The 71202-nt window shown below is 48.1% G+C and overlaps 1 protein-coding gene and 1 non-coding gene across 3 annotated transcripts; one reads left to right on the top strand and one right to left on the bottom strand.

The window, feature by feature from the left end:
• Nucleotides 1–13617: 13617 nt before the first annotated feature.
• Nucleotides 13618–59608, top strand: EMP2 (epithelial membrane protein 2). 2 transcript variants are annotated; one of them, XM_055561607.1, is made up of 5 exons: nt 13618–13775; nt 47944–48075; nt 51107–51197; nt 54839–54985; nt 56070–59607. In XM_055561607.1, the coding sequence occupies exons 2-5, from the start codon at nt 47998–48000 to the stop codon at nt 56255–56257; spliced, it is 504 nt and encodes a 167-aa protein (XP_055417582.1). In that variant the 5' UTR covers nt 13618–13775; nt 47944–47997; the 3' UTR covers nt 56258–59607. The 2 variants fall into 2 exon arrangements, with proteins under 2 accessions (XP_055417582.1, XP_055417583.1); XM_055561608.1 differs by lacking the exon at nt 13618–13775 and adding an exon at nt 23271–23483 and having other exon boundaries at nt 56070–59608.
• TRNAE-UUC (transfer RNA glutamic acid (anticodon UUC)) lies at nt 24733–24805 on the bottom strand. Its single transcript has one exon. It is a non-coding gene; the product is annotated as a tRNA-Glu (tRNA).
• Nucleotides 59609–71202: the final 11594 nt, after the last annotated feature.

The following is a 71202-nucleotide window of genomic DNA, read 5'->3' as shown; positions in this document are numbered from 1 at the left end:
CGTTTGCAAGGGTGTCTCTCTCTGCACCTGGAACAGGAGGCTGACCAAACTCCTAGAAACTCTTAGCTGGGGAGAAAGCAAGGACTTGAATTTGCTTAACAACCCTACCTTTGTTTACTGTGCATTTCCTGGTCACCTCCCAGAAATGACTTTCCCACCCTCAACATCTGCTTTTGTCTTTAGCTGAACATAGAATTTAGGTGAGGCTTTTGGTCATCTTGGGCTTCCCAGGTGGCTCAGTGTTAAAGAAATCTCCTGTCAATGTGGGAGACGGAGGAGATCCCAGGAAATCGACGTGGGTTCAGTCCCACGGAAGACCCCTTGGAGGAGGCAATGGCAACCCACTTCAGTATGCTTGCCTGGAGAATCCCATGGACAGAGGGGCCTGGCAGGCTACAGCCCATAGGGTTGCAAAGAGTCAGACACGACTGAGCAACTAAGCATACACACCCATGAAAATGGTATTAAAGGTGAGGGTTTGGCCATTTGGGGGAATAATTCAGTTTTCCTGGGTCTCTTCTAAATATACATTTTTTTTTTTTTACTTTTCTTTTTTTTACTTTTGTTTGATTTTCTCATGTTAATTTGTCTCATGTCAGTTTACTTCTTAGACCAGCAAAAAGAACTGAGAAGGATAGAGGAAAATTTCCTCCTCCCTGACACATACATACAACAGATGCTTGTTGAATATCTCCTATGTGTTCCATAACATCATCTTATGGAAAAACCCAAACGAACTTTTTTGGCCAACCCAGTATCATGCCTGATAGTGGCTGTTGCCCTTGGGGAACCTACTTGGTGCCAACTATTGTTTTAAGCATCTCATATGAACTAATTTGTTAGGGTCCCTTTACAGCCTATGAGGTGGATACCGTCGTCTCCTTTTATGTGCATACTGAGGTACAGAGAGGCTGAGAAATCTGTGAAAGTTCACAACGAGAGGTTGAAAAAATTGTAAACGTTCCACCGCTAGCTAAGTTTTATTCTCCCCAAATTCATCTAGGTTTCGTTGAAGTCTTAACCCCTCGGGATGTGACTGGACTTTGGGTCTTAAGAGGAGTAATTCAAGTAAAAATGAGTTCATTAGGTTTTCTTAGAAGAAGAGGAGGTTAGGACACGCAACATACAGTTGCGTGAGGACACAGGAGATGTCCCTCAAGAATTCAAGGAAAAAGCCTCAGAAGAGACTCACCCCACTGACACCTTGATCTTGGGACTTCCAGCCTCCAGAATTGTGAGACAACTTCTGTTGTGTGAGCCGCCCATCTGTGTTCCTTTATTCAGTCCAAACAGACTGACACAGAGATGCAGAGCCTGGATGTGGATCCAGGCAGCTTAGAGTGCCCGTCATACCCACCAAGCTCTCTCCACCAAGCTCTGCTCTAGGCATCCTAGCAACCAACTAAGCCTCTCTCCTTGTGGTCATCAGAGAGACTGAATGGGACTTAGAAAGAGAACACCATTCTTCTTCTTTAAAATTTTTATTTATTTTATTTTGGCTGCTCTGGGTCTTCATCACAGTGTGCAGACTTTCTCTAGTTGTGGGAAGGGGGCTCTCTAACCGTGGCACATGGGCATGCCCCATGGCATGTGGGATCTTAGTTTCCCTACCAGGAGCTGAGCCCATGTACCCTGCCTTGGAAGGCAGATTCTTAACCACTGGACCACCAGGAAAGTCCCCGAGAACAACATTCTTAATCCATGATTTAGTGTTACTAATTGCATCCCTACGTATCCCATGAAAGAAACCATCGCCAGGACTGCAAGGGTGTATGGATCTCATTTTGGGAAGTATAAACTGGACCTGTTAGGACCAGCCTGGGTCCCTGACAACCCACAGGCCCCAGTTCCCTAGCGGTCGGCTCTCTCAGGCTTTTGCAGGATAGCTAAGCATCTTCAGAGTCTCCAGACTGGCACTTAGCTCTACTGATCTGCGTGAACTTGACCACCAAAAGCTGTCTCTCTCTGGGATCCTGCCACATGGACCGGCCCCTATATGACCTCATGGAGTAGGGCAAGCCTTCTCAGTCTAATGTGCATCTTCTGGAGATCCTGCTTCAGTTCGGTCTGGGTGGGGCCTGAGATGCTGCGTCTCTGACAAGCTCCCAGGTGATGTTGATGCTGCTGGTGGGGAGGGAGGGTGACTCAGGATCTGGGCTCATGTGAAGACTTCAACAGATGCTATGGGTCCCTGCCACGCACCAGAAGCCAGTGGTTGGAGAGGAGGTTACTCCACCTGGGAGTGGGAAAGTTTAGAAATCATTTTCAGAAAAAAACAAAACATCTCCTTACTTAATCTACCAAAGGGCTCATTTGCAAGTTTTCTGGCCCCCAAATCTGGGATCTGCCATGAAAGAGATCCTGGAGTTGGCTGGTTCTAAGCTATAGGACCAATGTCTAGTAGACGTTCATACTCCTGAAGCCAAGAGTAAGACTGGGAGCCTTGGCTTAAGCTCTGCAGAGTGATGCAGAATTGAGGTGAGCTGGGGAGGCCCCTATAGCTGTGTGGGAGGGGATGAACCAAAATTGATAAGTGGTCAATGCCTTCTCCTTCTAGGAGAATCTTACACTCTGAGTTCTGACACTCCACACTCCAATTCATCACATGATGCTGGACAAGATTTGAGCACTCATTCCAGAATCTTCCAACTCCTTCCTCAAGGATCACCCACTTTCCAGGATCAAAAGACACTTCTTCAGAGAGTCCTTCCTTTCTTAGATCCCCATGGCTATTCTGTCTGATATAACTCCTTCCCCCCGTCTGTTGTTAGACTGTCTTACAATTTTTTTTTTATACTGTGATCATTGATTTTTTTTTCACTTCCTTAATAGCAATTACCACACCTTGAAATTACATGTTTGTTTCTTTATTTATTTATCTCATGGCTCCTCCACCAAATTGTACCTTCTACTGGGTTGAGGACCATGTCATTTTCATCCATCCGTATCGTTTGTCTCCCAGCACTGTATGGAGCCTGGCCCTTGAGAGGTCTTAGATAAATAGTTGTTGGATGAAGAAATAAGGACACCATCGCTTCTGAACTTTAACATACATATGATTCATCTGGGGATTTTGTTAAAGTGCAGATTCTGATTCAACTGGTCTGGATGGGCCTGAGAGTCTGCATTTTTTTTTTTTGGCTGCTCTGGGTCTTCGTTGCTGTAAGAGGGCTTTCGCTAGTTGTGGTGAGCGGGGGCTACTGTAGTTGCAGAGGGTGGGCTTCTCATCACAGTGGCTTCTCTTGCTGCAGAACGCTGGCTCTAGAGCGCAGGCTCAGTAGTTGTGCACAGGGCCTTAGTTGCCCCAAGGCACGTGGGATCTTCCCGGACCAGGGATTGAACCCTGTCCCCTGCATTGGCAGGCAGATTCTTAACCACTGGTCCACCAGGGAAGTCCCAAGAGCCTGCATTTCTCAGAGGTTCCCAGAGGCTGCTCAGGCTGCTGGACCAAGCCCTAGTAGCAATGAGCCAGGGAAAGTCTGTCCTCTTCAGCCATCCAGCCCACCATCCCCTTCCCCTTCCTCATTGCTCAGCACCCAAGGAGAGGTCTCAGAAGCAAGGAAGGGGCTACTGAAACCCAAGGAGGATTAATAATGAAGTAGGAGAAATTCCAAGGTGCTCAGGATTAATGATGGTACAGAAGCTTAGCTGAGTGTAGCACACCAGGCTGGCAACTTATATGACCTGGATTGTCTAGACCTGGGAGAGCTGGACGAGGATGGTCCTGGGATCACTCCCAGCAAGGAGCTAGGCTGTTTCAGGGCTGGAAAACCTAATCCTTGCTGTACCAGCTTGTCTCCATTCTCAATGCCAAGTTCACCATGTATGTCCCAGCAGTATGACACGCCTGACCTGGATGTTTCAGTGGTGGGTGCTCCACATTGCCTTGGTGACAATACCTGTCCCCCACCCACCAAATCACTCACACACAGTGCTCTCCAGCAGTGGAGAGATAGGCAGCTCTCCTGGGACCCACCTCTGTGGGAAGGTAAGGCGGCCTTCCATCAGCCAAGAAAACCTTTCTCAAAAGGATGTCAACTCACACGTGACTAGGGTGTTGGGAAACCCGACATTCAATGTGACTATGACATTTGGTTAAAGGACTAATGCAGAGTTTCTCAAACTGTGGTCCACACATCGCCAGCATCAGAAACGTTTTGCAGTTGGGAATTGGCGAAGACCTTGTTAAATATGCAGATTTGGGGTTTTCACCATCAGACCTACTGTTCCAGCACTTCTAGAAAGGGGAGTGGGGGGTGTGGAATTTTCATGGTTCATAGGTTCTCCCAGGTGATTCGTTTGTTCTGTCTCCTTTCAAACTCAATGGGCTCATATATCTGCTTCCTTCTCAGTCTGTGTAGTTTTTATTTCCTTTTGTGTCAGTTCTATTGTGTGTATGTCTTTGCTCGTCAGCTACCTTAAATCCCTTTGCAAGCCAGATAAGTAGAGTAAATACACGAGGCTTCAAATGTGACCGGGTGTCCCAGGGAACCAGCCCTGCCCCTCTGATGCTCTTCTTGCCAGTGAATCTACCATCAAAGCAAAGCTCACACAGAAGCTGCCCGATGAGCCCTCCTTTATACCTGAATTGAGCCAACTGGTCCCTGTGTCTTTAGGAAACAACAGCTCTTCAGGAAACATCCACACCCTTGGACATGCCAATGGACCAAGCCGAGCCCTTCACACTGGCTCAAGAGAAGTGCCCGTTATAAGTGAGCCCCAGACCCCTCAGATTTCTATGTAAGATTACTTTTTACAGCTCCCTGTAGGGACTTCTGAGCCTCGTTTGGGTTATTCTTCTCCCAGACCCAGCATCATTCTAAAGTAGGAGTAGAATCTTGCGTTACAAGTTACTATCATTTCTCACCTCTTAATCTCTCTGCCTGAGCCCACTCTCACCACCCACCCACCTTCTCCACACAACAGTCAACCAGGGCTTTCCTGGCTCAGTGGTAAAGAATCCGCCTGCCAATGCAAAGGACACCAGTTTGATCCCTGGTCCAGGAAGATCCCACATGCCTCAGAGCAGCTAAGCCTATGTGCCATGACTACTGAGCCGGCGCTTTAGAACCCATGGGCTGCAACCACTGAGTCCATGTGATGCAACTATTGAAGCCCGTGCACCCAAGAACCCCCGCAAGAGAAGCCACCAAAACGAGAAGCCCCCACAACGAGAAGCCCCCACACCACAACAAAGATTAGCCCCTGTTCACAGCAACTAGAGAAAGCCTGAGTGCAGCGATGAAGACCCACCACAACCAAATAATTAATAAGCAAAACTTGAAAAATAAAAACAATCAAACCACCTCACTACTGCCCCAAAACCTTCAACTGTTCTTATCACCCCTAGAATGAAGTCCTTAAACTACCTTAGCCCAACTGCCTTCTCCAACCTCATCCTCACATCCCCCCTTCCCAGCCACACTGGCTTCTTTCGGACCCGCCTACCTACCACATTCCCACCCACAGGGCCTTTGATTGTGCTGCTTCCTCCCCCAGCTTTTGCCCGGCCAACTCCTAGCTACCCTTCAGCACCACCTCCTCAGGGAAGCCCTCCCTGATATTTCTGTCTGGGTCAAATCCTGTTACTGCAGGCTCAAAGAGCACCATCTTCCTTGTCCTTCATAGCACACATCACATTTGTTTGTGGTTGCTTAATTCATTAATTTGCTGTAGTAAGGGTGCTTGTGCACCCCACTTTCGGTAGGACAGTTCTTATTTATGACTATTGTCCCACTGGAATTATCAATAGCATCCCTCTCTAGTTAGGGAGTTTGGGATGAACATGTACCCACTACCATATTTAAGATGGATAACCAACAAGGATCTACTGTATAGCACAGGGAACTCTGCTTAATGTTATGTGGCACCCTGGATGGGAGGGGCATTTGGGGGAGAATGGATACATGTATATGTACAGCTGAGCCCCTTTGCTGTTCATCTGAAACTATCACAAGTCATTGTTAATTGGCTATACTCCAACATAAAATTAAAAATAAAAAAATAGCATCCCTTTCACTCTTAAGGGTCTTCCCTGCTGGCTCACATGGTAAAGAATCTGCCTGCAATGCAGGAGACCTGGGTTCAATCCCTGGGTTGGTAAGATCCTCTGGAGAATGAAACGGCAACCCACTTCAGTATTCTTGCCTGGAGAATTCCCATGGACAGAGGAGCCTGTCTGGCTACAGTCCATGGGGTCACAAAGAGTTGGGCACGACTGAGCGACTAACTCTTTTTTCCACTCTTAAAAGTGTCTTACTTCAGATGATCAATTATATGGCTGCCCCATGACAGTCCACCCCACCAGACTGTAAGCTCTCTGAGGACACTGCTCATCCTTGCACTCGAGAGAACCAGACAGAGCCGGCATGGCTATTGATGACCTACCCTTGATAGTGACATAGCATCACTCCCACCATGTTCTGTTGGTTGAATAGATGAGCCCGAACTCTCAATGGACTGAGTATTTTAAAGAATTTGCAGACAAGACTTAAAACCCCCACATATCCCCAAAGACTTGAATTTCATTCACTAATTCATTTATCAAATATTTATGGATTCCGGTGCTCCTGCCTCTTGTCAGTAGTTTGGGCACAAGAGTTTCTAGCTTAGAGGTAAGGGGTGAAATATAGACTGTTCACTAAGCCAATATGCCTGGCTTGGAGTTGTGTCTGCTTGGAGGAAGGAGCATTTTTTTCTCCCCTTTGTATGAAGGTGACCTCTTTATGGGCTTCTGTGGTGGCTCAGATGGTAAAGAATCCTCCTGCAAAGTGGGAGATTGGGCTTTGATCCCTAGAGCAGGAAGATCCCCTGGAGAAGGGAATGGCTACCCGCTTCAGTGTTCTTGCCTAAATCCATGGACAGAGGAGCCTGGTGGGCTACAATCCATGGGGTTGCAAAGTCAGTACCGACTGAGCAACTAACATATACACTATGGCCCTCTTTATACCAAGCTGTATGTGCCGAAAGGATGCCTTTTTCTTAAACCATCAGGTTGGAAGGGGCACTTTTTCTGATTTTCATAAAAGTGCTGTAAAGACTAGCAGAGACCCTGACTGATCATCTGCGACGTGTCAGACATGAATGAAAAAGCCACGGGCAAGACAAGAGGTGGCCTCTGCTCTTGGAGACCTCATGTTCTATGGGGGAGTGAAGACAATGAGTGAGAGAGCACATAAATAAAAAATTAACAAATACAATTACAGATTATAAACAGTGTGAGGGGAGAAAAGTCCTGTGTTTGAGCACCTCCTTTGTGCTGGTTGCAGGAGCCAGAGGCTGAACACCAGGCTGCCTTATCCAGGGCATCACCCTCTCAGGGGCGGTCATGCAGGGGAGCAAACAGAAATGGGCTGTGTCCAAAAGGAGTCTTATCCCAGGTAAGGACGGAATTCCTTCTATTCCATTCTATTCAGATATAAGAACTTGCCGATCAAGAAGTTCCCAGAATGGCTTAAATACCTTCTTGCCGGAAGCTTTGAATGGACAGGAATTTCTGGGTCTCCTTCTGTCCTGTTACTCTTTGAATTTTGAACTGCTGGACCATGAGTGTGGTGTGCAAGTGTATGCCTATGTATGTGTGTGCGTGTACCTTCTGTTGGAAATAGAAGGCACCCTGATTTCTCTATACCCAAAGATTCCTAGGCATTTGTAAGCCCGGCTTCAGTCCTGAGGCTGGAGTCGCCTGGCTGGGTTGACAGTCACTCAGCTGAGGGGAATGCATCCATGGTTTTACAGCCTAAGAGACAAGCCACATACACAAACATACCCAGGAATCTTGGAAAGCAAAGCAAAACAAAACTCGTATCAGCGTCAAGCACAATAGTGAGTGCAGCTGACCAGGCTGGTTAGTAAGTTCCAGGGAGCAAAGGTTTTTTGACCAGCTTGTTCCCTGCTGTCTTCCCAGTGCCTGTCACCCCAAAGAGTCACAGTAAGTAAACTTTAAGCAAATGATTGGAAAAATATTGTTTTCCTGAGCAATTGCTTGGCAGAAAGGAAGGAAAGGATATTTTTTTTTAAAAAATTAAAAATATTTAGAAAAGTACAAAGGATGCTCTCATAGACTGCAGGAATAATATTTATGATTGTACTTAAGATCCCAGGCAAACAATAGCACAGCCTGGGACACGATTAACAACAGGAACTGTTTTCTTCTCATTTTCCTTCTCAGTGCTCAACTGTACTCCGTCTTTTCAGAGGATGGGCCAAGAGAACTGGCCTCTATGCCTTGTGTGTTGGGAGACACATGGCGACTTGCTTTTGAACTTGCCCAGAACATCCCCTGGGCCATCCTGGACTCCAGATGCTTGGGTGGTAATGGCATGGGTGGTGGGATCAAACTCCCATGCTTCCTGTTAGTCTTTCTGACTGTATTTCAGGCAAATTCAAACCTGGGAGCACTCTGAAGCTCTGTCCCTGTGGTGCCAAGACTCCTGCTGCAAACTGGAAGTGCAGTCAAGCAGCCAGACGTTTCTGAATCTCAGTGCCAAACATTTCCATAATGGGAAAAACTCAGACTCAGCCCTCAGGTTCTGCTCACAGTACATCTGTATTCATTACATGGTGGAAAAAAGAAAGACGTGAAAGTCCCAAACAGCATGGGCGTGCTCAGTCGCTAAGTTGTATCTGACCATTTGAGACCAAATGGACTGTAGCCCGCCAGGCTCCTCCATCCATGGAATTTTCCAGGCAAGAATACTAGAGTGTGAGGCCATTTCCTGCTCCAGGAAACCTTCCCCACCCAGGGATCGAACCTGTGTCTCCGGCATTGGCAGGTAGATTCTTTACCACTGAGCCACCTGGGAAGCCCAACAGCATGGCATAGGTAACATTTCCAGAGGTTTGGAGATTCTATGGCTCTTGTCTTTGGTGATCAGCCATCAGTCAAACTGACAATATTTGTCTTGGGGATTCTTCTTGCGCTGGCAGGAAATTTGATGACAAAGAGAAGGAGTGGGACCCAGAGCTCCAAAGTTTAAGTGGGAGGACATGAGAGCTTGTTTTTCTGCTGGAAACCATTGTCTCCATCCTTCCCCCAACCCTGTCTGCGGAGGTGGGTGACAGGGAGGAAATGGTCTCCAGAAAGTGTATTTCTCAGCTACATACTCTGGGAATTCAGATTTCCTGAATCTCTAGACAGCAAGCATGAAAGGGCTTTTCCCAGATATCTGTCTGTGGCAGGAAGGGCAGGCAACCGAGCCCCGTCTAGAAGTGCTGATGACAGGATTTGGTTTGCAGGACCCTACTCCATATCTGAAAGAGGAGCCAAGAGAAAATGTTGCTTGCTAGGCCTTTGGATGTGCTTGTTATATTCCTACACTGAGAAGCATTTAGCACTGTAAGCCGAATGCAAAGATAGAGTTGGACCCTGAGGGGTGAGTGACTTGCCAAGACAACATGGCTAGTGAGAGATGTTTTTGCTGCTTGGCTTCATGACTTGCTTTGCCAATGAAATGTGAGCATGTAGAAGCTTTTAATAGCCAGTGAGTGGTTCATCATCTTTTCTTCCCAATTCCCTGAGACCAGCAATGGTCCTTGCAGAGGCTGTTCCATCTGCCTGCCTCTGGAAGTAAAGTTGATACGGACTCATGGCCAGAGTCAATCCAGAACGGACATATATTATGATCAAGATATATCAATACTTTGGACATCACTGGTGGTTCAGTGGGTAAGAGTCTGTGCTCCCAATGCAGGGGTTGCAGGTTTGATCCCTGGTCAGGGAACTAGATCCCACATGCTACAACTAAAGAGTTCACATGCTGCAACTAAAGATCCTGCATGTTGCAACTAAGACCCAGCACTGCCGAATAAATAAAAATAAATAAATCAATATTTTACAAATAGGTAGCAGAACCTGAAAACACTCAAGCCAGAAAAGACCCGCAAGAGGTCACTAAGTTTTCAACTACTTTCTATCTCCACCCCTGAACCAATGCCCTAGCCTTCTCCATGTTCTTTCATGCCTTCAAATACCTTCTAGACATTTCTCTCTCCCAACATGAGATGATCTTTTTATCAACCAGCTACAGCTGGGAAACTGACAACCATGATGCCCCAGTGATGTGCAAGAACAGACATCATTTCTCATTCACACGTCCGCAGCATAGCTGGAGCACTTCTGCATCCCACATGGAAGTTCTGAGGTCACGTAGGGAGCCTCTGCTCCCATGTACATTTTTCTGGGGCCAATGGACTACTGGAAGTTTATTCTGCTCAAACAAATGGCAAAAGCACAGAAGGGCAAGCCCTACCACTCAAACACATTCCCAGCCTTTGCCTGTGTCGAGTCTGCTAATATCTCATTGGCCAAGGCCAGTCACGTGGCTTAACTCAAGGCCAAGGGGGTTAGTACGCTCTACTAGCCAGGAGATTACAGCTACAGTGTGGATATACTGCTCCAGAGTTGGGTGAAGAATTGGGACCCAGAACTCAATCGAACACACTCTTACTTCTCCCCTACACCATGCTGAAGTTTCAAACTTTCTACTGAAACACCAGGAATGGGGATATAGTGGGTATGATGTAGGTTTCGGCCTCTGCTTTTCCTGGAGAGACAGGTGTGTATTTATTTATGTAATATTTACTTTTTCATATTATTTTGGCGGTGCTTGGTCTTCGTTGCAGCTTGTGCGCCCTTTGTTGCAGAGCTGCGCTTCTCTATTCTCTAGTTGTGGCATGCAGGCTGAGTTGCCTCACAGCATGTGGGATCTTGGTTCCCCAACCAGGGATCCGACCGGCACGCCCCTCATTGGAAGGTGGATTCTTAACCACTGGACTGCCAGGGAAGTCCCCAGGTGTATATTTAAAGAGAGAAAAAACTAAGAGGTGCAAGTAGCAGGTAAATTGCTCAGGCAGGCGGGGCTCTGGAGAAGGTTTGGAAACAAGTGAAAGATGCAACCTGTCATTCCTTTCTCTGGTCCTAGAGAAGCGTCTTGGTGTCTGGCCAGGTTCTTCCCTGTGTGGGGCATGCCCCGCGGGCAGGCAAATGGGAGGTGTTTTTTGGAGACAGGAGGAGGCAGCATTGTCCAGCTTTGAGTCACAGAGTGAGAACGTATCCTCTTTGCCAATGATCTTGCAGAAGTTCTGATGACAAGACAAAGTCTCCTGAGCTAGCTTGACTCAACCACCTGTCTTACACTTGCTGATCTCCCTTTTTAACAGATCCTAAACCTCAGGCTCATAGACTCTTTCAGGCAACAGTATCTGGTTAGAAGGTACTAACACTGTTTTCTCTGCGTAGTGTTTATATTTTCAAGTTTGTCTTCTATTTTTGGTAGTTGGGCATTGGTTTCCTGTTTACCATGCGATATAGGGCTTCCTTTTTTAAAATAAATATAGTTAGATAAACAGTTGATTGAAAGAAAAATATTAAGTGAATACTGGTTCAGTTGGCCTGTGGATACGGCGGAAATCATGGTGAGTGTTTTGTAAATAGCGATATAGTGGGAGGAGGAGAGCGAGGTTTGCTACAGTCAGAGTAGGTTCAAATTCACACTCCATCTCTCGGATAGGGCCTTTGGGTGAGTTACTTAGGTAGCTCCTCTGAACCTCAGTGTCTTTATGGGCTGTTGTATTATGTTCATGATAGAGTTTGTGGCACAGTGTGAGGGCTCAGCAAACAGCAGAAACACACCTCTCCAGCCTGTACCTGGACTGTCCATTCTGGGAGAAGCTTTGGGTTTTTCTGTCCCCCCAGGTGCCCACGGGACAGGCAGGCATCACTGTTCCTTCTGGTGGTGGGCCCTGCACAGACCCCCTCTGCAGCAGCCAGACCCCCTCTCCTCCCCTTTTATGTGGGATGTCAGTTCACATGGACACCTTCCTGGCCCCTTGCCAGCCCCACAAAGAATCTCTTGCTTGGGAGATGAAAGTCTTGATTAGTCACAGAATTTCAAAACGAAAAGAAATGTGGGATGTCAGACACTTGTCCAGCTGGGGAACCTCGAGATGGGGCTTGGAAGAAGGCTGCTTCAAATTGCCTAAGGATCTCTAAGCTAGACCCAGGGAGGGTTTCCCCTTGCACAGTTTCCCAAAAGGATTGAAGAAAGACTCATCGGGGACTTCCCCAGTGGTCCAGTGGTTGAGAATCTGCCTTCTGATGCAGGGTACACCAGGTGGATCCCTGGTGGGGCAACTGAGATCTCACATGCCTCGGGGCACCTAGCCTCTGTTCTGCAACTACTGAGCCGGCACATTGCATAGAAAAATCTGGATGAGGCAACGAAGACTGAATACAGCCAAAAAAAAAAAAAAACCAAAAAAACTTCAGAAAATTTAATGAAGCATGGTTTCCCAGCCAGACCAATTATCACACAATAAGTTAGCATTTCTTAAAAGAGTTTCTAATTCTTTTGTTATTAGCACAAGTCCATTGCCTTATGTTTGGGGGTGAGTGCAAGTAACATTAACCTGTTCAATTAAAAGCTTAAAAACATACTGTAATATTGTTGTGGTCCTGTTTTGGAACTTCTCCAACTTTTTCAACAGTAAATCCTCCCTCCTCACCACCGCTCACTCGCCAGAGATGGGAGTCAGGCCCCTCTGACCTTTTTCTTTATCCCACAAGAGCCTCCAGGGCAGATTAACCCTCTTAGTCCCAAATGGGGAAACTGAAGCTGGAGAGAAGTTTGTCTTTTGATGTCGTTTCCAGGGACAATAAATTCCAGGACTGTGGGTTCAAAACACATGTGGTGGTTTATGTGAGGCAGACTCTGCGGGAGTCCTAAGATGGGGTCCCTGGTTGTCCAGCCACTTCCTACCAAGGTCAGGGACTCTTTGTCAGAAAATAAAAACTATAACTAAGATTGGTGGTGGTTTAGTTGCTAAGTCGTGTCCCACTCTTGCGACCCCATGAACTGTAGCCTGCTGGGCTCTTCTGTCCATGGGATTTCCCAGGCAAGATTACTGCAGTGGGTTGCCATTTCCTTCTGCAGGGGATCTTCCTCACCCAGGGATCGAACCCAGGTCTCCTACATTGCAGGCAGGTTCTTTACCAACTGAGCCATCAGGGAAGAACTTGCACTTAACCAACCATAAGTGCCCTCCAGAACTGAGTGTACTAGAGGTATGACACGTCACTGTGTATAAAACGTCCGTTCTCTTCCCTGTCATCTCCAGCAGCTTAGATTAACTGAGTTTAGATTAACTATGTACCAGGCACGCTCAGGTATGACCATTTCCGGTCTTACAGTAACCTAAGGAAAGCGGTTCTACTGTGACTTCCATTTCCAGAAGGGGAAACTGAGGCAGGAAAGATTAAAGAAAAAATCACTACGTTGAGAAAAGGGCCAGGGAAGGGGTGCTAATGTAGGGAGTCGATTCCACAACGCTGGTCCTTAAGCCTTACGGGAGGGGAAGAGAACGGGGAGAAGACGGGCAGGGGTGGAGGGAGAAGGGCGAACGCAGCGCAGAGAGCCTTCGAGCGCCCATTCCCTCCTTCCTTCCCCCTCCCCCCCCCCCACCCGGCTACCAGCTCTGCCCCAAAGTGGCCCAAAGGAGCGCAGGGAGGCGGGCTGGGGCTGGGGTCGCTCCCCGGGCTCCGGCCTTCCCCTCCCGGGTCCCCCACCAGCCTCCCGCGGTCCCTCCCCCTCGGCTCTCCGGGCTCCTGACATCACGCCCCGGGAGGCGGGGTCGGGGAAGGAGGGGGACGTGGGGAGAGGCTCGGCGCCAGCGAGAGGGAGGAGGGAGAGCGCACAGTCCCAGCCCAGAGCTTCAAAACAGCCCGGCGGCCTCGCCTCGCGCCCCAGCCCGTCGGTCGGTCCAGCCGCCAGCGTCCGGTGAGTCGGGGGCGCGCCCGGGAGCCGCGCGCTGGTCGGGGCGGGGGGCGCTCCGGGCAGCGAAAGCCGGGGCAGCGCGGAGCGCGAGCCCCTGCAAGTACCCGACGCAGGGAGATCCCTGCGATTGGGGTGGGGGGCAGGGAGGGGCCCCTTCCCTGAGGAAAATCCACTGTTCCTCCGCCAGATCGCACGGGGGCCGGCTTCCCGCCTGCCTCCGGCCCGCCCTGGATCCCGGATTCCACCTTCCCACCCCCGGAGTACTTCCTTCGCCTTTCGCGCCGAGGCGGGCGGGAAAAGTTTGGGGAGGAGTCAGGGCGACTCCCTCGCCCCCGCCAACTCTACTCCCAGGGCTCTGGGATCCCGGGCCGCCCCCCTCTCGTCGTGTGAGAGTCCCCGGCGCCTTGGCGCGGGTCCCCCGCCTCGTGGGAGCGCGCGGGACCTGCTGCGCCCAGGCTGGGTCGGTGGGTCCCTCTTGGCCCCCGGCGGCGGCGGCGGCTCCGTGGCGCCCCCCAGCGGCGAGGAGCTGCTGACCGGTCTGGGGCGGTTGGAGGGGCTTGGGTGACGCCTCTGTCCCCTCTCCCCTGCGGTTGGACTGGGGAGGAGCATTGAGGGCCCCACCCATAGGTCCAGAGCGACGGGAGGCTAGCGTTCGTGTATAGAAAGGCTATACACTCTTCCCAAACCCAGGGTCCTAAACCCACAGGTAAAGAATCTGCCTGCAATGCAGGAGACCTGGGTTTGATTCCTGGGTTGGGAAGATCCCCTGGAAAAGGCAATGGCAACCCACTCCAGTATTCTTGCCTGGAGAATCCCATGGACAGAGGAGCCTGGCCGGCTACAGTCCATGGGGTCACAAGAGTCGTACACAACTTAGCGACTAAACCACCACCACCAAATCCATCCCAGGGAGGCCCTGTTTGGGGGCTGACATGGGAACCTCAAGAATGAGGGTTAGGTGGGGGCACCTGTACCTGCGGGAGACCCCACATTGCAAAGCCCCTCCCTCCAGGCCACCGAACCCACCTCTGACTTTGGAACAAGAATGACAGCCCCGTTTCAGGTTTGGGAAAATGGTCAGTGCCCCCTCCCAGGCTCCTAAGCGGTGCATGTGAAGTGCCGTGGGGGTGATCTTTGAACTTAGCTGTATCTAAAATGCAGAGAACAGGTAAAAAGTGACCAGCAGGGTGAGGAGTAAGGTAAGGGGCTTGGAGAGGGTCTTGAGAAGCCAGCAGCCCCAGTATTGTATGCCTTCACTGATAGGAGACACTTAGAATAGGCGAGTTCATAGAGACGGAAAGTAGAGTAGAGGTTAGCTGGGCCGGGGAGAGGGATGGGGAGACCTGGTTTAATGGGTACAGAGGTGGGGAGGATGCAGAGATTTGGGGTGTAGATAGTGGTGATGGTCCTATGACATGGTAAATGTATTTAATGGCACTGAATTCTACACTTAAAAGTGGTGAAAATGATTAATGCTATGTTCTGTATATCCTGCCACAATTAAACCGAGTCTGCAGCCACCTCTGTGCTTCAGTCTGAATCAGCTAGAAATCTGGGAGGCCAGTCACGGTTGCAGCTACCTCTCCCCAGAATTTGGCCTCAGTATAAGGAAGTGGAAGGAGGGCGAGGAAGGGACTGGAGCCAGGTTTCCCCAGGAGTCTGAAAGGGACGAGGAAGGGAACCAAAGCTGATGGAGCCTCTGCAGGGCACGGCGCGCTCCTAGAAGCCACCCCCCACCCACCCCGCCACCCTGCACCAGCTCCTCCATGCTCCCAGGCTGCAGGTGGGAAGAGCCAGGCCAGAGACCTTAAGTCAGTTTCTCAAGGTCCTTGGGCTAGTAGGTGCCAAGAGCTAGACTTTGGATCTCCATCTGTTTTCCCCAGTCCCTACTTATAGTGCCACCTGGAGATGCCCTGGTGGGACTTGGAGAGGCAAGGGGAAGACCATTCTAGGGAAATCAGGGCCCCGATGCCCACGGGGCCCTTGGCAGATGCCAAGCCTGAGGCATAGGTAGGGCATGGGGGTGGCAGGAAGGTGCAGAACCTGTTTTCCCACCTAGGGTTTTTGGATCAGTGTCCTCCACCCTCGCTGGGAATTGGGGAGTGGGAGGCAGGGAGTGGGCCACAATTGGGGAGTAGGAGGCAGGGAGTGGGCCACATAGCCTGTAGCTGCCTCTGTCCTTCCAGTGGGGAAATCGAGATTCATCCGAAATCTGGGAACCAGTGACTGCGTTGGAAGCCACAGAGCGGGGCCAGAGGGCGGGTGAGGGCACGGCCAGGCTGGTGGGCACTGATACTGCGCTGCCCCACCCAGAGGGGAGAGGCCGAGCCCTCTTCTGCCTTCCAGGCCCCAGATTAGGGCACAGTTTATGAGGGGCTTCCCAGGTGGTACAGTGCTTAAGAATCCACCTACTAATGCAGGAGACATAGGAAATGTGGGTTTGCTCCCTGGGTCGGGAAGATCCCCTGGAGAAGGAAATGGCAACCCACTCCAGTGTTCTTGCTCGAACAATCCATGGACAGAGGAGCCCGGTGGACTCCTGGAGTCCATGCGGTCACAGAGTTGGACGCGACTGAACACACACGGCACACAGAGGGGCTGACAAAGGTCCGTGGCAGCCAGTCGTAGATCCGGGGCACAACCATCCTGTCCTCCCTGCCACTCGCCTGCACACACAAGTCTTGTCTGAGGCCCTTTGTTTATAGAGTGGAAGTGAATGTTTCACCTAGATTTTCTGTCTCTGCCTTGTGCATATTATCTTCAGGGCGGGAGCTTAAAGCACATGTCTGTGTGTGCACGGACTCTCGATTTTCCAGCCATGGGTGATTCCCAGGAAGGCTCAACTGGCCCATGTCTCATCCCAGGCCTGCACTTACTCCCCTGCCCTCCGGGGCCTTCCTGGTTGACAGGGGCATAGTGGAGGCTGGCTCTTTGTCACAGTGAACTCCATCAGACGTGACCAGGAAGGGAAGTCTGTCGAGACAAAAATACAGGAATGCCTTTCCAGGCCAGATGGGGTGGTGGTGGATTGCTGGCTGCTTGGCGGGATTTGTTTGGAAGGCAGAAGTCCAGCGGACTGTCCTGGGGAAGGCAGATTGGTGTGTGTGTGTGTGTGTGTGTGTGTATGTGTGTTGCAACATGGGGCTGCTGCCCAGCTTTGTGGGCAAATGAGGCCTCTGACCCTGGCTTCGGGGGCTAACGTGGCACAGAGGTGGGTTCTCTAGTCATGGGGTGGTGACAGCCATCCCCCCAAAGAGGGAAGCAGAGTCCTTCCAGGAGAGGCCATTAGAAGCTGACGGCAGGACTCCAAGACAGGGGGGTGGGCGCCAGGGACCTCTTACTGGGCGATTGGCAGCAGCAGCTGGGGAACCAGGGCAGCTGGCACCTTAGACAGAACTGGGACCTGACCCTTGGATGTTGGCGTCATCTCATCCAGGGAAGAACAGGGGTGGGTGGGGGTGCTGGAAAAAGGAGGCGCCCCTTCTCACCCCAGGAGGAGGCTTCCTGCAGGAGTGACCCCAAAGCGCAGTTTTGGCAGGACTTGCCTGTGGCTGGGGATTGTCAGATGCGTCTGGCACTTGTTAGGGACAGGCCGATGGGGGACTCTAAAAATACCCAAGGCAGAGCTGCCACCCAGCAAGAGCACCGGCCTGTAGCTGGGCAACCACGGCAGCACTCGCTGTCCCAGCTCCAGTCACTGGGGCTCTTCCAGGCGGCTAAGCCCTGAGCAGAGGCTGGGAGGCGTGAGAGTGCCCTGGGCCTCTGTGGGCTGGGATCAGAGTGTTTCAGGGGCATAAGGGCCTTAGTACGGATATGAGAGTTGGACCGTAAAGAAGGCTGAGTGCCAAAGAACTGATGTTTTCAAGCTGTGGTGCTGGAGAACATGCTGGAGAGTCCCTTAGACTGCAAGGACATCAAACCAGTCAATCCTAAAGGAAATCAACCCTGAATATTCATTGGAAGGGCTGATGCTAAAGTTGAAGCTCCATTACTTTGGCCACCTGATGTGAAGAGCTGATTTACTGGAAAAGACCCTGATGCTGGGAAAGATTGAAGGCAAAAGGAGAAGGGGGTGACAGAGGATGAGATGGTTGGATGGCATCACTGACTCAATGGACATGAGTTTGAGCAAACTTCGGGAGATAGTAAAAGACAGGGAAGCCTGGTGTGCTGCAGTCCGTGGGGTCACAAAGAGTTGAACATGACTTGGTGACTGAACGACAACAACAAAGGGCCTTAAAAGTCCCAGTGTAACTGCTAGGGATGCTCAGAGAGGAGGAGTGACTCACCCGAGGTCACTCAGCGGTTGGCAGCAGTACCTGGACTAGAACTGGGTCTGGGGACTCACTGCCAGGGAGCTGGATGACTGGGAGTTGCCAGTGGGTTCCTAGGCCAGGTCCCCTTATGGTCCCCCAGGTCCCAGGGACCCTTATGGCACGTGCCATCCATCCAAGATGTTGAGTTTCCACGCTCGCGTGCTGATCAGTGACAGGTGGGCCAAGAGCCATGGGTCAGTTCCCACTGGCCTCAGGTCACTCCCAGGCAGAGCTGTTGGGCTCTGGGAATATCATCCATCCTCAGGCAGAAAGTAGGAAGACTTGGAGGCTGGAGAAAAGCCGTCTTCCCATCTGAGGACACTTGGTTTGTTCACATGGTATCTCCAGGGCTTAACAAGGAGTTGTTGACCTGAATAGTTAAAATTCCCAGGACTCTCACCTTTTTGGGAAGCTGGGCTTCAGTTGATCTAGAAAGGGACTGAAGGTGAAGAGATTCTCCAACTTCCTGCCCTCCTTGGACAGGTTAGACAACATCAACTTCTAGAAGCTTCCTAGCACTCCTAGGTCTAGAGCTGAGGGATATAAGCTCTAGATATTTGGATATTTGGTGCCAAAACTGAGCTGAGAAATTTGGGTGTGAAACATCTCTCACCCTGCAGGATGCAGAGAGGGACTGGTTAAGTCCCTCAATGCAAACTGCTTGTAAGCCTAATATCAAGTAAGTTTGTCCAATAGAGAAGTCCCTTTGAAGGTTTCCCTTTCTGATACTTTTGATCACAAACTTCTCTGGAGAGCTTTCTTTCCTTAAAATGAGCAGGCAGATGCTTTGCCCTCTGAGCCACCAGGGAAGTCCAAAATGAAGTTAGTTAACAATTTTTGCAATGAATACATGTGACCCAAAGTCTCATTCATCTTATTCTAATGAATGTTTCCCAAAGCGTATTATCACTGGTGGTAATCAAGATCATTTTTAGAAGTTCATAGCTGAATGTGAAACAAACAAAAAGAGTAATTATGTCTTTTTCTCCATTGATATTTGGGGAAAAAAAAAACACAAACAGAACACAAACCCATAGTTTCACTACTGCGTAAGGTGAAACACTTAAGTTGATGTTGTAAACTCTAAAGCATTTTTTGAAATAATGGAAAGGTGTTATTAATAAGCAATGATGATCCTTGGGTTTGGTAAAAATCTTAGTGTAAAAGGGACTGCCTTTGGGGAGATGGCATAAGTGTGAGTGTTAGTCGCTCAGTCCTGTCCGACTCTTTGAGACCCCATGGGTTATAGCCTGTCAGGCTCCTCCATCCATGAGATTTTCCAGGCAAGAATATTGGAGTGGGTTGCCATTTCCTTCTCCAGAGATGTTCATCGTTTTGACAACAATCTTGAAATATCTGTGAGCTCCCCGCCCAAGCTCCTCTTCTACAAAGAGGCCCCAACGTTCAGCTTCAGACCTGATGTGCCAGTCAGCTTCCAAAGGAGTCTCTGCATCTTTGATGAGGGTCATCATGCCCTCCAATGCCTTGGACGGTTGTTCCGGGGATCGGAAGAGTTGGAATATTGATGTTCGTGGAAGTGGCTAAAGGTGTTTGTGGTTTGCTTGAACCAAAGGAAAGCTGAGGGAGCATCTGGCTTGCCCACTTTCATCCTGGTGGCAGTTATCACATGACTCTGGGCAGTGAGCCATGTAGGCAAAGGGGGATTTCCCTTTCTTCAAAAGAGGTTTCAGTCCCATGAAGAAGATGGTGGGTACAAGCATGTACGTTCCAGGAGCGGAGTCGCGAGATGGGGTTTCAGGGGAGCCCATGTCATGGTCTGCAAGAGTTTCCTTAAGCCTGTCGGACTGGAGATGGGCTTGGAAGAGTCCCTAGAATTCCCCTGGGCAGTGATGGCTCTGGGTTTGCAGAAAGGAGGGAGAGAAAAGGCAGAGGGTGCAGGCAGAAGTCTTGCTGGTGCGGATGCATGTGTCTCGTTAGCCTGCAGTGCATGGCGCAGGAGAGGAGGGCAGGCCTGGGGGCCCAGCTGGATGGCGGAGATGAGGGGGGCTTCCCTCCACATCCTGATGAACCTGGCTGGGGAAACAGGAGTGATGATGTTCACACTGCAACACTGGGAGGAAAAAAGAGAGTGAGGGAAAAAGTGGAAGTATCCTAGAAGCAACTAAATACCCATTGGTCACATTAGGGAGTATTTTACAGAAGTTAGGGCTTCCCTGGTGGCTCACACGGTAAAGAATCTGCCTCCAATGCAGGAGACCTGCGTTCAATCTCTGGATCAGAAAGATCCCCTGGAGGCGGGCATGACAGCCCACTCCAATATTTTTGCCTGGAGAATTCCATGGATAGCTTGGTGGGCTACAGTCCATGGGGGTCACAGGGTTGGACAAGACTGAGCAGCTAACGCTTTACAGAAGTTAAAAAGAGCAAAATTCAGGATCTTCCTTTGGCAGTGCAGTGGTTAAGACTTGCACTCCCAATACAAGATTCTGTCCCTGGTTGGGGAACTAAGATCCCATGCAGAGTGGCCAAAAAGCATAAAAATAAAAATTAAAAAAAGACAAGATGCAAGGGGGGTGGGAGGGGTAAAATAGGTGGAGGGGATTAAGAGGTACAAACCTCCAGTTATTAAGTAAATAAGCCACGGGTATATAATGTATTTAAGTATTAGACTTATCATGATGGCTATTTCATAATGTGTGCAAATGTCAAATCACAATGTAGCACGCCTGAAACTAACATATTGTACATCAATTATATTCTCAATCAAAATTGTTTAAAAATTTAGATCTCAGAGAAAAAAAACTTGGAGATTCATCTCTGTGTACCAGTGTAGAAAGGTCAATAAGTAACAAAGGTATATATGGGAAAATAGGCTATTTACATAAAAGCAAACTGAAACAGTGTTCCTGTGGCCTCATTTGCGTTACATGTATGCAAGGAAAGTGACTGGAAGGACATATCAGAATCAATCAGTGTGGCTACCCATGGGAACAAGGAGAGGAAGGAATGGACTGTGGGACTCCAGTCTTGTTTGTTTCTGAGAAAATATATTCAAGAGTTACATAAGCGTGGTGGTGGTGGTGCAGTTGCTAAGTCATGACTGACTCTTTTTCGACCCCATGGACTGGAGCCTGCCAGGCTCCTCTGTCCATGGGATTTCCCAGGCAAGAGTCCTGGAGTAGGTGGCCATTCCCTTTTCCAGGGAATCTTCCTGACCCAGGGATGGAACCTGGGTCTCCTGCATTGCAGGTGGATTCTTTACTGTCTGAGCCACAGGCTACTGCTAAGTCACTTCAGTTGTGTCCGACTCTGTGCAACCCCATAGACGGCAGCCCACTAGGCTCCTCTGTCCCTGGGATTCTCCAGGCAAGAACACAGGAGTGGGTTGCCATTTCCTTCTCCAATGCACGAAAGTGAAAAGTGAAAGTGAAGTCGCTCAGTTGTGCCTGACTCTTAGCGACCCCATGGACTGCAGCCCACCAGGCTCCTCTGTCCATGGGATTTTCCAGGCAAGAGTACTGGAGTGGGGTGCCATTGCCTTCTCCGGTCTGAGCCACCTAGGAAGCCCTAATATGTGTCCGTGAAGTTCAGGAATAATGAAATAGTCTTCCCTGAATTTGGTAAGCAGTATGAGTTTTGCAGGTTTGGAGTGGGGAGCTTTTAGAGGTGGGGGGCAATGGTAGACAGACGAGGTGGGGGCTGTGTGGCAATTCAGTGGCAAGGTACCCAGGACGTGTGCCATTCAGCCTCCGTGGAACGTTCCCCTGGAAACGTCCCTTTGTGTACCTCTCCTGGCCGTGATGGCTTTCCGTCTGGATGCTGTTAACAGACAAGTGGTAGTTTAGGGAGGGGGTAATGTGGTACATTTAGGGTGTGTTAAGAATCCACCTGCAGTGCAGGAGATGAAACAGACTCGGGTTTGATCCCTGGGTTGGGAAGATCCTCGGGAGTGGGAAATGGCAACCCACTCCAGTAATCTTGCCTGGAGAATTCCATGGACAGGGGAGCCTGGTGGGCTACAATCCATAGGGGTCACGAAGAGTGGACTTGACTTAACAACTAAACAACAACAAACTCTCGGACTCTGCAGACCCTGTTCCATTGGCTGGTTGGTTGGGTCCCATCACATCCCTCTTTTTAACAGACATCTGAGTCCTCTTGAAAAAATCCTGGTCCTTTGGGCCAAGAAAGTATCTTTGCTGCCGATGTGTTGATGGGTGTCTTAGAGGCTTGTGTTCTTCCTCTCAAGTCAACTTTGTCAGTCCTGAGGGTCCTGGACCACACGAGGGTCCTCTGCCTTTAACAGCCTGGTCACAGAGAACAGAACTCACCCCAACCTCTGCCCTGGGCAAAGCCACCTTGATTCCTGTGTTTCAGATGTGTGTGTGGAATGGAGAAGGAATCCTCTTTCTAAGCGGTGATCACTTCCATTACTTCCGACGGTCTTCGTTTGAGGGACCAGCTCTTTTGAGTTCCCTGGGGTTTCTCCAGGACCCTCTAGCACAGAGCTAAGTATGCAGTGCGTGCTGAGTTGTATTTGATGCTTTGCGAGCCCCTGAGCTGTAGCCCAGCAGGGTCCTCTGTCCGTGGGATTCTCCAGTCAAGAATACTGGAGGGGCTTGCCATTTCCTCCCCCAGGGGATCTTCCCCATTCAGGGATCGAACCCACGTCTGTTGTGTCTCCTGCATTGGCAGGCGGGTTCTTTACCACTGAGCCACCTGGGAAGGGTGCAGTAGGCGCTCAGTAAGTCTCTGCTGTGTAAATAGCTGGGGGAGGGCATCCCCCCAGGAGTCGCTGGTTTTCCTGCTTTTCAGCCCACCCCTGGGAGGAGTGGCAGAAGCGAGGCCCCCTGCCTTGGATGAGAAGCGGGCAGGAGGCTGCAGGGTGGAGACGGGTGGCGTGGGGAAGGGCTGCCCGCCGCCTGCCCGCCGCAGTTGGTTCAGGCCCAAGTGGCACAGTCAGCATCCCTCTATGTTAGCATGACATGGGGTCACATTCTTCTAGGCCAGAGCCCGAGAGGCTTAATCATCGGCCCTCCCAGAGTGCGGTCTGCACGCCCACAGGCATTTGGAGATGATTTCTGTAGCATACAGGCAATGTTACAAACTGTAATATGCTCTCTTTGTTTTTTTTTCATGTATTACTAAAATGTCAGTCACTTGGCAAGTGATATTGACTTTCCCTTTACAGTATAATACACATTGAAGGGACTTCCCTGGTGGCTCAGTGGTAAAGAATCTGCCTGCCGATGCAGGAGATGTGAGAGACTCGGGTTTGATCCCTGGGTCAGGAAGATCCTCTGGAGGAGGAAATGGCAACCCACTCCAGTATTCTTGCCTGGAAAATTCCCTGGCCAGAGGAGCCTGGCGGGCTACAGTGTATGGGGTCGCGAAGAGGCAGACACGACTGAGCACGTATCACTATCACAAAATAGTGAGTATAACTGTCTGTGCTGCTGTTTTCATTTCCCTGGGATATTTACCCAGGAGTGGAATTGCTGGGTCCTATGCTAACTGAGCGACTGATCTGATCTGATCTGATGCTAACCAGGTGGTAAGGTGGTAAAGAATCCACCTGCTAATGCAGGAGACGCAAAAGACGCAGGTTCGATCCCCTGGGAGATCCCCTGGAGGAGGTAATGGCAACCCACTCCAGTGTTCTTGCCTGGAAAATGCCGTGGGCAGAGGAGCCTGGTGGGCTGCCGTCCATGGGGTCGTAAAGACTCGGGCACGAGTGAGCACATGCACACATATGGTAACTCTGTGTTTAACTGAGGACCAGCTAGACTTCCCACACTGGCTGCAGCATTTTACACTCCCAACAGCACTGGATGAAGTTTCTCTGCTTCCCCAGGTTTTAATTCCGTGCCCAGCCCTGTCCTGGCTCCTAAGAAACTTCCACTGGTGGAATTCCTAGAGGTCTAGAGCAGGTTGCAGGGGGCCGGGCTCCTGGGTTTAAGCAAGAGCCTACCAAAGGTTCTGGGCTGGGCTGGGCCCCGCTGAGTAGGCGGGGGGACAGCGGGGAGGAATGAGGGGCACATGGGGACCACGTGCAAGAACTGGACACCGTGGAAGGCAGAGCCCGCCATAGCGCTGTTTTCTGCAGGACCCCGGACTGATTTTAGGTTCTGCTGGTTACCGCATCTTGTAGTATGCTGGTCTCTCAGTTGCGTCTGACTCTTTGTGACCCCATGGACTATAGCCTGCCAGGCTCCTTTGTCTGGCAGGAATTCTCCAGGCTTGAATACTGGAGTGTGTTGCCATTTCCTTCTCCAGGGGATTTTCCCAATCCGGGGATGGAGCCCGGGTCTCCTGCATTACAGACAGATTCTTCACCGTCTGAGCCACCAGGGAGGTCACTCGGCGACAAAGTGGTTCTCTTCTCAGTTGTCTTTCGGCTCTTCTGATTCCATCAAGGGGAAGATGCGTCTCTGACTGTAATTTTCCTTCTTCTCTTTTTTTTTTTAAAGCTATATTTCTTTTTATTAGTCACAATATCACAGGCAGTATTCGCTCTTTGTGTCTGGTTTCTTTGACTCAGCACAAGGTTTTGTGACTCATCTATGATGTACATGTAGTAGGAGTTCCTTTTGTTCCTTTTCATTGCTGAGTAGCGTTCCATTTTATGGCCATGTCACACTCTGGCTTTGTGTGTGGTCATGACACATGCTTGCAGAGTCTAGTTCCCTGACCAGGGACTGAACCTGGGTCTGCTGCAGTGAAAGTACAGAGCCCTAACCACTTGGCCACCAGGGATTCCATCAGAGGGAAGATGCTTCTTCAATTCTAGTTTTCCTTCTTTAACCAGACAGAGCAGCCCTTTGGAGGACAACAACACCGAAACAGAACTTGTGAAATTTTTTTAGTGGGGGTGGCTATTAATTTTCCCAATCAATCGATGTGGCGGGTCATGCTGATTTTCCATTCCCAGGGAGCCAGAAGATTTCTTCTTGAAATACATGTATTTCTCTTAGAGAGTGGATTTATTTAATGACAAATAGGAAGTAAAATCTTACAGTGGTACTCAGGAAGGAGGTGAGCCGATGACTGGAGTTTGGAGAAACCTTCTAATGTTTAGGGCTCAGTTTTGAGGTGCTGTGTCAGGAAGTGGTGAGGTCTCCAGTCCTGGGGCTCATATAAATGGAGGCTGGTTGCTATAAAAATAATCCAGGCAGAGGCTGGGGCAGGGGTGATTCTGTATGATCGCACAGCACCCTTAGCTGAGACTGCATGAGTCTGCGATTCTCATTGTGTGGGGTCCATTTCCCAATTCCACGGCTGGATGGTGTCATAGCTGCAGATGCATATCATCAGAGGTGGCCCAGCTGGACAGGCAAGTGGTCTGGGGGCTGCCTTTCTTTCCAGCCAGGCAATCTCACAGTTTCCCTGACAACCTGGGGCATGCCAGTGGCGATATGTTACAGGGTGATTCCAAGTTCAGGGGACCACTCCCCAGCTGGCTCAGCATCTGTCCCAATCTTGGATGTTTAACAGAGCGCATCCCTTCCTTTTGTTCCTTTTTCATTGCTGAGTAGGATTCCATTTAATGGCTGCGTCACACCCTGGTTTTGTGTGTGTGTGGCCACCACCTGGCTTGTGGGATCTAGTTCCCTGACCAGGTTCCCTGACCTAATTAAAGGACATGGCCTGCCAGCTCTTGGGTTAGTGAGTCTGTATGGGCTACATAGGTATCCCAAAGGAGAGCTGCTGTTTTAGTCAGGGTTCTCCAAGAAACGGAGCCAACAGAATATGTATGCATTTGTGTGGCAGAGGATGTGATGGTGAGATAGCGTCACTGACTCAGTGGACATGAATTTGAGCAAACTTCAGGAGATAGTGAAAGGCAGGGAAGCCTGGTGTACATGGTGTACATGGGGTTGCAAAGAGTTGGACATGACTTAGTGACTGCACAACAACAACAACAACAACTGTATATGTGTGTGTATACACCGCTCTCCATGCAGTTGTGAAGGCTAGCAAGTCCAACATCAATGGGGTAGGCTGGCAGGCTGGGCACCCAGGGGAAAGCTGATGCTGCAGTTCAGCTCCAAAGGGTGCTGGGGGTGGTGGTGGTAGTGGATGTAAGTGTTTTGTTCTATCTGAACCTTCAACTGATCAGAGGAGGCCCACCCACATTATGGAGGGCAATCTGCTTTACTCAAAGCCCACTGATTTAAATGTTCATCTCATCCAAAAACACCCTCACAGAAACCCTGTGGCCCAGCCAAATTGACACAGAAAATTAACCATCCCAGATGCTTCAGGTGGACTAGACACACAGCATTAAATAAGATAGTGCTGTGTTGTGCTTAGTCGCTCAGTCATGTCCAACTCTTTTCAACCTCATGGACTGTAGCCCACCAGGCTTCTCTGCCCATGGGGATTCTCCAGGCAAGTATACTGGAGTGGGTTGCCATGCCACTCCAGGGATCTTCTTGACCCAGGGATCAAACCCAGGTCTCCCAAAGCCCTTTTAAAATCATTCCTTTTTAAATTCCCTCCCAACCCTCCAAGGAGAAAACCTTAGTTTTGTGCTATTATGTCTTTAATAGAGCTCCCCAAACACATGGGATGTCTTGTTGCTTCAGCAAAGAAAGAGAAAGCGAGCCTTGGGCTCAGAATTTTGAGCAGCAACAGTTTCTAGCTGGAACTGAGTAACGTTCTGTTTTCATTGTATATTTCTTTCTTCCCCATCGTCTGCCACCTTTCCATTTTGGTTGTGATACAAGGTTTCCTTTTGTAAAGAGGTAAGTTTAAAAAGTGAGTAGGCTGCTGGTAACACAGGTGGTACACGGATACACCAGAGATGCTGCACGTGGCGCAGGAATGACTGGTTTGGAGGGACATTGACACAAGCACAGGGAGGACAGTGCCTGAGGGGCCCCTACCTGTCCACACGGCTTGAGCTGCCTGTTGTCTGTACTTCTTTCCTGCTGGAGACAGCTGGGCGGTTTATTTCCCCTGGGTGACTGCCCCCCGAGAATGGCAGTGGATGAGGGGACGATGCTGACTCTGGGGATGGGAAAGGTCTGGGGGTGGCAGTTGTAGGATCTCCTTGACCATGGTGGTGGCTGTGATCGGTGCATGTGCGTAGCACTTGTTGGGGGGCAGATGCTGTGCTAAGCACTTTCAGCCTATTATCTCCCGGTGGTCCTAGAAGGTGGGCATACCATGGTCATCCCCATTGTACAGATGAGAAAACTGAGGCACCGGTTGTTAGGCTTCTAGACTTCGGTCCAGTCTGGCTCTGTTTATGCTCTTCTGTGTTTTGCACATATTACTTCCTGCTCATCTTCTCCTCTTTGTCCCCTTCGTGTGTTAACTTACCTGGAGGTGAAGGCCTGGCTTCCTGGTCCTGGGGCTCCCTGGGTCTGGCCAAGTTGTAGGCATTGACTCCCAGTCCCTAACTTGCTGGCAGAATTCACCCAGTTTTAAATGACAGTTTAGGAAAGATGGAAAAGCTGTTTAAGTGAGCACCACTGATCTCCTGGGGGTTACTCGGAAGTCACTAACACAAGATGCTCTGTGAAGGGAAGAGCATCCCTAACCTGATGGCTGTGAGGATGACAAGCTCCCCGAGCCTGACACCTGCCTCACCTCAGCCACTTAATCCAGATGACATATTGAGTGCCTGCAGGTCCCAGCCTGTTCTGGGCTGGGGTGAGGGTGTGTTGGGTGGCATAATTATAGGGAGCTCCTTGGATGACAGCAGCCAACAGGGAGCCCTTTAATTGATGGGGTCAGACAGCAGTCATTGGCAGAATGGTGGTTATTAGCTCTTCTGCCAAAGCTGTGCAAATTAGCAGACACTCACCAAGTGTTTGCTGAGTAACCTTGGGCACTGGCGATATGTAAAGCGTGGTTTCTGTCTTTGAGGAACCCTGAATCTAAGAACATAGTGTTTCTCCTGTATCAGTTAGCTCTTGCTGCGTAACAAACCATCCTGAAATGCACAGGCACGTCCCAATTCATTGCCCTTCACTTGATTGCACTTTGCAGATTCTGTGGTTTTGTTTTTGTGGTTTTTTTTACAGATTAAAGGTTTGTGGCCACCCCACAGTGAGCAAGTCTGTCAACACCATTTTCCTAACAGGGGTTGCCCACTTTGTGTGTGTGTCACATTTTGATAATTCTCTCAATATTTCAAACTTTTTCATTGTTACTATATTTGTTATGTAATCTGTGATCTTTGATGTTATGACCACGATTTGCTAAAGTCTCAGATGATGGGTGCTTCCCTGGTGGTTCAGGCAGTAGAGCATCCGCCTGCAATGTGGGAGACCTGGGTTTGATCCCTGGGTCGGGCAGATCCCCTGGAGAAGGAAGTGGCAACCCACTCTAGTACTCTTGCTTGGAAAATTCCATGGATGGAGGAGCCTGGTAGCCCACAGTCCATGGGATTGCAAGGAGTCGCACACGACTGAGCAACTTCATTTCAGATGATGGTCAGCAACTTTTGTAGTAGAGTATTTTAAAATTAAGGCATCTACATTGTTTTTCTTTTAGGCATAATGCTATTGCACACTTAATAAACTACAATGTAGTGTAAACATAGCTTTTTAAAAAACTTTGTTTTTTAATATTTATTTTGGCTGCACTGGGTCTTTGTTGCTGCCCACAGGCTTTCACAGGCTTTCTTTAGCTGTGGCAAGCAGGGACTACTCTCAAATTGCGGTGCACATGGGCTTCTCCTCGCAATGAGTTCTCTTATTTCGGAACACGGGCTCCTGAGTACACGCTCAGTAGTCATGGTGTACAGGCTTAGCTGCCCTGAAGCATGTGGGATGTTAGTTCGCTGACCAGGGATCAAACCTCTGTCCCCTGCCTTTGTAGGCAGATTCTTAACCTGCGGACCACCAGGGAAGTCCCATATAACTTTTATGTGCATTGGGAAACAAAAAAAAATCACGTGACTCACTTTATTGCGATATTTGCTTTATTGAGGTGGTCTGGAACTGAGCCTGTAATATCTCGGAGGCCATAATGTCTTAAAAGAGAAAACATTTATTTAGTTCACGATTCTGCAGGTGGGCAGTATTGGCTCGGCTCTGTGGGGCTCTCACATCTCTGTGGCCAGCTTGGGGGTCAGCTAGGAGCTGGTTGGTCTTGGGAGCCCCTTGCTAGAGAAAAGCTCGTCTCTGCTCCATGCAGTCTCCTACCATCCATCAGGCCAGGCTGGGCTCGCACCTGTGGTAGCCGAGACAGGAGGTACATGAGGCCTCTTGAGTCCTGGGCTCAGAATTGGCCCTTTTGCTGCCTTCTGTTGATAAAAGAAATCGCCCAGGTTCAGTGGGTGGGGAAATAGATTCCACTTCTTAATAAGAGGACTTGATTTGCTAATAACATTTTGTTAAAACCTTTTGCACATATGAACATGAGAAATCTTGGTCTGTATTTTTCCTGTTGTGGAATGTGTTGCCTGGTTTGAGGATCAGGATGATCTCTGCAGGCCTCGTGGGATGAATTGGGAGCTATTCCCTCCTCTTAGGCTTTTTTGGAATGTATGTGTAGAGTTGGTATTGATGTTGTTGACATTTAGTTGCTAAGTCATGTCTGACTTTTTGCAATCCCATGGACTGTAGCCCTCCAGCCTCCTCTGTCCATGGGATTTCTCAGGAAAGAATACTGGAGTGGGTTGCCATTTCCTTCTTCAAGAGATCTTCCCAACCCAGGGATTGAACCCGCATCTCCTGCATTGGCAGGCAGATTCTTTACCACTGGGCCACCAGGTAAGTCCAGAGTTGGTATTATTCTTCCTTTAATGTTTGACAGAATTCACCAGTGAAGCCATCTGGACCTGGAGTTTTCTCTTTGGGAAGGGACTCCAGAGCCTTGATAAATACTTCTTTCTTCTTGTGTGGCCAAACGGGAAGGAAAAGTCTGGCTCCACTTCTTTATTTACTTATTTTTCAATATGTTTTTTTTTTTTTTTTTCTGTTGAAGTGTAGTTGATTTACAATGTTTGTTAACATTTTTGACTTCTTAGCACAGCCCCTTGAAATCTGGCTCCTCCTTTCTCCCTCCTTCTTTCCTGCCTCCTTCCTTCCTTCAGCACATTTATTGAGCACCATCTATAACCGAGGCACTGTTCTAAGTGCTGAGGACACTGACGTGCAGAATCTGCTGGGTCCCTGACACTGTGGCGGGGAGATAGTTAACCCCTAGATGGCAACTACAGCGTAAGTGGGCTGGGAAGGTGCTAAGAGGAGGAAAATAAAGGAGGGCTTTAGTTCACTTCACTAAAATGGTTACAGGTTTGCCAGCGAGCTGACTTTCCATGCTGATGCCTTTTTCCTACTCTCTCGGTTTTGGGACCCCACCCTCTGCTCTGGGTTTCCCCCTTCCCCTCCCCTCTCTTGGCCCTTCCTCCCTGGTGCTATTTCACAGTTACTAGTGGCTGGGTCTCCTATCCAGCCTACAATGCGGGGATTTCTTTTCCCAGCTCCTATTTCCCTCTGGGTGACGGTGCTACCCATATTTTCAACTGTCCAGGGAGCATCTCCACGGCTGGAAACTGGACATTTCTACTACCAATGACCTGTTCCCCTCATCCTTCAAACTGCTCCTCCTGCTCTGAGCCAAGGACATCAGCAGAGCCCACATCTACTCTGAGCCCCCAGAATCCTTTGCCTGACCCACCACCCATCACGTTTTTATCTTTATCTGGACCCTCTCCGTTTCCTTTTTAACTTAATAAATTAATTTTTAAAAACGTTTAATTTTGTATTGGGTTACAATAGATTTAGGTGAACAAGGAAGGGCCTCAGCCATGCATATACATGTATCCATTCTCCCCCAAGCTCCCCTCCCATCCAGGCTGCCGCATAACATTGAGCAGAGTTCCCTGCAGGACTTCCACGGTGGCTCAGACAGTAAAGAGTCTGCCTGCAATGCAGGAGACCCGACTTTGATCCCTGGGTCGGGAAGATCCCCTGGAGAAGGAAATAGCAGCCCACTCCAGTATTTTTGCCTGGGAAATCCCATGGATAGAGGAGCCTGGTTAGGCTAAAGTCCATGGGTTGCAAAGAGTCAGACATGACTTAGCGATTAAACAACATAAGAGTAGGTCCTTGTTGGTTATCCATTTTACATACAGCAGTGTGGGCAAGGACCCGATCCTTTTCTCACTGGGGCTTCTCCAGCAGCTCCCCCAATTCTCCTCCTCCTCACCCATCCTTCTGATCGTGGAATGTTTTTCCTCTAGAGATAGGTCTTATTCCTTTCCTACTTCAAAGCCCGCCCCATCTCCCCACTGCCTCCAGGGTAACACTCAAACTCCCAAGCCCCATCGAGCTTCTCACCCAGCGTGGAGTTCTGGCTCAGCCCTGGGGCCCTGCCCAGATCTTCTCAGGCTCACTCTGGTGATACTTCTGTGCCTCAGAGCATCCTGTTCCCTTTGCCTGCAACACCCTGTCCCCACGGCTCTGTCTGGCAAGCCGCCCGGCCTCTGAGACCCAGCCCAGTTGTCACTTCTTCCATGAAGCCTCAGATGCTGCCCCCACCCTAACACAGCGCTAGTCACCCCTTCCTCTGCGTTCTCATAGCACGCAGGTCATCATACCGTGCCTATTTGTTTACACGTCCCGTCCTTTACGTACCGGGCAGCTCCCAGGAGCTGTGGAGCCCGCCTTTCTCACCTGTGTGTCACTAGAAGCTGGGAATTGGTGGACACTCCGTGAATGCTGGTTGCCTGATTAACTGCTCCTTTTAAAAACAACAGAGCGCCTATGGCCGATTCATGTTGATATATAGCAGAAACCAACACAATATTGTAAAGCAATTATCCCTCAATTAAAAATACATAAATTAAAAAATAAACAATGGGGGAATTCCCTGGCAGTCCAGGGGTTAGATCTCCATGCTCAACTGCCAGGGACCTGGGGTTCAATCCCTGATCAGAAAAGGAGACAACGCCCCCCAAAAAATGGGTGACAGGCTAGTGATCCGAAGGCTGGGGTTTGAGCCCTGACTCTGCCACCTGCTAACTGGATGATGGGGATGAAGCCTTCAACTTGACTTCTCGCCTGCAAAGTGGATCCTAGTCCTTGCCCATCCTTTTGATGGGGCTGTCACTTTACTGACAGGTATTTATCCCATGTACAGTGAAGGGAAGCCTTTCAGCCTGGAGGACTCATGAGTGACTTTGTGCTCTGCTTCCTGTGTCCCGTGTCTTCCCTGGTGGCTCAGAGGTTAAAGCATCTGCCCGCAATGAGGGAGACCTGGGTTCGATTCCTGGGTCGGGAAGATCCCCTGGAGAAGGAAATGGCAACCCACTCCAGTATTCTTGCGTGGAGAATCCCATGGACGGAGGAGCCTGGAGGGCTACAGTCCACAGGGTCACAAAGAGTCGGACACGACTGAGCGACTTCACTTTCTTTCACTTTCCCGTGTCCCCAATGTGTGTCACAAAGCGTGTCCCAGAGTGAGGGCAGATAATAATGACCAGCCTCCAAAGCCATGTGTGGACCCAGGACTTTGGACCGATCTCTTGATCAGGCCGGAGGATACCTGGATCCCAAAAGGGAAGAGAAATTCAGATTTAGGGTGGGCAAGACAGGGTTTCTCTGATTTCAGATTGTCTGTCTTCAGATCCAAGCTCCAGCCTCTGCTAGCTTTGTAATCTTCTAGAAGGTGCTTAACCTCTCTGACCCTTATTTTCTTTACCTAACTATAGCATCTATATCATAGCTGTTTTTGTGAAGAATGCCTAAGTTAATGTACAAAATAAGCTTAGAACAGTGCCTGTCACATTCCAGGCAATAAATATGGGCTATCGTTATTGTCAATGCCATGGTTATCATTATTACAGTGGATTGAAAGGCTCAGGCCTTCACAGACAGAACCATCCTCAGCGGCTTCTGCCCTGGAGCACCGCCAAATCCCAATGTCCTCGGCCTGTTGCCATATTTGGACAGAGCCAAGCGTTGGCTTTGTGCCCAGAAACCCCAACCACAGTGAGCATAAAGTGGGGCCGCCAGGGCACAAAGGGCTTCCGCCATCCCCGGGTCATCTCTGATGCCTGGCGATTCCAGGCTGGCTGGTGTCCAGATACGAGGGCAGGAGGCTGAGCTGACCTCTGCCTTCCTGAAAACAGGCCAAAGCCGCCATCCCCTCTAAATGCCAGGGGAGCTGGGCTGGGGGTGCTGGGTTCCAGCCAGCCTAGGGGGGAACCGCCAGCTTCAGAGTGGGCCCGGGGGTGCCCCTGGCCGCGTGGCCTTCCCCGGCCTGCTGGGCGGGAGCTGTGGGCAGAGCCCTGCTGGGCTGGGGGACCTCAGACACCAAACATCGCAGGTCTGTTTTGCAAAGTTCTAGACTTCAGGACTGTCCTCTTGCTTACAATTCCGGGAAAAGGCTGCAGCTCAGCTGAGAATGGGCTGTGGCGTAAATGGTAGGAAGAACCCCTGAGGGTGGGGTTGGAATCAGGTGGACAAGTGGTCATCTCACAGCGTGTTCTCTCCCCGCGGGAAGCCGCCACCCTCTGGCTCCCCGGCACGTCATGACCGAAGCCAAAGCAGCTTCCTTTAGCCGCAGCAGCCAGGGCTGTGCTCCTTGCGGGGAGGCTGGTGTTTTTGTGAAGGAGAGGAGGGGAGGGGACACTCACATCGCCCTGGGGAAGCTCCCTTGGCCTCTCTTCACCTGAAAGACCCTGCTGGTGATGTCCCACCATAAATGACAAATAAGATGGTGCTTCTGGGGGGAATGGGGGGCCAGGGAGTCAGCAGCAGGACCTTCTCCACACCCAGTGCTGGACGTGCAGCACACACACAGAGACCCAGACCCAGACACAGAGACACACAGAGGCACATAAACACACACAGACACACACACACAGAGACAGAGACACACAGAGGCACAGACACAGAGACACAGAACCACATAAACACACACACGGACACACACACACACACAGACAGATACACAGACACATATACAGAAACATACACACACAGACATACACATAGACACACACAGACACAGATACACAGACAGACAAATGCACAGACACACGCACAGACACCTATACACAGAGGCATACACACAGACACACATGCACACAAATACACATGCACACAGACACAAATACAGACACACACACACACACACACACACACACACACACACACATAGAGACAGAAGACACACACACAGACCCAAACACATTTCAAGCAAAGCTGGGTCCAAGGTGTAGCAGGAGGGCACCTCTGCTTAGGAAGCATTGAGGAGTTGCCTGTTCTTGGTGTATCCTGGTTGCTATCTGAGGTCTGGAGGGACATTTCTGGGAGTACCGTCCCTTATCCCAAACCATCAGCCTTTTTTCTTTTTAAACCGTCAGCCTCTAGAGCTTGAAATTCGCTGACCCACGCACACTGTGTGCTGGGGCAGAACCCCCAGGACCCACCCCCGCTCCCGGCGCCCCTCCCCTCCGCCCCCCTCGTTCCAGGGTGATGCCCAGAGGACGCTCGCTCCTGCTCAAAGAAGCACATTTGCTGCTCCTTCTATTCCAGCTCCTGATTCTTTTTCCTTAAAAAAAATGTGAAGTTCTAGGATCTTGTGTTCTCTATTATTTTATGCGATTATTTTTATGGCTATTTTGTAGAATGGGGAGTAGTTAGGCCTTCAGTCTGAACTTACTTTACCATGATTCCTACACAGCACCTAAATCAAGGTGGGGGATCCAGGTGAGACACCCCACCCGAGTTTCTGGATAGGAAGGGGGCACGCTGTGATAAATTTAGAGAACAGAATGGACTCCATTCTCTTGTGTCTGAATAAATTCCCTTCAAGGAAAAGCTCTATCCAAAGTCCAAACCAATCTCAGAGTAGATCAATAAAGACAACACACACTTCAGCTGGGCTGAAGAAGTAATAGGATTAAGAGTGCAAGAAACTCTATTTTTAGTACAAATGACAACTTAAGCATGGTTTTTAATCAAGCCCTCTCTTGATTAGCACAGTCACATCTCAACTTTAGCTAATGGCCAGGGCAGAGAGACACTACCTTCCAAAATCCCTCCTGCCTCATACAGAGGTTGTGGGAAATCCAGCCAAAAGGAGGGATACAAAGATGACCTGGGGGACTTCCCTGGTGCCAGTGGTTAAGAATCTGCCATCCAACGCAGGGGATGTGGGTTCAATTCTTGGCCAGGGAACTAAGACCCCACGGGCCATGGGGCAACTAACCCTGTGCACTGCAACTGCTCAGCCCTCACGCCGCAGCTAGAGAGAAGCCCACGGACCACAACAAAGATCCAATACAGCCAAGTAAATTAATGTTTTAAAACATATGACTTGGCGCTGCCTGTGTTTTCATTAAGCCTGAAGCGCGGGAGACAGGAAAGCGGGTGGAGGGCGAACGCCCCGGATTTGGAGTTGGAAAAAGAGGGGTTAGAGTCTGTGAACTCTGGCAAATCATGTGATGCCTTTGTGAGCCTCAGTCTTTCATCTGTCAAATGGGGATAATGACACCTTGCTCTGCCACCTTCAGAGGGTTGACCCAGAGATCCAACGCAAGATATACATTGTAAACTGCAACTTGACCTTTAATCATGAGGAGTCTCATTTCGTGTGGGATGCCCCTCTGGGCACCACCCCCTCCCCAGGGGGCTTTATCTCTTACACACCTTGATGCTGGCATCCTGTGCCCTGGACAAAGGAGAAGATTTACTGGTCTCTGTCCTGTGATGGTGGAAACTGTCGAGGCTGCACCTGACGGAGAGCAGAGGAGGACAGAGCTGGGAGACAGGGACTGCTGGAGATAGTATCCTGCAAAGGAGGAGTCGAATCACAGACCCTTAACTGAAACCCTGCATTACTTTCCGTCTGGGGTTCTGCAGTAGACGTCTTGGAGTGATAAGAAGTTTACAAGAACTGAAGAAATGGGGGACATAGATGGAGCCACAGAGGGAGCAGGGAAAAGACAATTAGTAATGCTCGGGAAAAGAAGAAAAAGGTGCACAGTACATTACTTGGTTCTGCAATGTATGACGTTTACATGGTTATAGCATAAATGAGAATTACTGGTGTATGGAAAGACTGGCTTCCCAAGTGGTGCTGCTGGTAAAGAACCCACCTGCCAAAGCAGGAGACATAGAAACGCGGGTTTGATCCCTGGGTTGGGAAGATCCCCTGGAGGAGGGCATGGCAACCCACTCCAGTACTCTTGCCTGGAAAATTCCTATGGACAGAAGAGCCTGGAGGGCTACAGTCCATAAGGTAGCAAAGAGTTGGACACAACTGAAGCGACTTAGCCCGCTCGCACAAGACTGTATCAGGATGGTGGAGTAGGAGGGTGATGATGATGAAAAAACTCAGGAAGTCTATATTGTTTGTAATAGATGAATCAGGAAAGGGAAGTGTATGGATATTGTTTGGACATATGGAACTGTTGGGAAAAGAAACAGCTGAAAAGGTTAGAAGTGATTGCTTCCGGGGATCAGGACTGGGGCAGGGGCAGAGACTGTGGTTTTCATTATATGCCCTGGATTCTATTATCTCCCCCCTCCCCCCCACTTAATTATCACATTATGTGGATCAAAACATATTTTTAAAAGAGAAGTTTGGCGAATATTGGGACTTTGACTTCTAGACAGGAACTTGAGAAACTCAACTAGTACAGTCTCCCAACTGTACGTCTGCCTTTACATTTAGACTGGCTCAGAGGGTAAAGCGTCTGCCTGCCTGCAGTGCAGGAGAGACCAGGGTTCCATCCCTGGGTCGGGAAGATCCCCTGGAAAAGAAAATGGCAACCCACTCCAGTACTCTTGCCTGGAAAATCTCATGGATGGAGGAGCCTGGTAGGCTACAGTCCATGGAGTCACGAAGAGTCGGACATGATTGAGCAACTTCACTTTCACTTTCAGACAGGTACACGCCCTGAACCAGGTAGCCCCTAGACTGTCCTGCTCAATCCCTGAAGAAATCATAAAAGGAGAAACAACATCTTTCGGACCACTTGGTGAAATTTGTGCTTGGAAATGGCAGAGGCTTTGGGGAAATAGTCTTTGATCATTGAGAGACTGCTGGCCACCTTCTGAGGGGTCTCCCACTGAGGCCAGAAGGGCAGTTGGAGTCGGGGCCAGGACACTCCCTGGTTCTGCTTCTGCCTCTGCCTTGCCTTGGGATCTCAGTGTGTTACGGCCCTTTCTGGCCACAATTCCTGCCTCTGGACCCACAGCTTTGAGTTTTTCCAGGGCTTTTATATAGTTCTACATTCCTAGAAATGACAGCAAATAGCTTTCTGTGCACCGAGCACAGCAGGGAACAGAGGGGGCAATGGATAACAATCGAGTGAACAAATAAGATACTTTCAGACAGTGAAGATCCTCCGAAGAAAATTGTATATATTGTATAAATCTTAATGTTGAATTGGTTCGTAATGCTTATCAGGTCCACAAGATTCTTCGACTTCTCTGTACATTCTTCAATTAATTTCTGAGAGTTCGATATTGAAACTCCAACTAAAAATCTTAATTTATCTACTTAGAACAAACAAATATATAGTGGAACTATATGTAACTTTGTTCTGTATTTTCAGGTCTCCTGTAAATGTGTTATCATATTTTCATAATTTAAAAAATTTAAAAAAGGAAAGAAAATAAGCCAGGGGGATGGGATGGATACCAAGGGGATAGATACTGGAGGGGCGTGGCTACTGGGTGATCAGGATCCAGGATCCTGGGGAGAGGATGCTTGGCTTGAGACCTGAACAGTGCAAGAGAGAGCCAGCTGATGGTGGAAGGGACGCAGTGCTCCTGGGAGCCCTGCTCCAAGGGACTGAGACCAGACCCGGCTGACTGAGTGCTGAAGCCCACAAGGACAAGGGGAAGCAAGAGGGATCAGCATTCAGTATGATGTTTTTGGAAAGGAAAATAAATTTCTGTGAATGACAAAGATAAATTTGATGCCACCCTGGGTTTGGTGGGCCAACCTTCATCCAACATCTAGCCCATGGAGCTGTCTGCTCTTCAGTATCTCCAGAGAGGGTCCATGAGACACAGAGCAGGGGTGAAACATGGGAGGGAGAGCTGTGGATACGGCAGAGGCTGGTCTGTATAGGCCAGAATTACGCTTCCAGGGGAATTGAGGGATGTTATTAACTCAAAAAACGCTTGTCCACCCACACGGTCCTCATGGAACAGTTAGTCCCGTACTTTATACTCCTTGAAAACCCTCTGAAGATCAAGGCTGGCACAGTGTCCAGTAATGCTTGCAGTAAATTAAATTTGAATTGAACTGAAAATTAAAAGTAAAATAAATGTACTTTGACCTAACACTCCTACTTCTAAGAATCTGACCCTCAGAAACACTAACGCAAGCACGCCAAGAAGTAAGTACAAGGATATTCACGGCAGTGTAGTTTGGAGTAGCAAAAAGTCTGGAAATGCCCTAAATAGCCATCATTGGGGAACCAGTGGAGTAGATGTTGGCATCACCGCCCAACAAAACCCCAGGCAACCATTGCAAGAATGAGGTGGACTCATATGCGGGAAAAAAAATGATCTCCAGGGATATCAAGGGAGGAAAAATGAGGTTGGAGGATGGGTTCTCAGTTCCACAACCCTGCCCCCCGCCCCGAGCCCTGGACCCCGAAGCCAAGGGAAACTGGGGCTCTGGGAGACAGACATACCCACTCATTATCTAGGGAGGAGGTGTGGGGAAGGACAAAGAAAAAGCCTTGTGAGGGAGCCTGTCAGTAGCTGAGCTCCACCAATCCAGGAAAGGGGACACTGATGCACCCTCCAATCAGAATCAAAGGAGTGAGTGGGGGCGGGACCTGAGGCCAAGAGTGTTGCCCTGGTGCAGCTCCCTCCACACTGGAAACCAGAGGAGTGGGGAATAAGCGTTCCCACCTAACAAATATTTCTGGAAGGATACACAGGAAACTGGGAGAGTGTGTCCTTAAAGGAAAGGAACTTGAAGACTCAGTCAGGGCTAGTGGTGAAGGGGAACTTATTTTGGTATAGAGATGTAAGAGCAGAGGGTCGTTTTTTAGTCTCTGTTCATGGCTGATGGGTTTTTCTCTAGGTATGAATAGTTGCCTCCAAAGGGTCTGGTGAGGTTACCAAGCCATGCCTTAGGTCTGAAAGTTTTGTCATTGATTACCCCGTTTTGTTTTTCACTGGAGATCTGAATTCCAGACACCATCACGGGGGAGAACTAAGTAGGTGACATTTACTTCTCTTCTCCCTAATTTTCCTGGACTCTGAACTGTTCAAGCCAATCAGTAGCCACCATCGTATGCCCCTAGACTTTTCTCTTACACTGGTCTCAAGACCTTACTTAACTTCTTGTAAAAACTTGCTCTTCTCTGTAGGAGCTTACTCCTAATGTCTGGAATTACAATTGAAATCACTTCCAGGTGTTAAAGCAGTGCTTCTCAGACACTAGGCACTTGAGAACCACCTACAGGATTTTTGCTAACATTGAAGACCACCTGCCCTTTTATCAACACAATATTTTTCTTAAAAAACTTTTTTTTAAACTTTTTAATTTTGTGTTGGGATATAGCCGATAGACAGTGTTGTGACTGACAATGTTAGGTGGACAGCGAAGAGACTCAGCCATAGATACACATGTATCCATTTGCCCCCATAATTTTTCTTAAATGATTCACTAAAACTTCAATAAAGTTGTTTTAAAAGGTGACTTTCTATCACTACTATAAATGCTATTCAGTTCAGTTCAGTTCAGTCCCTCAGTCGTGTCCGACTTTTTGCGACCCCATGAATTGCAGCATGCCAGGCCTCCCTGTCCATCACCAACTCCCAGAGTTCACTCAAACTCATGTCCATCGAGTCAGTGATGCCATCCAGCCATCTCATCCTCTGTCGTCCCCTTCTCCTCCTGCCCCCAATCCCTCCCAGCATCAGAGTCTTTTCCAATGAGTCAACTCTTTGCATGAGCTGGCCAAAGTATTGGAGTTTCAGCTTCAACATCAGTCCTTCCAAAGAACACCCAGGACTGATCTCCTTTAGGATGGACTGGTTGGATCTCCTTGCAGTCCAAGGGACTCTCAAGAGTCTTCTCCAACACCACAGTTCAAAAGCTCAATTCTTCGGCACTCAGCTTTCTTCACAGTCCAACTCTCGCATCCATACATGACCACTGGAAAAACCATAGCCTTGACTAGATGAACCTTTGTTGGCAAAGTAATGTCTCTGCTTTTGAATATGCTATCTAGGTTGGTCATAACTTTCCTTCCAAGGAGTAAGTGTCTTTTCACATCATGGCTGCAATCACCATCTGCAGTGATTTTGGAGCCCCAAAAAAGGAAAGTCTGACACTGTTTCCACTGTTTTCCCATCTATTTGCCATGAAGTGATGGGACCAGATGCCATGATCTTTGTTTTCTGAATGTTGAGCTTTAAGCCAACTTTTTCACCCTCCTCTTTCACTTTCATCAAGAGGCTTTTGAGTTCCTCTTCACTTTCTGCCATAAGGGTGGTGTCATCTGCATATCTGAGGTTATTGATATTTCTCCTGGCAATCTTGATTCCAGCTTGTGCTTCTTCCAGCCCAGCGTTTCTCATGATGTACTCTGCATAGAAGTTAAATAAGCAGGGTGACAATATACAGCCTTGACATACTCCTTTTCCTATTTGGAACCAGTCTGTTGTTCCATGTCCAGTTCTAACTGTTGCCTCCTGACCTGCATACAGGTTTCTCAAGAGGCAGGTCAGGTGGTCTGGTATTCCCATCTCTTTCAGAATTTTCCACAGTTTATTGTGATCCACCCAGTCAAAGGCTTTGGCATAGTCAATAAAGCAGAAATAGATGTTTTTCTGGAACTCTCTTGCTTTTCTGATGATCCAGCGGATGTTGGCAATATGATCTCTGGTTCCTCTGCCTTTTCTAAAACCAGCTTGAACATCTGGAAGTTCACGGTTCAGGTATTGCTGAAGCCTGGCTTGGAGAATTTTGAGCATTACTTTACTAGCATGTGCTGCTGCTGCTAAGTTGCTTCAGTCGTGTCTGACTCTGTGCGACCCCAGAGTCGGCAGCCCACCAGGCTCCCCCGTCCCTGGGATTCTCCAGGCAAGAACACTGGAGTGGGTTGCCATTTCCTTCTCCAATGCATGAAAGTGAAAAGTGAAAGTGAAGTCGCTCAGTCGTGTCGAACTCCTAGCCACCCCATGGACTGCAGCCTACCAGGCTCCTCCGTCCATGGGATTTTCCAGGCAAGAGTACTGGAGTGGGGTGCCATTGTCTTCTCCATACTAGCATGTGAGATGAGTGCAATTGTGCGGTAGTTTGAGCATTTTTTGGCATTGCCTTTCTTTGGGATTGGAATGAAAACTGACCTTTTCCAGTCCTGTGGCCACTGCTGAGTTTTCCAAATTTGCTGGCATATTGAGTGCAGCACTCTCACAGCATCATCTTTTGAAATAGGATTTGAAATAGCTCAACTGGAGTTCCATCACCTCCACTAGCTTTGTTCATAGTGATGCTTTCTAAGGCCCACTTGACTTCACATTCCAGGATGTCTGGCTCTAGGTGAGTGATCACACCATAATGGTTATCTTGGTCGTGAAAATCTTTTTTGTACAGTTCTTCTGTGTATTCTTGCCACCTCTTCTTAATATCTTCTGCTTCTGTTAGGTCCATACCATTTCTGTTCTTTATCGAGCCCATCTTTGCATGAAATGTTCCCTTGGTATTTCTAATTTTCTTGAAGAGACCTCTAGTCTTTCCCATTCTATTGTTTTCCTCTATTTCTTTGCATTGATCGCTGAGGAAGGCTTTCTTATCTCTCCTTGCTATTCTTTGGAACTCTGCATTCAGATGCTTATATCTTTCCTTTTCTCCTTTGCTTTTTGCTTCCCTTCTTTTCACAGCTATTTGTAAGGCCTCCTCAGACAGCCATTTTGCTTTTTTGCATTTCTTTTCCATGGGGATGGTCTTGATCCCTGTCTCCTGTACAATGTCACGAACCTCAGTCCATAGTTCATCAGGCACTCTATCTATCAGATCTAGGCCCTTAAATCTATTTCTCATATCTACTGTATAATCATAAGGAATTTGATTTAGGTACCTGAATGGTCTAGTGGTTTTCCCTACTTTCTTCAATTTGAGTCTGAATTTGGCAATAAGGAGTTCATGATCTGAGCCACAGTCAGCTCCCGGTCTTGTTTTTGCTGACTGTATAGAGCTTCTCCATCTTTACTTCTTATGAAAAGAAAGAACTTTAAAAATAAACATAATAAAGTCTAAAAACATTGTTAAATTCTAGCTATGCACTGTGGCCAGTCCAAAGGTCTGCTTTTTATTTGTGTTTAAAGGAAAAGTGCTAAGTGTTAGAGATAGGCTTCCCCTGGTAGCTTAGTTGGTAAAGATTCTGGCTGCAGTGCAGGAGACCCAGGTTTGATCCCTGGGTTGGGATGATTCCCTGAGAAGGAAATGGCAACCCACTCCAGTATTCTTGCCTGGAAAATCCCATGGACAGAGGAACCTGGCAGGCTACAGTCCATGGGATTACAAGAGTCGGACACGACTTAGTGACTAAACCACCACCACAGAGATGGTCCAGCACCAAGCCACGTCTTTTTCCTTGATGGACTTGGAAGGATTAGAATGGGGACTTTCTTACTATGTGGTTCACTGTTATGTAATGCCATGTCAATGCACCATCCAAAGTCTTGCCCTATAACATTTGAATTCCACACTTTAGGAAAGAGTTAAAGTCTTTCTTTCCTGTTCCAGAAAGGTTTAGTTATGTGTCCTTATGTATTTATGCCATCTGAGCTGAACTATATGTAAAGCTATTATCACCTTGGAATTACTGGCGCTGCTTGTGATGCTGGCATTTTGGCCTTGCAGCTGATATTGAAGGAACGTGGCATTCAGTGTGGTAATGCCCCTTTTTTTGTGAGAATCAGGAATGCATCTATTTAAAGGCAGCATAGGATGGCAGCTAAGAATGACGCAGGCCTAGACAAAGGGGAATTTGTCCTTTTTGAAAGAATTGGAAGAATTTGTGAGCTGGTTCACTGCGTTCTTCCAAATGATGATGCATACACAGAATGGTGGCTGGGAACTTGGCTCCTGGATCACTGTTCATGAGTCTTGGGTCTCAGAGAGCGGCTGGCCCTGGTGTGAGCTCACTAGCCTTGGTCAGTCTCATGAGGGAATAATGCATCCTGTGAGTGAGAGTGAGCAGAGAAAGGGTGGAGGGTTTTGTGCAGTGCAGCTCTCTAAGTGGGAGAGTTAGTGTCAGAAAAAGGCTGTTTTATTCTTTTTAAAAAATGTTATTGAAGTATAATTGATTTGCTGCTGCTGCTGCTAAGTCGCTTCAGTCGTGTCCGACTCTCTGCGACCCCAGAGTCGGCAGCCCACCAGGCTCCCCCGTCCCTGGGATTCTCCAGGCAAGAACACTGGAGTGGGTTGCCATTTCCTTCTCCAATGCATGAAAGTGAAAACTGAAAGTGAAGTCGCTCAGTTGTGTCTGACTCTTAGCGACCCCATGGACTGATTTACAATGTGTTAATTTCTGCTATCCAGCAAAGTGATTCAGTTAGGTATATTTATGTATTTCATCGTCTTTTCCATCATGGTGTATCACAGGATACTGGATATAGTTCACTGTGTTATCCAGCAGGACCTTGTTGTTCATCCATTCTACATACAATAGTTTGCATCTGCCAACCCCGAACTCCCAATCGTTCCCTCCCCACCCCTTGGCAACCGCAAGGTTGTTCTCTATGTCCGTGAGTCTGTTTCTTTTTCGTAGATCTGTTCATTTGCATTGTCTTTTAGATTCCGCATATAAGTGATATCATTTGGTATTTATCCAAAAAAAGCCCACTTAAGTGATTCTACTTCGGAAATATCAGTGGATGCTCAAACTATTGGGGTGACATTTTAATGAAAGACTGGATCTTAAGGTCGACCCAAAATATCTCCCTACACGTGCTACAACAGGGATGAACCCAGAAAATACTACCAAATGAAAGAAGCCAGACGCAAAAGGGCAAATCTTGTGTCGTTTAATTTTTTATGAAATATCCAGAATCAGCCAATCCATAGGCAGAAAGCAGGTTAATGGTTGCTGGGGGCGGAGTGGAGGGAGGAATGGGAGTGTCTCCTTAATGGGTACAGGGTTTCCTTTCAAGGAGAGGAAGTGTTCAGGAAGGAGACAGTGGTGGTGGATGTACAACCTTGTGAATGTACTAAATGTCATGTGCATTTTATCACAGTTTAAGACATACCTCCCCAGAAAGGAATGTGCAAAGGAAAAGTGCACAATGGAGAAATCTTGTGACCCCGAACCTCTTGATCAAAGTTAGCATCACCAATAATGGACAGCCTGACATCCTATGCCTCCTGGTGGAACACACCAAGGTCACATGAGTGTGTAATATTCTTGCCAAAAGAACCCACGCTGAATCTAATCATTAGGAAGCATTTAAAAATGGAGACTTTCATGTACTGATGAACCTATTTGCAGGGCAGTAATGGGGTCACAAAGAGTCGGACATGACTGAGCGACTGAACTGAACTGAATTGAATGGAGACACAGACATAGAGAAGAGACTTATAGACACAGGGGCGGGGGGCGGGGAGGGGAGGAAGGAGAGGGTGGAATGTATGGAGAGAGTAACATGGAAACATATATATTACCCTATGTAAAGTAGATAGCCAATGGGAATTTGCTGTGTGACTCAGGAAATTCAAACCAGGGCTCTGTGACAACCTAGAAGGGTGGGATGGGGAGAGAGGTGATAGGGACATTCAAGAAGGAGAGGACATGGGTATCAGTTTGGTCAGTTCAGTTGCTCAGTCCTATCCAGCTCTTTGTGACCCCATGGACTGCAGCACGCCAGGCCTCCCTGTCCATCACCAACTCCTGGAGCTTGCTCAAACTCATGTCCATCGAGTTGGTGATGCCATCCAACTATCTCATCCTCTGTCGTCCCCTTCTCCTGCCTTCATTATTTCCCAGCATCAGGGTCTTTCCTAATGAGTCAGTTCTTCGCAACAGGTGGCCAAAGTATTGGAGTTTCAGTTTTAGCATCAGTCCTTCCAATGAATATTCAGGACTGATCTCCTTTAGGATGGACTGGTTGGATCTCCTTGCAGTCCAAGGGACTCTCAAGAGTCTTCTCCAACACCACAGTTCAAAAGCATCAGTTCTTCGGTGCTCAGCTTTCTTTATAGTCCAACTCTCACATCCATACATGACTACTGGAAAAACCATAGCTTTGACTAGATGGACCTTTGTCCAGAGTAATGTCTCTGCTTTTTAATATGCTGTCTAGTTTGGTCGTAGCTTTTCTTCCAAGGAGCAAGGGTCTTTTAATTTCATGGCTGCAGTCACCATCTGCAGTGATTTTGGAGCCCAAGAAAATCAACTCTGTCACTATTTCCATTGTTTCCCCATCTATTTACCATGAAATGCTATGGCTGATTCATGTTGATGTTTAGCAGAAACCAACACAATATTATAAAGCAATTATCCCTCAGTTAAAAATAAATAAATTTAATTATAGTAAATAAATATGCTGCAAGGATATATTATACAGCTCAGGGAATACAGCCAGTATTTTATAACTTTAAATGGACTATAATCTCTAAAAATATCAAGTCACTGTGTTTCATACTTGAAACTCAAATAATATTGTGAATCAACTATACATCAATTTTAAAAGGAAATATATTTAAATTCTTGTTTAAGGTTCAATAAACTCTATGCCTCTAGACTATAAAGAAACTGAGCACCGAAGAACTGATGCTTTTGAACTGTGGTGTTGGAGAAGACTCTTGAGAGTCCCTTGGACTGCAAGGAGATGCAACCAGTCCATCCTAAAGGAGATCAGTCCTGGGTGTTCATTAGAAGAAGTGATGTTGAAACTGAAACTCCAATACTTTGGCCACCTGATGGGAAGAGCTGACTCATTGGGCAAGACCCTGATGCTGGGAAAGATTGAAGGCAGGAGGAGAAGGGGACGACAGAGGATGAGATAGTTGGATGGCATCACCGACTCAATGGACATTGGTTTGGGTGGACTCCAGGAGTTGGTGATGGACAGGGAGGCGTGGTGTGCTGCAGTTCATTGGGTTGCAAAGAGTTGGACATGACTGAGCGCCTGAACTGAACTGAACTGATGCCTCTAGAAAAAAAAAAAAAAAGGAGACTTTCTATAAAATAAATGGTCAGTACTCTAATATCAGTGCTAGGAAGGCCAAGCAAGGCTGAGGAACCATAAAGAGATATGACAACAAAATGCAACACGTTATCTTGGATTTGGCCTGGACCAAAAAATACCTAAGGCCATTACTGAGATTATTGGAGAAATTTGAATATGGACTGTAGATGAGATAAAAGTACTATATAATGTAAAATTGGGGGGTTATCATGCTGTGATTATGTATAGTGATGGCCTTGTTATTTCAGAGATGCACACTGAAATATTTAGACATAAGGTATGGCATAGACAGAGTGAGTGAGTGAGAGTCACTCAGTCATGTCCAACTCTTTGTGATCCCATGGATACTGGGGTGGGTTGCCATTTCCTTCTCCAGGGGATCTTCCTAATGCAGGGATCAAACACAGGTCTCCTGCATTGCAGACAGATTCTTTACCATCTGAGCCACCAGAGAAGCCTACTATTAAGAGATGTTTCTAAGTATAAAGACAGGTCCACTCAAAAAGTATCAGCAGATACATGCTTGACTTTATCTTATAATCTATGGACAATACATTAGAGTGTGTTATGAAGTCATACATCTTTTCCAAAGTAATACTCAAGACAGAAGTAGCACTAAATTTGTAAATGAGAGTCATCAATCAGATGAAATAATTTAGATGAAGCTTATCTCTCTCAAAGAGATGGCATAGGCAACCTACTCTCAAATGGTTCAGAACACGGTGTGTGTGTGGCTGGGGATGGGGTATTTGGAGGGAGAGGAAGAGAGGGTTAAAGAAATAAAATCAACCCACTGAAAACTGGTGCTGTAATATAAAATAGTGAAAACAAGGTCTGATTTGGACTGTATTTTTAAAAGTGAAACTAAAAATTAATTTTATGTTCTACAAAATTTTAGCAATGGTAACTGGTCACAAATGATTGGAGTGAAAGACGAATGAATCATGTATTGATTTGGAGGGTTGGTAGCATTCACTCGTTCAACTGGATCAGTTGATGTGACATTTTTACTTGACATTTTTGTGTTGTTTGACCAAGATGATGGTCATTTTTTTACAAATTTAAAGACTTCATCAGTTTTCCCAAGTGTTGCTTTTTGTCCTTTGATATTCACAGCATTCTTTTGAATGTTTTCTTTCTTTGCTTTCCTCTTTGGATCTCTTTGATACAAAGACGTGTGCCCAGGAATGGGCTTGCTGGATCACATGGCAACTCTAGCTTTTTAAGGACCCTCCATACTGTTTCCCACAGTGACTGCACCAACTTACATTGGGATTAATTTTATAAATAGTCAGATCATTAGGAAATGTTTCCTTAGTTGATCACTTTTGCTTTGTTTCGCAGCAAGGCAGCAGGAACTGTGATAATGAATACTGAGACAGTGAGCTTACTCTGGTGCTATGAAGCCGCCACAGCATTGCTTGGTGGGTGGGGGATCCGAAACAGTATTTTAGCACACTCAGAGCGCTCCTTCCTGCCCTGGTGCCCTCGGTGTGCTGCTTTGAAGACTGCAGTGCTCTTCTGAATTAGGGATTGTAATTGATCCTCACTCCTCCTCCTCCACGAGGAATGTCTGGCCTCTGGATGTAAAAGAGAGCAGCTCCTCATGCCAGACTTTGTCCAGTGAAGTCTCCAGGCAAAGGAAAGATGGGAAGAGCTGTTTAAGCTTTTCTAAAATCCCATGAAAGTTTAATTTTTCACTTTCCTAGTGCTTTGTCACTGACAAATTTGAATCTCTTTCACCCTGTTTAGCACGTATCCTCTGGGCTTTAAAAGCTGCTCTGTGCCCCCCGGTGTCCTGTGAAAATGTTGGTGCTTCTGGCCTTCATCATTGTCTTCCACATCACGTCCGCAGCCTTGCTCTTCGTTGCCACCATTGACAATGTAAGTTCCCTTTCCTTCTGACCCTCCCAGAACTGGATCCTAGAGTCAATAGAAGCAGGGTTGAGAACTCCCACAAGGTGATTATAATTTGGGGTTATCCTCCCTACCAAGGGCTTCCCTGGTGGCTCAGCTGGTAAAGAATCCACCTGCAATGTGGGAGACCTGGGTTCGAGCCCTGGGTTGGGAAGATCCCCTGGAGAAGGAAAGGGAAAGGCTACCCACTCCAGTATTCTGGCCTGGAGAATTCCCTGGACTATAAAAGTCAGCCACGACTGAGCAACTTTCACTTTACACCCTACCAAGGAACACCTATCTCCTCAGCCCAGGCCTGAGGACTCTTGGCTGAAGTGTGGGAGTTTGAAGCATCCCATATATAAGTCTGGATGGGCAGGGACCTTGTTCCACTCATCCCTGAGTCCCCCACAGATGCCTGAGCTGTAGGAAGCCCTTTGCAGATGTGGCTTAAATTCAGCTCTCCTCAGGTCATTTTCTCAGCACTGTTGTCATTTTGGGACACCGAGAAGATCAAACCAGTCAATCCTAAATGAAATCGACCCTGAATATTCATTGGAAGGGCTGATGCTGAAGCCGAAACCTCAATACTTTGGCCACCTGATACAAAGAGCCGACTCTCTGGAAAAGACCCTGTTGCTGGAAAAGATTAAAGGCAGGAGAAGAAGGGGGAGGCAGAGGATGAAATGGTTAGACAACATCACCAACCCAATGGACCTGATTTTGAGCAAGCTCTGGGAGACAGTGAAGGGCAGGGGAGCCTGGCGTGCTGCAGTCCAACGGGCTGGAAAGAGTCGGGCATGGCTTAGCGACTGAACAACAACTTTGTTGTGGGTGCTTCGCACATCATAGGGTGTTTAGCAGCACTTCTGCCCCTAGTTGTGACACCCCAAAATGTCTTCAGACATTACCAAATGTCCCTGGGAGGCAAAGTCACCCTTGCTTGAGGACCATTGCCCTAGATCCCGCAGGTGTCCCATTCCCAGGTAACCTTTTCTCCTCTTGCCTCTGACATCTCCTTACCAACAGGATTCTTGTTGCAAGCCTACCTGAGCATGCCCTTCCCAGCAGAGTGGAACACTCCCTACTCCAACTACGTACCCATGAAAAATTTAATTTTTTTCTTTGAGTATCCATATGGCAGGGGTGCATTTGATAAATAACATATTGGCATAGATTAACATCCCCCCTGGCAGAAAAATGAAGCTTTTAACCAGATGTTCCCTATGGCCCACATCCTGATCCAAAGGCCTGGCTTCAGTTCTGATGGCTTCAGACTGTGGACATATTTAGAGTCAGAAACTCTGCTCAGAAAGCCAGAAAGGGCATTGTACAAGTGGCCTCCCCGTCAGTCTGCATATAATCATATAATTGACTCCTGTCAATGCATCATCAAAATAATAATAGCAACACGGACCAGGATAAGACCTGTCACTTAGAGGCTGCTAACTCTGGAGCTCCTACGCTCGGCCCTTTGATCATCTGCTGTGATGTCATCTCAAGTCTACGAGATCCTTCCTCTGCTGGCACATTTTATGATGAGAGACCTGGGCTTTAGGGCAGTTAGGGCGTCTGCTGGAATTTACGGGACAGGAAGTGGCGGAGCTGGGATTTGAAGCATTCCAGAGGCCCCTGGTTCTAGATGCCCCAAGGGAGATGAATGATTGGGTTTGGGTTTGGGTTCCTGAGGGTTCTGGAAGAGCTGTCATGAGTGGCCAGGGCAGGGGCCACATTGTTAAAGCCTTGGGAACCTACCATTATCCAAAGGGCCCACTCTGTGTGAACCGAATGGTCTGAACATGCTTTTACAATCTTTTTCTATTTCTTGCATCTAGCCCTTGGGATCCTGAAAAGGTCCCAGACCGAGTGAAAGGGATACACTAACGTTAGGGGCAGAAAAGCCATCAGCCATAGCACCAGCTCATCCTATGGGTGTTTCTGTTACCATGGGCCTTACTGAGAAGACACAGGTGGGGTTTTACCAGTCCATGAGTCACTCCATCCTTATTATGTGTTAGGAATTGTGCTTGGCAGTGTCACTGGGGCCCGTAGTGAGAGCTTAGTGACCAGCTGTGGCCTGGATGGCTGGTGGTGGGTTGGGGAGATTCCAGTCTTAGGGTGGATGGAAAGCAGAAGGAAGGGCATGCATGTGTGCTAAGTTGCTTCAGTCCTGTCTGACTCTGCGACCCCATGGATTGTAGTCCGTCAGGCTCCTCTGTCCATGGGGATTCTCCAGGCAAGAATACCGGAGTGGGTTGCTATGCCCTCCTCCAGGGGATCTTCCCAACCCAGGGATCGAACCCACATCCCTTATGTCTCCTGCATTGGCAGGTGGGTTCTTTACCACTAGTGCCACCTGAGAAGCCCAGAAGAAAGGTCATCTGGGCGCAAAGAGCAGCAAGAACACAGAGAGAAACAGAAGCATTTGCACAGAAGGCAGGAGGCTCTTGTTTGATCATTTCATTCGTAACAGGCTTCCCCCCCAAGATATTATCCTTTCTGTCCTCCCCTCCAGCTTCGCCCCTGCAGTTCTGGGGGAATTCACCACCATCTGCTCTTATCACCAGCTGAGCCTTGCCTCCTCACCCAAGTCCTAGGAGAGCCTGGACCTTCCCTGTCAGCACCCCAGCAGCATGGGCATCACCTGGGAGCTTGTTAGAAACAAACACTCCCATCCCAAACCTCTTTTTTTCTTAATTTTTAAATTTAATTTAGTTAAAAAAATTTTTTAACATTTATTTTTTTGGCCATGTGTGTGCATGTTCAGTCACTTCAGTCGTGTCTGACTCTTTGTGACCCCACGGACTGTAGCCTGCCAGGTCCCTCTGTCCATGGGACTTCCCAGGCAAGAATACTAGAGTGGGTAGACGTTTCCTTCTCCAGGGGATCTTCCTGACCCAGCGATCAGACCTGCATTTCATGTGGATTCTTTACCACTGAGCCACCAGGGAAGCCCTAGAGGCCTTTGTTTTCATAATGAACAAACACCCTTTCCCTGTGTTTCCCTGTCGTGTTCCAGGCCTGGTGGGTAGGAGAGGAGTTTTTTGCAGACATCTGGAGAGTGTGTGTCAACAACACGAACTGTACGGAACTCAATGACTCTGTTGAAGGTGAGTGTGAAGCTGATGGGAGAGCACTGAGTGGAAAAAGACCCCTTGGGAGAAGGGCTTCCCTATGGCCTGACCCCTCACCCCTCCTTCCGTCTCAGCCTGTACAGAGGGGCCTGGCTGCTGCCCAGAGCTGGGGGAGCAGGGTCAGCATAAGCTGAGGACAGGAAGCAGGGGGAGCCAGAGGCTAGAGGGCACCAACCTCAGCGACACTGGGCCCCACCCTTCTCTTCTCTCTTGACCTAGCAGAGCTTCCCTCGCTCAATCCCTTCTCAGCTCCAGCCCTCATCTAGAATCTTCTCCCCACTCCTCTAAATAGCTCAGAGACATTTGTGTCACTTCCTCGCATCTCCGCAGCTTGGTGGGCAGAAACCCAAAAGCTGGCTCCTTTAAGAGCTGTGTGACCTTCGCTGGGGCAGGTCACCTGAGCGCTGCTCGGACTCTCAGTAACCTCAGCTGTCAATGCAGGAGATAGCAACGCCTCTGCCGTGCTGCCTCGGCACACGAGCTGCAGGAGAAAGATGGAGTGAAGTGGAAGCCGCTCAGTCGTGTCCAGCCCCTTGCAGCCACGTGGACTGTAGCCCACCAGGCTCCTCTGTCCATGGGATTCTCCAGGCAAGGATACTGGAGCAGGTAGCCATTCCCTTCTCCAGAGGATCTTCCCAGCCCAGGGATCAAACCTGAGTCTCCTGCCTTGCAAGCGGATTCTTTACCAACTGAGCCACCAGGGAAGCCTCAGAAAAATAAAGGGTTTTGTAAATACAGAAAATCGCATCTAAAAACATGTCAAGCCCTCTTCTTCCCTGTGGAGTGAATGGTTTGGTTTTCTGTTGCAGAACTGACAAAAGCGATACTTTGGCTGATAAAACACTGGACAGCCAGTTGAATTTGATATCTCAGATAAACAATGAAAAATTTAGGATAATTTAGTACCAAATATTCGGAGAAGGCAATGGCAACCCACTCCAATACTCTTGCCTGGAAAATCCCATGGACAGAGGAGCCTGGTGGGCTGCAGTCCATAGGGTCGCTACAATCAGACACGACTGAGCGACCTCACTTTCACTTTTCACTTTCATGCATTGGAGAAGGAAATGGCAACCCACTCCAGTGTTCTTGCCTGGAGAATCCCAGGGACGGGGTAGCCTGGTGGGCTGTTGTCTCTGGGGTCGCACAGAGTCGGACACGACTGAGGCAACTTAGCAGCAGCAGCAGCAGTACCAAATATTACATGGAACACACTTAACACTAAAATAAATTGTTGTTGTTTACCTGATATTCAGACTTAACAAGCATCCTGCTTTTGTGTTTGTTTTTTTCTTAGAATCCTACTTAGGGAGAAAGGGACCTTGCTCACTGGGGCGTAAAGTCTTACCATTCCATCAGCAACAATGGCAATATTCATACTAAAAGCAAAACTACCAAAAGGAGGCGTCATTTACTGAAGGTTTACTGGGAGGCGCTGGGCTAAGTCCTTCACATAAGTCGTCTCCTGGCCCTGTGTCAGGATGGGGAGACTGAGGCACAGGGCAGAAACCCAAGGTCACAAAGTCAGGAGTGAGTGATGGAGTTAGGAGTCCAGTCTAGACACGACCAGCTCAGAAGCCTGCCTTCTAAGCCCCTGACGCCATCCACGCCGCCCCGCCTCTGGGTCTGTTTCTCTGCCATTCCAAGCCATGACCCTGGAAATAGCCACTCTTCCCTGTTGGAGCCTCATCGTTGCCAGGGTGTGTGGTCAGCTGGCAACACTGGCGGAGCTCTGAAGCAACGTTTCCAAGCTTCTGTCACTTGTGTACCACTTCCCCATGTGCAGTTATTCCCTTTTATTTTTATTTTTTTAATTAAAAAAATCTTTTTTGACCACGCAGCATAGCTTGTGGGATCTTAGTTCCCCGACCAGGGAGGGATCAAACCCAGGCCACCTGCAGTGGAAGTGCAGAGTCCTAAGCACTGGACCACCAGGGAATTCCTTTATTTTTCTTTAGAATAACAGGTTGTCAAACCACCAGCCAGATGCAGTCCAATAAGCTAAGAGTGGTTTTTTATATTTTTAATACATTGTAAAAAAGCAAAATAAGAAAAAAGCCAAATAAAACAAGACAATGAACAAGGGACTGTATAGCCACAAAGCCTGAAATATTTACTGTGTAGGCTTTATAGAAAAAGCATCATGACACTTGCTTTAAAACAGTTCATTTTTTCCTACATGTGCACGCACGCTCAGTTGTGTCCCACTCTTTGCAACCCCAAGGACTGTAGCCCACCAGGCTCCTCTGTCCATGGGATTCTCCAAGCAAGAATACTGGAGTGAGTTGCCACTTTTTTTTTTTTTCCTCCAGGGGATCTTCCCGATGTAGGAATCAAACCCACATCTCCTGCATTGACAGGCAGGTTCTTTACCACTGAGCCACCAGGGAAGCCCAAATAGTGGATTAAGTACTTAAAAATCATACTTCCCTTCAGTCAGTTTCCAGCAAAACTGAAAAAAGAACAACAAAAAAAATCTGTCCTTAAGTTTTCCTTTGCTGCTTTGGGCACCATGCCCCTCACCAGTAGCATCCTGGTGGTACCAGCCAGCCCGTATACACGACTCCCTTTCTGCCAGCACTGCCTGGAATCCTTGGCATCCTTGGTGGCCCACTGGTAAAGAACCCTCCTGCCAGTGGAGGAGATGTGGGTTTGATCCCTAGATTGGGAAGATCCCCTGGAGAAAAAAAAAATGGCAGCCCACTCCAGTATTCTTGCTTGGAGAATCCCATGGAAAGAGGAGTCTGGCGGCTACAGTCCATGGGGTCACAAAGAGTCAGACACAAATGAGCAACTGAGCATGCACGAGCATGCACTCACTGCCTGGAATCCTCACTTAGCTGCGAGCCTTCCACCTTCCCCTGCTGATGAAGTGGAGCACTTACTGTCCCCGTGTTACAGGTGAGGAAACTGAGGCCCACACAGGTGAATCCAGTGCATGCACTTGATCTCTTCACAGCCTCACCTGTGTCTTTCCTACATGCCATGCCCTCCACCCAAGACCAGCTCCCTTGTCTCCTAAAACTTCCCGGTGCCAAGCCCCAAACTTTCATGCCCTGCTCACTAAGGCTAATCTGAAAAGACCCTCAACTTTCCTTTTCCTGAATAACAATCACAAGGCTCACATTATTATATTTAGAGGGTATTTTGTATCGACAGGGCACTTTCAGAAGGTCCCTCAGCCCCGTGAGCCCCATATGTCTAAGAATCCCTTTTGAGGTCTTTATAAGGTGCAGGACCCCCAATCCCCACCCAACCCATCTCATTCCAGCCTCTTGATCCAGAATCTTTCAGGATCTGAGGGTTTGTACTTAAAAAAAACAAAAACCTGCCACTGAGCCAGGCATCTGGGGGCAATACCCAGACTAGGAAGACTGCAGAGTGGGTGGTTCTTGCACCGTTTTCCAGATAAGGACATTGGGGGTCATCTGGTCAATTGCACAAGTGGACAGAGTGGGTGTCGGGATGACTCACCGGCTGCACATGAGCTCATTCTGTGCCAATGGAAGCCTCGCGGCCTCTTGGCTCCATCTTTGCTCTGGAGCTGTCACCATGCCCCTTAGGGGCCCAGGTGGCCTGTGGTCCTTAGTCATGTCCTCTTGCCCCTTTTCCCACAGACTTCTCCACGGTGCAGGCGGTCCAGGCCACCATGATCCTGTCCACCATCCTCTGCTGCATCGCCTTTCTGATCTTCGTGCTCCAACTATTCCGCCTCAAGCAGGGAGAGAGATTTGTTTTAACCTCCATCATCCAGCTCATGGCCTGTAAGTGAAATGATGGGCTTCCCAGAATAAACACTCCCTTCCCAGCCAACCATGAGTATTCTGGTGGGAGGAGAGGGGCAGGTGAGGAATTGGAAAGGAGGGGTCAGCAGCTGGGATGTTTTTTGCACTTCAGAGTTTGGATTTAGTTAGAGCGTCAGGAAAGGTGTCCTAAAAATGTGAAACCTGAGCTAGGATCTGTAGGGTAAGTAGGAGTTGCTGCGTTGGTAGAGAGGAGAGAGGCATAGCTCTCCCCGCAAGGAAAATCTGGGTACTTAGCCTCATTGTACCACTAATATCTGTGAATGCTGATGGTTCAGTAAGGATGTTTTCAGCTGCAATTAAGAGAGAAATCCAATTTGCAATGACTTCAGGCACAAAAACTTTACTTTTTTAATATAACAAATAGCTTGAAGGTGGAAGGTGCCAGAGTTGTTTTGGCAGCTCAGCAGTAGCATCAGGAACCCTCCACTCTTTCCATCCTTCCATGCTGTCATCTGCAGAGTGTCAGTGATGGCCTCCTCATGGCCCCAAAAGGGCTGCTGCAGCTCCTGACATTCATCCTGACCTAATAAACCACCACCACCAAGAGTTTCTAAAGCAGTAAGCAAGGGAAAATACAGCATCAAAAACCGCTTTCTCCTCTCTCATCTCTCTCTTTTCAGGATAATACAGTAATAATTTTCACTATAGAATTTTCTGTGGCCAGAACTGGGATATGTAGAACCATAAACTATAACAAGTAAACAGGACAGGATGAGTAGCTGCGATAGAGACCATATGCGTCCTGCAAAGCAGACTACTTCCTGCCTGGCTGACCCATGTCCTGGAGCAGTTATGACCCTCTGGGCCGGGTAGCTGGCTGTCCCAACGACACTGGATTCAGCCAGCAAGAATGGGCAGCTGAATGGCTACAGGGCAATATTCTGCCACGAAATACTAGTTGTAATCTTTCCAAGAGACTAAAATAAATGCCTGCTAATAATAAAACCTGAAATTTGTCTTCAGCTCCGACAGCAGTCCCCTCGGGTCCCCGGTAGCACACTGTGGTCTGTGATTTATTTGGGCCCTGGCTTTCTTCCAACAGGCCTGTGTGTCATGATCGCAGCTTCCATTTACACAGACCGGCGCAAAGACATTCACGAGAAGAACGAACAACTGTATGCCCCGACCTTGGGCGGCAGCTTCGGCTACTCCTTCATCCTGGCCTGGGTGGCCTTTGCGTTCACCTTCATCAGCGGCCTCATGTATCTGATACTGAGGAAGCGCAAATAGAGTCCAGGAGCTGGGTGGCTTTCACCGCGGTTCAGAATCCACATAACCGTTTTGTATATAATCAGTTTTTTTTTGTGTGTGGTTTTTCTAGCAAACACATTGTTTCCTTTAAAAGCCAAAAGAAGAGTTTTTATGTTCTTGAGATCAGAGAATAGACTATGAAGGCTGGAATTCAGAACTCCTGCCCATCCGAAAGCCTCAACATGACAAAGCCAAAAATCTTGCAATGCTCAAATCCAAGTGTTCAGCAGGATAACCACGGGGATATAATGGGATGGACAAGACTCCGAAAAAGCCAGGTCTTGGGGGCATCTTCCCCTAGGTTTGGGCTACACTGAGCCCCGCTCCCTCACCTCAGCTTCCTGTACTGAATCTCTGTGTGTTTAGTGGTGGAAGGTGGGGAGAGGGGGTCCGGGTACTGGAGAAAACCTCCTTGGATGCTTAGCCAAGTTCCACACAAGAAACGGGTATAGGCCCCCCGGTGTTCTGTCTACATCCAGACCAGAGCCCCAACCCTCCTGTCATGGACGGGCTTCAGAAAGTGCCACCCACGTTTGCTGACGGTGTCACCTGCTTGCCTTCAGGAAGGTGAGCTTTAATCTGGGTGTCTGATTTAGGCTCACACGTGATCCCCCGGGCACCTTGTAAAATGCAGGCTCTCCGGGTCCCTTCCTAGACCTACAGAATCAGAGTCTTCGGGGATGGGGCCTGGGAACCTGCATTTGTAACAAGCTCCTTGGTGATGCTCAGGTGCCGTAAAATTGAGGACCACAGCGGTCCCAGGGCTGGGTGAGCAGAACTGCCTCATATATGTTAAAGATGTCATCGTGTGGAGATGGGGAGGTGGGTCTAGACTGCACTGAAAGCCCGAACCTTGGCCTCCATCAGTGGCTCATTCTTCACTGCCTCTTCTACAGCTGCTCACATCTGGACCACCCAAAGTCCAGTCCCAGGGCTTGCATCCTGATAGCCAAACACCCTGGGGCAAGGGGTGGGGAGGGGAGGATACAGCTTTCTCCCTACCCTAACTCAGAAGGCCTCTCCCTTCTCCTCCTGCCCTGCCTTCTAAGGCTGCCTGACTTCTACTAAGCCCCACTTCTGGAGCCAGAGAGGACCGTTCACCATTCATTCATCTGTCCACATAAGTGATGAAGTGTTTGTGCCAGGCATAGGGGAAACCGTGTCCAGACAGCCTGTCTCCTCGTGGGGCTCATTATCTGACGGAGGAGACAGAATAAAAAACCGATTAGGGAAAAAAACAAAAACAAAAAACGATTAGGGAAACGAATTACAAACAGCAGTGAGCCTGCTGAGAACACAACCAAGGATTCAGAAGAGAGGTCCATGGGATGGGAGGGGACCCGCACCGTGCCTGCCTGCGTTTAAAAGCTCCCGGAGGATTTGGATCAGCCTGAATATCGCTCTGCTCAGCGGAGGCAGGTGGCGCGGATGGAGCTGTGCAGTCCACCTGGCACCCGGAAAACCCTTCCTTCCCTGGAGGGGCCCAGGGTCCTGACAGAGAATGAGGCCCCGGGAGGGCCCCAGATTGCTGTGGTTCTCACACTTCAGTGGGTGCCTCTCATGGGACGCTCCTGCCAGGGTCCCGGTAAATGCGGCCTGGGACTCCAAGTCGTTAGGGCTGAGAGGATCGGGCAGCGCGGGGACCCCAGGACGCGACTATGGGGGAAGCCCTTTGCCCCTCACTGCCTTTTCCCTCCCGTGTTGTGAGCCTGCTGCGGGAGGTGTGCCTGGGAGCTGTCTGCGCATGTCAGCCCTGGTGCCGTGTAAATGACCTCCTGCTAAATGAAGCATCAGCCCACTTCCTGTGGAGCTGGGGAAATGTCTGGTTTAAGTCATCCAGGGTCTCCATGGATACCTCTTTCATGCAGGATCAGGTTTTCTCTCCATCTACCCGTTCCCTCCATTCGGTTTCAGCAGAATACTAAATGCTGTGTTCCAAGCACTGTGCAAGGCTCTGAAAATATAGGCCAATCCAGACATCCTGCCTGAGACAGGGCCCCTCTCCCTGCAGAGAGGCCACCAGCAAAGTTGCAGAGGGGCATGGAGCCAGAGGCAGGACAAATGACCACTTCCTGCTTCAGTGGAAAACTCTCATTAGTCCTGATTGGGGTAGGAGAGCAGGTTACACCCTTGGGCTTGGCGGGATGCTACATACACCTTGTGGAGGAAGGTGGGTGTAAGTGCCCCCAAGCTGTCTGCTTGGGTGGCTTGCCTGTAACTCTCTGATAGCCACAGTGGAAACAAGCAGAACCCCTTCGAATCAGAAATCAGAAAGCTTTATCCCCAAGCAATGAATGAATTTCCTTTTCCAAAAGGCTCCGGGAGTGGTATCTGAAATGACCCATAGATTTTCCGGGCCGGTCTCTCCATTAATCCTGTATAGCATTCAGTGCCCACATCCATCTGTGATGCCAAGGTTTTGTGAAGCAACAGAGCTTCCTTTCCCCCCACGACACATGTGCCCTGGAGAGATGGAAAAGCGGTGATGGCATGAGCAAGACAGCACTCAAGCCTTCTTACCCATCGGTAGGTTCAGCCCTCACATGGCACTCATGATCAGTTACTCAAGGACAACAGAGACGATGAGCTAAGACATCCGAGAGGCAAGTATTAGGACCAAATGTATCACCAATGACAGCTGCATTTGCGGGAACTGTAGTTTGCATATTTTAGGACATTTGTATAAAGTACTGTAATTCTTCCATTGAGGGGCTATGAATGAAGACAGACTAACTCATTTTTACTACTCGCATTAAAATTACTTTGGGTCTCTGTTCAAATAAGTTTGGAGAATGCTTGATTTGTTGCTCTGCGTGAATGTATATACTCATATGTGAATACAGGAAAATTGGAGACATTTTCCCCCTGCCCTGCCCCACGTTCTCTGCAATGGGTTGTGTGTCTCTGTGCATCCCTAATTAAGAGGATGAAGCCCTAGGGTGCTCTGTATTCACTGGTGATGAAGAAACCTAACCCCCCAAGCCTGTATGTAAGCACACTAAATGCGGTAGCTTGAATAGATGCTGTAGCCTCATTAAAAATCTGCCTGGATGGGAATTACTAAACTCGCTAATAGTTGAACGATTACTTACAATACAGCAAGTTGGACAGTTTTGTATATTGGGGGTGGGGTGCAGTGGTGATGCTAGGGAAAGGTGTTAAGTTTGAATCTTGATTTGGGGACAAATGTGATTTTAAGAGTAGTTAGATACTTTCTACTTAATGTGCCTTTAAAGTAGTCCATTTTCTATGTTTTGTATAATCTGAAACTGTACATGGAAAAATAAAGTTTAAAACCACATTGCCCAGAGCAGTAGACTCCAGTGTTCCCAATGCTGCCAATGTCTAGAGAGAGAAGCTGCAATGTTGAGTGACAGGGTCCTAACGTGTGGCTTGTACAGCAGCCTGGGAGGGGCTGAAAGTTGGTCAAGGGAGGGTTTCTCACTCAGTCTGCTGCTTTCCTGGGTCAGCTTTCTGGATGAATGACCGACAGTGACACAGGAGCCCACCCACACCTCGAAGGGCCCCACGCTTAGTTAATGATGGGCTGCTGCTGCCGCTGCTAAGTCACTTTAGTCATGTCCGACTCTGTGTGACCCCATAGACAGCAGCCACCAGGCTCCCCCGTCCCTGGGATTCTCCAGGCAAGAACACTGGAGTGGGTTGCCATTTCCTTCTCCAATGCATGAAAGTGAAAAGTGAAAGTGAAGTCGCTCAGTCGTGTCCGACTCTTAGCGACCCCATGGACTGCAGCCTACCAGGCTCCTCCATCCATGGGATTTTCCAGGCAAAGTACTGGAGTGGGGTGCCATTGCCTTCTCTGAATGATGGGCTAGCACCGACTTAAAATTCTTAATGATATTTGGACAAACAGCCCCACATTTTCCTTTTGTGATGGTCTCTGCAAGTTATGTAGCCAGTCCTGTTCTTCAGTTTGTATTTAAAAGGCTTCTGCTTTAAAGGGTTGGGTGATGATGAAAACAAGACTATCATAAAAATACACTCTTCCCCCCACCCAAAAAAAAAACAAAAAACTAAACTAGAGCTTTCACTTTTCTGTATGCTAAGTCACTTCAGTCGTGTCCAACTCTGTGCGACCCCATAGACGGCAGCCCACCAGGCTCCCCCGTCCCTGGGATTCTCCAGGCAAGAACACTGGAGTGGGTTGCCATTTCTTTCTCCAATGCATGAAAGTGAAAAGTGAAAGTGAAGATGCTCAGTCGTGTCCAACTCCCAACGACCCCATGGACTGCAGCCCACCAGGCTCCTCCGTCCATGGGATTTTCCAGGCAAGAGTACTGGAGTGGGGTGCCATTACCTTCTAAGGAGTGCCAAAAGTAGTCAAAAGTTACACATTCATGAAATGAACCATACCCCTTTCCAGGAGATACACACCCTGAAGTCACAACCACGCCAGGGTCACTTGGTGATGTGTTGATATCCATCAGGCCCAGTGTGGCTCCTTGTGGCCCATATGACTCTATGACTTAGGGTCATCACAGGCTCCTAAAGGCACCCAGTGTGGAATAGGGAGAAAGGAACAGGAGGTCTACAATAAATGATCCAGTTTGGAAAATGGATGAGCGGGATAAGCATCAGTGCCCAGCGATCCACGCATGGCTTCCCTGCTGGTTACCAGTTCCAAGAACTCCCTTCCATCGTGGGAGTAAGACCAGGGGTGTGTCAATGCAGGATGTGTCTGGTTCCACTCAGCATGATGATCTCTCTAGTCCACAGTCCTCCAAGGCCTTATCTAAGGTGGGCGGGGAGGAGGCCCTTTCCTCCTTCTTGTGGGTGCAAAGGGTCTCAGCAGTTCCTCTGACCATGCAAGGCTAATAGCTCTCATGTGGATTTTTTAAAACAGAAATTTACTATCACACACATTTTGACAGTCAGGGATCCAGTAGCAGCATTGTAGGGTGGTTTTGCTTTATGGTCTTAATGAATGAGATGGACTTCATCTTTGGACCTGAGAATTCCTACCTCTCAGTCTTATGCTTCAGTCTCTTCGAGCCTTCAGTCCAAGCCGTGTCCCCAGGCTGATCCTTTGTCTGATGAAGAATGCTACAGGATCTGACATATCTTTTCCTATCACTCCATCTATCTTCTGCCCAGCTTTTTGCCTTCACACCACAGACCCTTAGTCTTGACCAGGGCTTAGCAAACTACCGGCTAGCTGGCCAAAGCCCTGCCTTTCTGTGGTCCTCAAATGTGGAATGCTTTTTCATTCTTAGAGTTATTTGGGGCTTCCCTTGTGGTCCCAGTGGTTAAGAGTCCACCTGCCAATGCAGGCTTCGATCTCTGGTCCGGGAAGATTTCACATGCTGCGGGCCAGCTAAGCCTGTGTGCCACAACTAACTGAAGCCTGTGTGCTCAAGAACCCGTGCTCCACAGCAAGAGAAGCCCCTGCAATGAGAAGCCCACACGTTGCAGCTAGAGGAGCCCCTGCTCGCCGCAGCTAGAGAAAGACCACACACAGCAACGAAGGCCCAGAGCAGTCAAAATTAAATAAATATTTTTTTAAAAAGAGTTATTTAAAAAATGCAAAAAAGAGACCGTATGTGACCTATAACACCTAAAATATTTATTATCTGGCCCTTGACAAATAAAGTTTACCAGCCTCTGCTTTTGAATCTGACTTGCTTATCCCTGTAAATCTCCCAATCACTGGATTCTCCACCAATTTAGATTGCCAGTCTCAGGCAGAAAGAATCTCAATAAAGCCATATTTTCTTCCATTTTTGTCATTAAATGAACCATCTTTGACCCAAGATTGACTTTTTCTTGCAGGAGCATCCTGATGTGTTTATACAAGTTTTTCTGATGCTCACAACATCACAGGTACATGGTTGGTGTGAAATAGATGACAGTTTAAACCAGGGTTAAACCATGGTTCATGGGCCAAATCCAGGCAAGCACCTGATTTTCTAAACACAGTATTATTGGCACATAGCCACGCCCACTAATTTGCATACTGTTCCAGGCTGCTCTCAAAGGCAGAATTGAGCAACTGCAGAAGAGACCATATGGACTTAAGTGTGAAACCCTAACTAGCTGGCCCTTTACAGAAAGCTTCCAAACCTGGGTGTAAACCAAATGGTTTGCAACAGCAATGCCTGGGCCACCGCCTCCCAGCCTGGAAAGTGGGTCCCAGCTGCTCTCTGCTCCACCACTGTGTCTGTGGCTTATAGCACCCACATTCTGTTTTAATCAGGGTTCTGAGTTGCAAGCACCAGCGACTTTGGCTGACTTAACAGAAAAGAAGGGACTTCCCTGGTGGTTCAGCGGTTAGGGCTCCATGCTTCCAATGCAGAGGGGGATAGGTTCTATCCCTGGTTGGGTAACTAAGATCCCATATGCTGCATGTGTGGCCAAAAAATAAATAGAAAAAAAAGTTAAATCAGAAACCTATTAAAAGGAAGTCAAGTAGCCACCCCAACTCCCCACACCTCGTTGGATGGTTCCACAGAACTCAGTTTTCTAAGGAAACCACTGATGTTGCCACAACATGATGCTGCTTGCACCAAGAACTTGATCTTACAGAAAGCATCTGTGCTACCCTGACTGCTTTAGATTCAGAGCCGGGCACGGTGCATCTGATTGGTGAAGACTGGGTCACGTGACCATGGCCTTGCTGCAAGGGAGGCTGGGAAATGCTTATCAAGCATCTTCAGTTTCTACAGTGGGAGGTAAGTTCTACAGCCCACAAAGACTAAGAAAGAAGGGAATACCCCCAACAAAAGAAGGAAACTCAGACACTGGGCAGACAGAAAGGCTGGTGCCCGCTAAACCCCATCAGAAACTCAGTTCCTTATCGTCCCACAGCTAAGCTAGTGTTTACCAAACGTTATTCATCCATATGCCATTTGCATGCTCTTTGCTCGTAGGTATGTACATTCTGTGCTATCATTGACTGGACATTTTTCCCCCTTAAATCAACTCTCTTTTATATAAATGCATTTATTCAGAAGAAAAACTAAATTTATAATTTATTTCAAATTCATAAAGTTGGAGACCAACATCAGTTGTCATTAGTCACCCAGTTAGAAATGAGATGGGCTTCCCAGGTGGTACTAGTGGTAAAGAATCCATCTGCGAATGCAGGAGATGCAAGCGATGGGGGTTTGATTCCTGGGTTGGGAAGATTCTCTGGAGTAGGAAATGGCACCCCACTCCAGTATTCTTGCCTGTTAAATTCCATGGGCAGAGGAGCCTGCTACACAGTCCATGGGGCTCCTAGGGGTTGGACACAACTGAGCAATAAAAATGAGATACAATTAAAACCAAGAATGTTATTAAATGCATATTTCAAGTGGTTGTTAGTAGGAGGTTTTGAGTCTGAGGACTACTCTTTCTCTTTTTCTTAAAGAATATATAGTTTTAATATTTATTTATTTGGCTAAACCAGTTCAGAGTTGTGGCATGGAAGATCTAGTTCCCTGACCAGGGATCAAACCTGGGCCCCCTGCATTGGTAGTGTGGAGTCTTAGCCCCTGGACCACCAGGGAAGTCCTCTTGCTCTTCTTTAACTAAGAAAAGAGGTTAGAGACTTCCCTGGTGGTCCAGGGGCTAAGACTCTGTGCTGCCAATGCAGAGGGGCCAGGTTTGATTCCTGGTCAGGGAACTAGATTTCACGCCACAACTTGGAGTTCACATACTGCGACTAAAGATTGAAGGTCCTGTGTGCCACAAGTAAGACTGAGTGATGCCAAATTAGGAAAAAAAAAAAAAATATATATATATATATATAAAGAAAAGAGGTTAGTAACAGAAGCACAGGTGTTAAAAATGATCAGGGCCATACCTACTTGATTTACTCAGTAAGTGAACAGAAAAGGATCACTTCCTCTTTTGTGATGTGACTTCAGGTAGCAGGTGAATCTGTTCACTCCCACTGGGAGTATTTGCTTCATAGTTTACTTTCAAACCTGTTATAGTTTCCTGGTGCTGCTTTAAGAGATCACCACAACCTTAGTGGCTTTAAAATAACATAAATTTATTATCTCACATTACTGCAGGTCAGAAGTCTCAAATTAGTTTCCTTGGGTGTTGGCAGGGCTGGTTTCTTCTAGAAGGTCCAGGAGAAGAATTCATATTTTCCCTTTGTGTCTAAATCCACCTGCGTTCCTTGGTGTATGGCCCCTCCCTCCATCTTCAAAGCATCGTCTCTTCTCTCTGACCTCCTAGGACCCTGTGATCACACTGGGCTCGCCCTGATAATCCAGGATAAACTTCCAATCTCAAGATTCTTAACTTAATCACATCTTCAAAGTCTCTTTGCCATGTAAAGTAATACATCACAGCTTCTGGAACTAGAAAGTGGACATCTTTTGGGAGGGGCATGATTCACCTACCTCAACCCCCTCCAATCTCGTGTTTCTTATATGGATGCATTGGAAGAGTGTGGTAGTTGCTCAGTCGTGTCTGCAACCCCATGGACTGTAGCTGGCCCGGCTCCTCTGTCCACGGGATTCTCCAGGCAAGAATGCTGGAGTGGGTTGCCATTTCCTTCTCCAGGGGATCTTCCCAACCCAGGGATTGAACCTGGGTCTCCTACATTACAGGCGCATTCTTTAACATCTGAGCCACCAGGGAGGCCCTGCATTGGGGGCGGACATGTGTAATACAAGAAAGCGTGAACTCTGATGTCCTCATGGGTGTAAGGGAATTCACACGTGTGATTTGTTTCTCCCTTGTTGGATTTCCTCCATCTCCTCTGTCTGAACTGGGTTTCCTCTCTCAAGCTGACCTTGTAGGACATCCCAATCCAACAGGAAATTAGAAATATATATTTTGGGAACTTCCCGGCAGTCCAGTGGTTAAGACTCCCGCTTCCACTGCAGAGGGAGTAGGGTCCATCCTGGTCAGGGAGCTGAGATCCTGCCTGCCACACTGCATGGCCGAAAAAAAAGAAAAAGAAAAGAAGCAAGTGTTGAGCCACACTTGGGTGTATGATCAGATGCTTCCAGCTTCCAAGAAAGCCCGTCCTCTCTCCCTCCTCTGAGCACAGTTCTCCCTCGAGCTTCTGGGCTCGGGCTCCGGGTGGAAGGGGCTGGAGGAAGCGCGTTGCGCAGCCCCCGCACAGATGGCCTGCGGGAGAGGCAGCCCTGCCAGGTGTCCAGAGCTCACTGATTACAGAGCCTCTCTGGCTTTAGGAAGCTGAGGTTTCTGACTCATCACCCATGGGGCAGGAGCTGATCATTGCTTTCCTTGCCCCCCATCCAAGGCCATGGCCTGGGACTTCTGTGACCAACCAAACCCTCCCTCGGAGGCAGTGTAAACCGGAGTTCCGACCCGACTGGGCAATTAGGAGCCAAGAGGCTTGAGTCAGCTACTTAGACTCTTTAAACCTCATGTCCTAATCTGCAAAGCCAGAATGATACTTAGTCGCTGGGTCTCTCCTCCCCTGAATATTTGTGGAGCACGTACCATGTGCCACACATTGGTCTAGGTACCAAGACACAGGTTGTATCACACAGAATAGCCCCACGCACCCATGGAGCCCACATGGTCGTGGGGGAGGGGGGCAGACAATAAACGAGAAAAAGGATAAGTAAAATTACAAGTCGGCAGCAGAAACCAACACCACATTGTAAAGCAAATATCCTCCAATTGAAATAAATTTTCAAGAAGTTTGAAAACAGGAAAAAGCTACACATTGGGATATAATCTGTGAGGGAAACAGTGTATTATAAAGAGAGCAACCTGGGCTGGGTGAGGACTCAGTGATGAGATGACTCTGAAGCTAAGACCAGGAGAGCTGAGGGCAGGAAGGAACGGGCCAGTCTGTATACAGGGGCACGAGGATGAAACAGATGGTGCAGCAGTGTTCACCCAGGACCTGTCACCCTGTGGGGCACTGTGCTTCCAGACCAATCCAGAACTTCAGTTTACGAAGTGCCTTCGTATGAACTGTATCATTTGATTCTTGTGACCACCCACCCAATAGAGAGGGCAGACCCTGGTGTGCCCATTTGATTGGTGGGAAAGTGATGGGAAGAGCAGTTAAGTACAGCAAGGAGGCAAAGCCTTTCCCTTTGTCTCTGATCTTCCCAAAATTTGCCTGCTTTGATTGACAGTCCATGCGTGCTTAGTCACTCAGTCGTATCTGACTCTTTGTGACCCCCATGGACTGTAGACTCCTCTGTCCATGAGATTCTCCAGGCAAGAATACTGGAATGGGTTGCCATTCCTTTCTTCGGGGGATCTTCCCGACCCAGGGATCGAACCCCGGTCTCCTGCATTTGCAGGCGGATTCTGTACCATCTGAGACACCAGGGAAGCCCTTGATTGACGGGGGATGCTTGCAAGATAGCGGGTGAGTTAGCTACTGCCGCGCAAGCACAGCCACAATGCATACGACAATCAGTGTTCATTGTTCACATGTCCGGGACCAGCTAGGGTTTGGATGGGTGGGTATGCTGACCTTGGCTGGATATGCTCACAGGTCTAGGTGTTGGCTGGTGATGCCCTTGGGTGAAGTGACTGGAGCGGGTCAACCTCCTTCCTGTCTCCTGTCCTGTATCAGACTGACTCAGGTATGGTCTCATGTGATGGCAGAGATGCAGGAGAGCAAGTGGCAACATAAAGCCTCTTAAGCTTGCAATTAAGATACCATTATTCTCTGCCTTCTATTGGCCAAGCAGGTTACAAATCTTACCCAGATTCATAGGAGGTGAAATCAGCTCCCTCCTTCAGGGAAAGGAATCCAGAGGTGAGGGCAGAAGCAAAGAATTAGGGTCTTTAATGTAATCTATTACTGCAGGCTTCTGTTAGGGTCACAAAATGGAGAATTGTGTATGTGTGTGTGTGTGTGTGCACGCATGCACATGTGTATGTAAACAGTTGAATTGTTTAACACACACATGGAATATTTGTGAAAGTGCGGATTCTAAACTAAGCCTGTTAAATCTCTAAGAGCATGACTCAGAATCTGGTTTTTATAAACCCTTCAGTTTATTCTGACGATCATAAAAAGTCTGCAAACTATTATTTTAAGGGATCAGGCCCTAGATCAGATGGGTTTTCATTTTACATTTGAAGGTAAATACTGGAACAAGAAGTATTTTACATATAGACGTGAATATGAATCTCTACTCCTCCGTCCAGAACATGTGTCCAAAATTTATCCTGCTTCTTAAAGGCCGAGTGGCCAGAGTGAAAGAGATGGTAATACTACCGCCCTCTAGTGGTGGTTTGTGGCAACACAACAGAGCCATAAAGCGCTAAATATGGACAGTAATCCTGGACGAGAAAGTGACAGCCCACTCCAGTCTTCTTGCCTGGGAGATCTCACGGACAGAGGGGCCAGGCGGGCTGCAAATCCATGGGATCTCGAAGAGTCGGACATGACTTAGCGACTTAGCATATAAAGCCATAAAGCAAAGATATTTTCTTTCACGTCCAATGTAGCCGAATGCAAGACAGCTGATAAAAGCTAATGTGAGTTATTTCTCACAGCTTTACAGTTTAATCTATTACTACCAGGGCATGGCTGGGTAGCTGTTTTCACTGAGCTCAAGTTATTAATTTTCAGCTCAGTTTTAAAATCCGTACCCTTTTCAGCCAGTAGAATATGACAACATTGAAGGAGATTTACAGTTTGCAGCTGGATGTCAGGGTAGAATTTACTATTCTCACTTAAAAAGAAGATATTTTAAGTACAGAACCACTTTGAAGTCATTTTGAATAATTGTATTATGAAAAGGACTTGTGAATGTTTTCTTGCAAGAATTTTCCTTGTAAGAGCTCTATGTTATATTGACATCGGGGGCCAGGTGATTCTCTGCTGCAAGGGCTGTTCTGTGCATGTCAGATGTTCAGCAGCATCCTTGGCTTCCACCCACTAGACGCCAACTACACTCCTCAATTGAGACAACCTAAACTGCTTCAGAGGAGAGCTCAAGTTGGTCGGACTTCTTTGTCTGGGCAGGAGTGCTAATTTAGCTCTCTTTCTGATTTTACTTCCTATGCTCGCTAGGCATTTCCCACTTAATTCCAATAATTTCATTTCTGAAAATCAGACTTTATTGTATTAATACAAGAACATGCACAGGAAATGTATTTCACATTATTTTAAATTATGAAAATTATATAAGGCTGAATATTAATCCCAAACTCTGAGCCAACTTCTTGAAATGTAAACACATCCAAATACGGTGTATAATAAATAAACTATAAGGATGGAGGGCACACACAAGACGGCAGAGTAGAAGTCCGTGCGCTCATCTTCTCCTGTGAGAACTCCAAAATTACAACTTGCTGCTGAACAATCATCGACAGGAGAATGTTGGATGTAACCAAAAAAAGACACCCCATGTCCAAAGGCAAAGGATAAGCCCCAGCAAGGTGGTAGGAGGGGCGAAATCACATTTAGAATCAAACCCCATACCTTCCAGAGACACTCGGAGGTCTCAAACAAAACCTTGGGTGCACCAGGACCCAGAGCCCCCACAGAGACCTGCAAACTGCAGAAGAGTTTTACAAAATAAATTCTCACACTGTTAAGAAAGTTCTAGGACCCACAACAGATTTCCCAACCTGGGGATCTGGCAAAGGGACTGAGAACCCCCAGGGAATTTGACTTTGGAGGCCAGTGGGATCTGATTACAGAACTTACCCAGGACTGGGGAAACAGACTCTTGGAGGGCACAGACAACACATTGTGTGTACCAGGACCCAGGAGAAAGGAGCAGGGACCCCACAAGAGACTGACCCAGACTTGCCTGTGAGTGTCCAGGAGTCTCTGGCAGAGGTGTGGGTCAGCGGTGGCCTGCTGCAGGGTCGGGACACTGAATGCAGCAGTGCTTGCATGGGACCTTTTGAAGGAGGCCATTATCTTCTTTCCCCCACCATGGTTTGGTCTCAGGTCAAATAACAGGGAGGGAACACGGCCCCGCCCACCAACAGAAAATTGGATTAAAGATTTACTGAGCATGCCCCACCTATCAGAACAAGGCCCATTTTCCCCCATTGTCAGTCTCTCCCATCAGGAAGTTTCCAGAAGCCTCTTATCCTTATCAGAGGGCAGACAGAATGAAAACCACAATCGCAGAAAACTAATCAAACTGATCACATGGACCACAGCCTTGTCTAACTCAAGGAAACTATGAGCCATGCCATGTAGGCCTGCCCAAGAAGGACGGGTCAGGTGGAGAGTTCTGACAAATTGTGAGAAGGGAGTCCACTGGAGAAGCTGAAGTTGAATGCTTCTATGAAAATCTACAAGACCTTCTAGAACTAACACCCAAAAAATTTGTTCTTTTCATTTTAGGGGACTGGAATGCAAAAATGGGAAGTCAAGAGATACCTGGAGTAACATGCAAATTTGGTCTTGGAGTACAGAATGAAGCAGGGTAAAGGCTAACAGAGTTTTGCCAAGAGAACTCACTGGTCATAGCAAACACTTTCTCCCAACAACACAAGAGAAGACTCGACACATGGACATCACCAGATGGTCAACACCGAAATCAGATTGATTATATTCTTTGCAGCCAAAGATGGAGAAGCTCTATACAGTCAGCAAAAATAAGACTGGGACCTGACTGTGGCTCAGATCATGAACTCCTTATTGCCAAATTCAGACTTAAATTGAAGAAAGTGGGGAAAACCACTAGACCATTCAGGTATGGCCTAAAGCAAATCCCTTATGGTTTATACAGTGGAAGTGACAAATCGATTCAAGGGATTAGATCTGATAGACAGAGGGCCTGAAGAACTATGGATGAAGGTTCATGACTTTGTACAGGAGGCAGTGATCAAGACCATCCCCAAGAAAAAGAAATACAAAAAGGCAAAGCAGTTGTCTTAGGAGGTTGTGAAAAGAAGAGAAGTGAAAGACAAAGAGAAAAGAAAAGATATATCCATATGAATGCAGAGTTCCAAAGAATAGCAAGGAGAGATATGAAAGCCTTCCTCAGCGATCAATGCAAAGAAATAGAGGAAAATAATAGAATGGGCTTGGAGGAGGAAATGGCAACCCATTTCAGCATTCTTGCCTGGAGAATCCCCATGGGCAGAGGAGGCTGGCGGGTTACAGTCGATGGAGTTGCAAAGAGTCTACACAACTGAGTGACTTATCACACAATAGAAAGGGAAAGACTAGAGATATCTTCAAGATATTTAGAGATACCAAGGGAACTTTTCATGCAAAGATGGGCCCATTAAAGAACAGAAACGATGCGGACCTAACAGAAGCAGAAGATATTAAGAAGAGGTGGCAAGAATACACAGAAGAACTATGCAGAAAAAGATCTTAATGACCCAGATAACCATGATGGTGTGATCACTCACCTAGAGCCAGACATCCTGGAATGTGAAGTCAAGTGGGCCTTAGGAAGCATCACTACGAACAAAGCTAGTGGAGGTGATGGAATTCCAGTTGAGCTATTTCAAATCCTGGAAGATGATGCTGTGAAAGTGCTGTGCTCAATATGCCAGCAAATCTGGAAAGTTCAGCAGTGGCCACAGGACTGGAAAAGGTCAGTTTTCAATCCAATCCCAAAGAAAGGCAATGCCAAAGAATGCTCAAACTACCACACAATTGTCCTCATCTCATACACTAACAAAGTAATGCTCAAAATTCTCCATGCCAGGCTTCAACAGTATGTGAATTGTGAACTTCCAGATGTTCAAGCTGGTTTTAGAAAAGGCAGAGGAACCAGAGATCAAATTGCCAACATCCATTGGATCATTGAAAAAGCAAGAGAGTTCCAGAAAAACTCTATTTCTGCTTTATTGACTATGCCAAAGCCTTTGACTGTGTGGATCACAACAAATTGTGGAAAATTCTTCAAGAGATGGGAATACCACACCACCTGACCTGCCTGCTGAGAAATCAGTATGCAGGTCAAGAAGGAAGAGTTAGAACCAAACATAGAAAATGGACTGGTTCCAAACTGGGAAAGGAGTACGTCAAGGCTGTA

The sequence above is a fragment of the Bubalus kerabau genome, chromosome 23, assembly GCF_029407905.1.
Source record: "Bubalus kerabau isolate K-KA32 ecotype Philippines breed swamp buffalo chromosome 23, PCC_UOA_SB_1v2, whole genome shotgun sequence".
In the NCBI taxonomy this organism is placed as follows: Eukaryota; Metazoa; Chordata; class Mammalia; order Artiodactyla; family Bovidae; genus Bubalus; species Bubalus kerabau.
The sequence above is the reverse complement of the archived record's forward strand: the minus strand, read 5'-3'. Positions and strand labels throughout refer to the sequence as shown.

Excerpts from the sequence above, each read along its gene's own strand:
- EMP2 (XM_055561608.1), top strand. The coding sequence starts at position 47,998 with ATGTTGGTGCTTCTGGCCTTCATCATTGTCTTCCACATCACGTCCGCA. Across the intron at positions 48,076-51,106 it reads TCGTTGCCACCATTGACAAT|GCCTGGTGGGTAGGAGAGGA; the intron begins GTAAGTTCCCTT and ends GTCGTGTTCCAG. Across the intron at positions 51,198-54,838 it reads ACTCAATGACTCTGTTGAAG|ACTTCTCCACGGTGCAGGCG; the intron begins GTGAGTGTGAAG and ends CTTTTCCCACAG.